The 72,089-nt window shown below is 38.1% G+C and overlaps 1 pseudogene across 1 annotated transcript; it reads right to left on the bottom strand.

The window, feature by feature from the left end:
* Window positions 1-32,752: 32,752 nt before the first annotated feature.
* Window positions 32,753-47,856, bottom strand: NBPF22P (NBPF member 22, pseudogene; annotated as a pseudogene). The gene is made up of 8 exons (NR_003719.2): window positions 47,357-47,856; window positions 45,420-45,471; window positions 44,432-44,601; window positions 43,352-43,403; window positions 42,453-42,625; window positions 39,237-39,473; window positions 36,966-37,180; window positions 32,753-34,033 (listed from the first exon to the last, which is right to left on the bottom strand). The product of NR_003719.2 is annotated as an NBPF member 22, pseudogene (transcript).
* Between the last annotated feature and the right edge of the window lie 24,233 nt (window positions 47,857-72,089).

Below are 72,089 nucleotides of genomic sequence, written 5' to 3'. Positions count from 1 at the left end.
CAACATAGGCATTTTATAGCCTGCTCCTCCATATTCATCTAGCCTCTACTCATTATCCAGCTCCAAAGACACTCTTACATTTTTTAGGTATTTGTTATTAGCAATAGCCCAACTTTTCACTCTCAATTTTCTATCTTGGTTGGTTTTCTGTTGCTATAACAGAATATCTAAGACTGGGCAATTTATAAAGAAAAAAAGCTTAGTTCTTTACAGCTCTGGAGGCTGGGAAATCCAAGGTTAAGGGGCTACATCTGGTGAGGGTCTTTTTTCTTGTGTCATAACATGGCAGAGGGCATCACATGACAGGAAGGCAAGAGCATGTCAACTCAAATCTCTCTTCCTCTTGTTATAGAGCCACTAGTCTCATCATGAAGGCCTCACCTGATGACCTTATCTAATCCTAATTACCTCTCAAAGGCACCACCTCCAAATACTATCAAAACATAAATTTGGGGATTAAATTTTCAACACATGAAATTTGGGGGACACACTCAAACTATAGCAGTACATAAGTAAATAAATGAGATAATAAGTAAAATAATGTGTTAAATACATAAGTAATTAACTCTTTACATCAAAAAATTAATGATTAAGTAGTAAGGTCTGGCATGGTGGCTCTGCAAAGTTATTGGGACCAAATCTCGTTTTATCTTTTTTTCTGCATGGTGTGTGCAGCTTTCAGGCTTTCATGCTGTATGTTACCTCACTGTCTAGAGGGCTGTTGAGCTCCAGCCTGACACATGTTCATGCTCCTTCTGGGCAGTAGGAGGGGAGGGAGCCAGGTAGGGAAAAATCTCAGTAGAAGCTGAGATGAGTCTTATCCCTTTAGTGTACTTCCCAGGATTTCCACACAAACATTTCTTTCACACAAAAATGTTAAGCAGAAATTGGCCACATGGCCATAAGTAACTGCAAGGCAGGCTGAGAAATGAAATGTCATTTTATTCAGCTGGGAACATTACCTAACATCCTGTTATGAAAGAAAAAAGAAATTTGAGTAGATAATTTGCAATCTTTGTCATTTTTTATAATACTATGATTTATGATTTCTTTCTTTCTCTCTCCCTTCCTTCTCCCCATTCTCTTTGCTTCTCTTTCTCCTTCTCTCGTCTTTCTCACTTTCTTACCAAGTGAGGAAATAGAGATGGCCACTTCCAAGGTACTGGATCAAGATTATGTCTATTCTCACTCCAAATTTTTTGTCTTTTTAAACTATATGTCATTTTATCTAAGGTATAGGATAAGGATATTTGAGGTTAAAAACACAAAACTGTGTTTGTAGAGTAAATTTACAAATACTTTTGAACATTTAAATTTAAAAATATTTATGCAATATCTCATATATACAAGACATTGTTATGTCCTGTGAATGACAAAAAGATTAAATAGTGATTAAATTTAGGAAAACTTGTCTTAATTACAGAAGTAATAGGGAGTGGATGATGGTGACATTGAGACACATACTACAGTGAAAGACTCTTCAAGACTTTGAGACAGATTGAATATTAGGAGAGTGATGCATTAGAAAGAAAATGTTAATTTGGAGGTTTCAATGCAGAGTGCCTGAAAGATTCTGGGAATTCATAGGGATGATCAAGAGAAGGACCAGGGTACCCGGTGGAATAATTACTAAGGCACAAGTAAGGGCAAGAAGAAGGAAACACAGCTGTGGTTATATCTGAGTTAAAACAAAACCTACCGAAGTTATGTTTTGCAGGAGCAATGCAAAAAGCAACTTGATTGGGAGTTGTTTCATGGACCGTGGAATTATCACTGCCTTTTTTTTTTTTTTTTAAAGGCATGTATATACTCTTCTTTGGGACCCAAGCAATTAATTCTTCACCAAGAAGTAAACAGGTTGTGACTAAAAAAGAGTGCTAAAGGCACAAATAGCAAGATGCTTACAGTCATTGTGTGAGGATACATTCTCCATTAACTTGGTTGAATGGATTTAGGATTGGGAAGAGTTTTATGTGTGTTATTTTGATGTGTAAAGGCACATTTTTTTCTTCTCAGGAACTGAAGTTTTTTTGGAGTAAAAGCCCAATGCTCCAAGTAAATCTGCAAATTACCCTAAAAATTAAAATGTTATTTTTTCCAGAAATATCAAATCTGACCTTCTCCACTATTATTTTGGTTAAAAGCAGACTTGCTGTTTTCTGAATTTCTCTGAATTTACCACCAATTTGAACCTCATGATTTACCATAGTTTGGTCACTCTTTGTGTAGGTATTACATATGCATCATTTACATCTATACTACATATATGTCTGTGTTATGTTATATAGAACTTTCTAATTTTAAACCACTCTACAGTAATACTTTTCTAATTTCTACTGTATTTAGCTCATAGCCTGCAAATAATGAGTAATAATGCTATTTTATAAATTAATGACATGAGGAATAAATGACTAGCAAATTAAAAGCTTTTAAGGGCTAGGAGCAGTGGCTCACACCTGTAATTCCAGCATTTTGGGAGGTTGAGGCGGGCGGATCACTTGAGGTCAGGAGTTCAAGACCAGCCTGGCCAACATGGTGAAACACGATCTCTACTAAAAATACAAAAATTAGCCAGATGTGGTGGCAGGCACCTGTTATCCCAGCTACTCTGGAGGCTGAGGTAGGAGAATCACTTGAACCCGATAGGCAGAGGTTGCAGTGAGCCGAGATCACCACCTGGGCAACAGATTGTGACTCCATCTCAATAAAAAAAAAAAAGAAGAAGAAGCTTTTAAGAAAAAAAAAAACCTATGCTATGACATTTATTTTATGAAAATGAGAAAAACACATTTTTGGAAAAAAGGTATTTTGGTTTTGCGAGGGAGGCTTTTAATAAAATTTTAGAAGAAGAGAATGTGCTCAGATAAATTTTAAAACTGATGGATAAGTGGGTAGCAAAGAAAAAAGAAAGTTTTTCTTTTTAATTTTCAAAATAAAATTTTAGGAAAAATACTTATAAAATTTTTAAGGTAAGATGTCAAAAGGAAAAATATATATTAGCAGTGTGGAATCTACCTAGTAACACATTTTCTGGAAGATTCTGACATTGGAATAAATCAGGGGAACCATGCTATTTTTCAGAATTTAGAGAGGAACATGAGGGCCCTACTAATCAGAATTTAAGTTTGGGCACCTAATCTTATTATTGTGGTGGAAGATTTGGTTAGACTTAATAAAAAGAGTGAAATGATTTGATGTGTAGAACTCTTTTAGACTTTTTAGACTCTAAAATTTGAAAGAAAAAAATGAATATTTTCTAATCACAATAGATCCCAAGAGGTTATATAAATTAAAATAATAACATATGTCAAAATAAAATTGTAAGTAATCAAAGCCTAAATAGTCTTTTCTCTCTTACCTGGATTAATAAATATAGCAGCTTCTTTAACTCCCTTTTAATTTTTCAAGCCCGAAATTCACTCTTTCTATGGAAGCTGAGAGTTCTTAATTAAACATATAATTATTGCCTTTGCCTCAAGGATAAAAAGCAAAACCAAACCCTTCCTAAATTTTGCCTCTGCTAATCATGTCACCTTTATCTCAGCTTACTCACCTTCTCACACTACTTGTAGCCTCAATAACTGCGGTTTCCATAATGCTGGTTTATGACTTACCCACAGACTCATGGTAACAGCTCCTCTCTCTGCCTCCCTCTGTACCCTCAATCCATTCTACTCTTAAATGGAATATCCTCTCAGAAGACTTCTCTAACTGGATTCCAGATTGGATTTTAAGTTCTTCCAATGCATTCCTATGGTGCCCATTCTACATAATCCTACTGTTAAATTTTCATGCTGCATTGTAACGTTCAATTTACTAGTCTGCATTGGAATAAAGGTCTTAGATCAAGAATAGTTGTCCTGTTCCAAACTGTACCTTCCACAACTAGCTTTGGGCCTGGGAGATAGCAAGTATTACACACACAGATATTGGATAAAATATTTGATAATTGCAAATTTTAAATAATATGTGTACATGTGGTAATATGAGTATATAAGTAAAGCCAAATGTCACATTTTTACAGGAAAATATGCTATTGTCCACTTAATACATTTTCAGCCACTGTTTGTTCATGTAAACACAATCTTAAACATAACATTTTTTTCTTTTGCTATTGACAATTTCAAAATCCAAAATTTAAAGACGACAATATTGTTATTGTAATTAATTATAAGTTTTATTATAGATAGAGGTATTGATATAGATTTGTGTCATTTCATTTTCTTTTTAAAATTTCTCTGATATTATGTATTAATTACCCACATACCTAATTCTTTGTCTAAGCATTCTAAAACATCATTTTTAGAAAACTGTTTACTATTCATTCCTCAACAGGAAGGATCATATGTATTTAGAAGGTATTTACCATATCATATGATTTCAAGTGTGCCTATATAGCACAAAAAACAAAACCGCAGAGATAAAAATTTCCAGAATTGATAAATTAGTTCTTTCTTTGTAGATTAAAATAAATCACACTATTATTTCATTGGATGATGTGTACACAATCTTCATCTTATTACACTGTAAAGTTAGTGAGCAGTCCAGAAGATCACTTTCACTTCTGATACTACCTGCAAGTTTAACGATTCCTGAGACCACCTTTAGTTGCAATAATTCACAAGAAGGACTAATAGAACTCAGTGAAGGCTATTTTATTCATGGTTACAGTTTATCACAGTGGAAACATACAGATTAAAATCAACCAAGGATAGAGATGCATGGAACAGTGTCTATGAAAGTTTTGCTTTTAGTTGTCTTTTTCCAGTGGGGTCAGGGACAATCCTAACATTCCTGATAGTAAAGTGTGACAATATGCATGAAGTACTTGCAGCCAAAGAAGCTTATCCAAGCCTTGGTGCACAGAGGCCTATTGAGGCTCAATTACACAGATATAGTTGACTGACTCTGTGGCTGACCTTTAGCCTCCAGACCCTCTGGAGGTAGAGCAGATACAATATGGGCCAAAGTTCCACTATAAGTCACATTGTTAGACTCTTGCTGTGGCCCAAGGCTTTCAGGTAAAGCAAAACACTCTAACAGGTGGAGCATTCCAAAGGCCTAGAGATGAGTTCCAGGAGACGAGGACAAAAGCCAAACCTTTCTCTAGATCAGGTTTTTTTTTGATGTTGTTTGTTTGTTTGTTTTTCTGTACACACATGTGCACAAACTGCCTTTGGGAAGATGAAATAAAGACAATTCTTGCTGCTTTTGCATAGAAGCAAATATTAATTATTTTTGAGACAGCCTCAAATTTTTATCTTTATTAACCAATGTTATAGTTTGAAAAAAAACACACACAGATAATGAGACAGGCTTTCTTTGCCTTTTTTATGTGTAAGGAGTGAGATTTATAGTAATACCAATCTTGTAATTAGTAAGAAAATTAAATATTCTAAAAATATCCTGAATAAAAGCTTAAGGTAATGAACAATTCAACTTTTGAGATTGAAATTTCTACTTTAAGTTCGTAGTGTATAGAATGAGACAGACTGTAAAATGCATGTACCATATATAGGAAATAAGAAAAATGCTATAAAGTTCAGACTCATAGTGAGTAACTATAGTCCTGTTGGTTACAAATGTGACGGGAAAGAGGATATACTGCCAGCCAAAATTTAGTTTTCGACCCCATAGTTCTCCATCATGAAAACTGAGAAACATACTTTGCCATTTTTGATTTAGCCAGAGTTATTGGAACTAAAGAACATCTCCTTCCCCCACAGTGAAAATAATAATTTGTTTAATGTATTTTTCCTCTGGTTGACCGAGTGGATTTGAGGAATGAATGGTAATGTGAATAATGCATCCTTTAAAAAATACAGTTTCTGACACTAAAAAGGAAAAGAAGAAATAATATTTACAAGTGTTTCAGAAATGCATAAAAGTTTCAAGCACAGATTTATTATATTTTCTTCTTTAATAAATAGAACACATATTTCTCAAAACACATTTAAACTCAACTGCAATTTTTAAGCAGCAGAAATTACTTGGAAACTGTTAATTTGTTGAAGAATTACCATGTGTAAATAATGGAAGAAAAGAGTTTATGTATTGATTTTTAGAGAGAATACTAAACCTTCAGTCTTTGCAAAGCAAAAGAGACAATGGAAAAGAAAGAAAAGTATCTGCCATTATGATTTTTTGATTTATAACACCAAATGTGAGGGGTGCAGCTTATTTTTTTTATTAGATTTATTTTTGACAAAAGATCAGGATGAATGTTTGTTATATTTTCAGTGTTTGGCATAATATATTTAAAATACTAATATTGCCAGTTTTAATTTAATTTATATTTAAGCAGGTACAACATATTTGTGGAAAAAAATTTTTTAAAGTGAGGGAAAAAATTAACATCTAGAGATAACCATAATGATATTGCCAATCTGCGCTTTTATATGTTTATATGCATGTGTAACAAAATATAATTTACTTTTTAAAATATTTTAATTGACAAATAAAATGTATATATTTATCATGTACAACATTATGTATTGAAATCTGTAGACATTATGAAATGGCTCAATTGAGCTAATTAACATATGTTTTACAACACACATTTGTCATTTATTGTAATGAGAACACTTAAAATCTGCTCTTAGCAATTTTCAAGAATACAGTACTTAGTTATTGACTATAGTAACCATGTTGTACAATAGATCTCTTGAACTTACTTCTGCTCTCTAACTGATATCTTGTATCCTTTGATAAACACCTTCCCAACCCTGCCCGCTCCACCTTTACCCTAGACCCTGATAACTGCCATTCTACTCTCCACTTTTCTGAGTTCAACTTTTTTAGATTCCACATACGTAAGATCACGTGGTGTTTATCTTTCTGCTCCTGGCTTATTTCATGTAACATGGTGTCCTACAGGTTCATCCTTGTTGTTGCAAATAAAATAATTTATTTCTGTTTTAAGGCTGAACAGTATTTCATTTTGTACATGTACCACATTTTCTTTATCTACTCATCTGTTGATGAACACAGGTTGATTCCATATCTTGGTTATCATGATGATGCTGCAGTGAACATGTGAGTGCAGATAGCTCTTTGACATATTGATTTCAATTCCCTTGGATACATACCTAGTAGTGGGATTGCTGGTTTATACGGTAATTCTATTTTTCATTTTCTGAGGAACCTCCATACTAATTTTCGTAATGACTACAATAATTTACATTCCCACCAACATAATATAAGAGTTTTCCCTTTTCTCCACATCCTTGACAGCATGTGTCATCTATCAGCTTTTTGATAGACATTCTAACAGGTGTGAGGTGGTATCTCATGTTACTTTAATTTTCATTTCCCTCATGATTAGTGAGGTTGAGCATTTTTTCCTATAATTTTTGACCATTTTGTGTCTTCTTTTGAGAAATGTCTATTAAGGTTTTTTGTCCATTTTTAAATTGGGGTATGTTTTCTTCCTAATGAGTTGTTTGAGTTCTTTAAATATTTTGGATAGTAACTTTTACTAGATGTACGGTTTGCACATATATTCTCCCATTTCTCTTCACTTTGTTGGATGTTTGCTGTGCAGAAGCTTTATAGTTTGATATAATCTTATTTGTCCATTTTTGCTTCTGTTGCCTGTGCTTTGGGGTCATATCCAAAAAATCATTGCCAGACCAATGTCATGGAGCTTTGCATCTATGATTTCTTCTAGTAGTTTTACCTTTTCTGGTCTTATGTTTAGGTTTTTAATCCATTTTGAGTTGATTTTTGTATATGGTGTAAGGATCCAGTTTCATTTTTCTGCATGTAGATATCCTGTTTTTCTAACACAATTTATTGAATAGACTCTCCTTTCTTACTTGTGTTCTTGGCACTGTTATAAAACATTATTTGGCTGTATGTGCTTGAGTTTATTTCTGGGCTTTCTATTTTATTACATCAGTCTAAGTGTCAAAACATTGGTCTAAATGCTAAAACACTTTTATTGCTATAGTTTGGTAATACAGCTTGAAATCAGAAAGTATGATGCCTTCAGCTTTGTTGTTCTTGCTCAAGGTTACTTTTGCTATTTGAAGTCTTTTATGATTCCATATGAATTTTAGCTTTTTTTTTTTTTTTATTTCTCAGAAGAATACCATGTGGGTTTTGATAGGGATTGAACTAAATTTGTTGATTACTTTGGGCAGTATGGACATTTTAACAATCTTATTTCTTGCAGTGCCTGAACATGGGATGTCTTTTGATTTATTTGTGTTTTCTTTAATTTCCTTTATATCAATGTTTTATATTTTTCAGTGTACAAGTCTTTCACCTTTTTGGTTAAGCTTATTCCTAGGTATTTCATTACTTCTGTTACTACTGTGAACAGAGTTATTTTCTTAATTTGATTTTGGGAAAGTTTGTTGTTTGTGTATAGAATCACCACTAATTTTTGTGTGTTGATTTTGTATCTTGTGAGTTTACTAAATTCATTTTTAAATTCTAACAGGTTTTTCTTTTGTTTTATTTTTGGAGTCTTTATGGTTTTCTTTATATATATGATCATGTTATCATCAAACAGAGACATTTTTACATCTTACTTTCTGATTTGAATGCTTTTTATTTCTTTCGCTTTCATAATTGTTTGGGCTAGGATTTCTAATACTATGGTGAAAGGAAGTGGTGAGAGTGGGCATCCTTGCATTGTACCAATCTTCCAGGGAAAGCTTTCAGTTCTCTCCCATTGATTATAATGTTAACTATGGGCTTTTCATACGTAGCCTTTGTGTTGAAATAAGATTCTTTTATACTTATTTTGTTGATATTTTAATTCACAAATGGGTGTTGAAATTTGTCCAATACTTTTCCTGCATCAATTAAGGTGACCATGTGGCTTTTCTTTCATTTCATTAATGTGTTGTATCATGTTGATTGATTTGCATCCTTGCATCTTACTTGATCATGATGTATAATCCTTTGAATGTTATCAATTTTACATGAAATATTTGCAACAATATTTCTCACAAATATTAGCCTATAGTTTCTTTTCTTGTGGTGTCTTGACTGACTTTGATATCAGGGTGAAGTTGGCCTCATAAAATGTGTTTGTATTACCTCTTATTTTACTTTTTAGGAGAGTTAAGGAGACTTGATATTCATTTTTTGAATGTTTGCTGTGAGGCTGTTAGGTCCCAGGCTTTTTGTTGTTTTCAGGATATTTTGAATGAATGCTTATTCAACCTCCTAATTTGTTATTTTTCTATTCAGGCTTTCTATTTCTCCCTGATTCAGTTTTGATAGTTTGTATGATTTTAGAATTTTATCCATTTATTCTATGTTATCAAACTTTTTGGCATATAATTGTTCATAATAGTCCCTTATTACTTTTTATTTCTGAGATTTCCACTGTAATACGTTTTTTATTTTATGTATTTGAGTGTCATCTTCCTTGTTTTAAAATTTAATCTGGGTAAGTATTTGTTTATTTTGTTTATCTTAAAAAAACACACCCAGTTGTATTTTTTTTCTGTGCTTTTTTAAAAAACTTTTTTCTCTATTTGATCTATTTTTGCTCTGATGGTCATTATCTCTTCTATTCACTTTGGACTTAGTTTGTTCTTTTTCTAGTTCCTTAAAGTTAAATCAAGTTTAGTTTGCTTAATTGGAATCTCTCTTTTAAATATAGCCTCTTATTGCTATAAACTTCTCTCTGATTACTGCTTTTGCTGCTTTCCATAGATTTGGGTTGCTGTTTTTATTTTTGTTTCTCTTAAGATACTCTAAATTCTTTTTTGATTTCCACAGTGATTCAGTGGTTCTTCAAGAGATTGTTTTTTAGTTTCCATGGATTTGTGTATTTTCCCATTTTCTTCCTGTTACTGATTTCTAGTTCCATTCCATGTGGTTAGAAAATATACTTGGAATGAATTTGACTGCATTTTAACTGTGACACCTCATATGAGGTCAGGTGTTGGAATTTTCCACTTGTGGCATCATGCTGGCACAGAAAAAGTTTCAGATTTTAAAGCATTTATGATTTTGGATTTTTGGTTTTAGGATGATCAACCTTTATCTGAAATCAGGCAAGCAGGCTATAGAATTTATGTATTTAATCATTACACACACTGGCTCTCATTTGCTTTTCTAACTAAAATATTATTGAAATTTAGATCAGAATTCTCTTCAATCTTAGATTTTTTCAGAAAAGTGTTGTGTTTAATTATGTTAATAGTTGTTATATCAATAGGACTTTAAAAGAAATAAGTTTTAATCAGGTATAATTTATGTGCTACAAAATTTACCCATTTTATATTTTATTAAACTTATACAGTTTAGTAAATTTATACAGTTGCACAATCAACACTGTAATCCAATTTTAGTGCTTTTTTTTTTTAGATACAGGGTCTTACTATGTTGCCCAGGCTAGTCTCAAATTCCTAGCCTCAAGTGATTCTCCCTGTCAGCCTGACAAGTAGCTGGGATTATAGGTATGAGCAACCAGAAGCATTTCTTTTATGCAAACAATGCCCCTCATGCTCATCTTCAGCCTATCCTGCCCACATTCTTGGTCCCAGTGAACTACTGATGTGCTTTCTATCTGTATGGTTTTGCCTATTCAATAAATGTAATAGATTTATAATCATATAATATGCAGTCTTTTGAATTTAATTTCTTTCACTTAGCATTATGTTTTTGAGGTGTGTTCATGTCATTGCATTTAGTAGTATTTTGTTGCAGAAATTAACATCAGTAATATAGCATGAGGAGCTCATCCAACCTCTGCCCATTACTCAGTTCTAAAGCTGCTTCTACATTTTTTAGATATCTTTATAGCAACGCCACACTCCTCAATACCAATTTTCTGTGTGAGGCCATTTTTGTATTACTGGACACTATAAAGAAGTATCTGAGGCTGGGTAATGTATAAGGAAGTGGTTTAATTGGCTCACAGTTCTGTAGGCTGTATAGGAAGCATGGCACCAGCATCTGCTCTGCTTCTATTGAGGACTCAGGGAGCTTTTACTCATGGCATAAAGTGAAGCAAGAACAGGCATATCACATGGAGAGAGAGAGAGAGAAAAGAAGAAGAAGAAGAGGAAGAAGAAGAAGAGGAAGAAGAAGAAGAAGAAGAAGGCGGAGGAGGAGGAGAAGGGTGAGGAGGAGGAGGAAGAAGGAGAGGAAGGAGAGGAAGGAGGAGGAGCCAGACATTTTAAACGAACAGATATTGTGTGAACTCAGTGAGTAATTACTCATTACCATGAAGAGGGCAGTAATCAATTCATGAGGTATCTGACACCATGAATGAAATACCTTCTACCAGGCCCCACCTCCAACATTGAGGATCACATTTCAAGATGAGATTTGGAAGGGACAAATATTCAAATCACATTACCATATATTCTGGATATAAGACTTTTATCAGTAAGTTTGCATCTGTTTCTAGTCTGTGACTGCTCATTTCATTTTCTTAATGCTATCATTTTATAGCAAAAGTTTTTAATTGTGATCATTCAGAGGGATATGGAGGTATGAAGATAAATTCATAGACTAACAATATAAAAATGAAATTCTTCTATATTTAAAGAATAATCTGAATATATTAGCTAAGTAGATAATTTGATGTAGAACAACTGTAATTATAAGATATTGGCCAAAAAATCCATGATTCTGCTAATTGTTGGTATTTATGATACACTGACATGAGCATGGACCTTGAATATTTTTTTCAAAATTCAAGAAGTGTTAGCTAATTGCTTAACACTTCTTCAACTGTTAAGGGAATGTACAAAGCATAGATAGAATTTGAAAAGTTCTGAAAGTTATGAATACTTCATCAATCTTCATTCTCTGGAAACATGTCTATTACACTGAATAACTGAAATGAAAAGAATATCAGAGAATGTCTCAATTTTAAAATATTGAAATGTTAATCGTCTAGTTATGAAGCATCAATGTTAGCACATCATCTTTCTTGAATGAAAAGTACAAGTTTGAAAAGATATATAAGTAGATGAGTGGATGATGGTCATTTAAAGAAACCTGGCCAGGCGCGGTGGCTCACACCTGTAATCCCAGCACTTTGGGAGGCTGAGGCGGGTGGATGACAAGGACAGGAGTTCGAGATCATCCTAACCAACATGGTGAAACCCCATCTCTACTAAAAAAGCAAACAAAAAAAAATTAACTGGGCATGGTGTCATGCGCCTGTAATCCAGCTACTCAGGAGGCTGAGGCAGGAGAATCGCTTGAACCTGGGAGGCAGAGGATGCAGGGAGCCGAGATGGTGCCACTGCACTCCAGCCTGGGCAGCAGAGTGAGACTCTGTCTCAGAAAAAAAAAAAAAAAAAGAAAGAAAGCAAAGAAACCCTCAAAATCTGCAGTACTCCATGCATCTATTGAACCACTTGAAAGAAATAGACATGGGAATAAAATTAGGTATGTAATTGAGCCTTTTTCATATTTTCTAAAATGATTCAATAGATTTTTCCTCTTTAACAATCTTCTCTATTCATGGTCTTGTATATGATTAGTTCTGGCATTGATCAGCTTCAATTGCTTTTCATGCATTACAAAGAGCTATCAGATAATTGAAAAAGCAGGTGAAGCAATGGCCCTTCCAGAAAGGTGAAAAGGGGACTAATTGATGCAATTATTCTTAGCAAGTCAGATTTTATCTGCAAAATGATATTATGAAAATATCATATTATCTAAGTGGGCAAAGAGATGCTAGTTTGAAGTCAGATACATAAAACTTTCACGATATTGATTTTTCTTAAACCAATCCTGTGCAATATAAAGGTCACTAACTATACACTAACATTTAATTATTTGAATAAGAATATATTATTAATACTGAGGACTAACATAATTACATCAACATTGATTCTTTACATGAGATTTCTTAGAGAATTAGGTAACAAGTAAAGTGAAAATTTACCATCCGTTCATAAAATCTCAAAAGACTGATAATATTCAATATTAACTGGACTTATGTATTAAACTACTCTTCTTATTATTTATTCTGCAAACAGCTAATAGCTCTGACCTCATTCACTTACCTTTGTGATGAAGCTCTCACACAAGGTAATCATTTTTTTATTTCTATGAGAAGTTTATGATGTAATTAATTAAACTTTTTCTAATATCTGTTAGATATTGTTACTCAAATAAAAATATACTATTTCATCTATGCTGTATGATACTAATAGCTATTACATGCAACTAGATGATCATGGAATGTTTATCTTTATAACTTATTAATACCATTTATCTGGGCTTTGAGACTATCACATTTGGGAAAGCTGTGAGACTATCACATTTGGCAAAGCTGTAAGTTAATAGTTTATTAATTTATTCAATTCATATGTTTGTTTGGGTTTTTTTGAGACATGGTCTCACTCTGTCATTCAAGCTGGAGTGCAATGGTGCCATCATAGCTCACTGTAGCCTTGACTTCCTTGGACTCAGGTAATTCTCCCACCTCAGCCTCCCTAGTAGCTGGGACTACAGGGGCATATGACTCTGCTCAGGTAATTTTTTTTTTTTTTTTGTATGTTTAGTTGAGATGGGATTTCACCATGTTGTCCAGGCTGGTGTTGAACTCCTGGGCTCAAGCAATCTTCCTGCCTTGCCCTCCCAAAGTACTGGGATTACAGGTATAAGCCACCGTGCTTGGCCCATTAAGTTATTTTTTTGTATTCTAGTTTTTTAATTCTTTATTTTAAAATTAACTACTTAACTTTATTATTTTTTCCTAGAGATTGTTGATGTTTACATGGGAAATCAATTAAATAGATAAAATATATTTTATTTTATTTTTAAGTTCAAGTCTTTGACAGAAATGCTGAAAATCCAGGTCCTGGTTAATACCTTACATAGAGCTATTGCTCATTGATTATTGATGGTCATCTCTTGAAACAATTCTTAAAATAAATACTTTATACAAAATAAAAAGAATAGGAATATAGTATAGACAAGATTGTTTCAATTTTTAATAAGCCTAGCAGAAATATACTATGACATTTTCTTGTTTTCTACTAAATTCCACTTTGGTAGTATCAACAAGTGTAATCTTGATAGTCCCTTCATGGTTTCTTTAGATAAAAAATGATCCCTGAAATACAATGAATTTGTAGTTCTGTGTACTCTTCACTACTCTTTACTACTTAAAATGTTATAGAAAAATGTTCATGATTCATCCTGGTTTACTAGCATTATTTAAATACGTCTTCTTTATATACAAATAAAACTGATACTTCTTATCTGGACTAATTTTGCGAGCAATATTAAATATCTAGGCTGTAATGGTTTTAAGATATTGAATGCTGACTGTGCCGTTTAAAAATGCATTTCCTACTCCTATCTTTGTACATATTTCAAAAAGTAAATTTCAACTTTCAGCAACCATGAAATATGCATATAAAAACAGGTGTTTCTTGCCTTGCCTTGTCCTTGTGAGATATTACAAAGCTAATGCATTTGATTTTTCCTCCAGTGCACAGTACAATGGGAATAATTAAATAAAATGCCTGTTGTCTGTTTCCGTCCCTGAATATAAAATCAGAGGTGGTGTCTTGGCAAATAGTCCAAATAGCAGGATTAACTTTTATAACACAGATAATTTTCCCAGTATGTTCCATTGATATTGTACATAAAATATGAGATACTAAAATTTTAATTATTCCTTCATCATATCTAGTGATAAAACATACACTGGACATATATTTTACATTTAAAAAAACTTTAATTTTCTCTGAGTAATGTTTTTTACTAATTTAGATTAGCTTACGTTTAGTTTAGATTAGTACATTTCAGTTTCTCATATATAACCTAATTCTTCAGATTCAGTATGTTATATTGCTATATATTATTTTGTGGGTGAGAGAGGGATTGAAGCTGAGGGTCTCAAGAAGTAAACCTGAATGTTCTCTTCCCTTGGCTTTGGGGCATTATTCTATTGGATGCTCATTGCTGTAGCTTTGACATTTCTAGAAATCATAATGCCAGTGGAGGCCAATATGTGTTCATGAAAATTATGGTTCTAAAATAAAACATATTTGAAAAATTAAAAAAACAAAATAACACACTCTGAGACTTAATATGTTAATGTTGTAAATCTTGAGGATTTTCTTTGCAATAAGTTGTGAAGAAATTTATTCAAGACTTTTTTTTTTAAACTTCTTCTGGGCAGGTTTTCAGTAAAACCACTTGGGAAATCTCAGTTTTTTAGAATTGCCATTACATGATGTTATCTTGAAATTTGTTGTCAGGAACAGCAGTGAGAACCAAGAAGTAAAAGGAACCAAGAAAGTTGCATTCTCAGTTATTGCTTTTTATATCAATAGCATAACTTTTGTGTCCATTAAGAAAGCCTTGAGATTTTTTAAATGTATCTATATTAGTCTGTTTTCACGCTGCTGATGAAGAAATACCTGAGAGTGACAAGAAAAAGAGGTTTATTGGACTTAACAGTTCCACATGGCTGGAGAGGCCTCAGAATCATGGCAGGAGGTGAAAGGCACTTCTTACATGGCAGCTGCAAGGGAAAATGAGGAAGAAGCAAAAGCAGAAACCCCTGATAAGCCCATCAGGTTTCATAAGACTTATTCACTATCATAAGAATACCCCGGAAAGACTGGTCCCCATGATTCAATTACCTCCCCTGGGGTCCCTCCCACAACATGTGGGAATTCTGAGAGATACAATTCAAGTTGAGACTTGGGTGGGGACACTGCCAAATCATATCATTCTGCCCCTGGCCACACCAAATTTCATATCCTCACATTTCAAAACCAATCATACCTTCCCAACAGTCCCCCAAAGTCTTAAGTAATTTCAGCATTAACCCAAAGTCCACATTCCAAAGTCTCATCTGAGACAAAATAAGTCCCTTCTGCCTATGAGCCTGTAAAATCAAAAGCAAACTAGTTACTTCCTAGATACGATGGGGGTACAGGTATTGGGTAAATACAGCCATCCCAAATGGAAGAAATTGACCAAAATGAAAGGGTTACAGGGCCCATTCAAGTCCAAAATCCAGCAGAGCAGTCATATTTTAAAGTTCCAGAATGATCTCCTTTGACTCCAGGTCTCACATCCAGGTCAGTCTGATGCAAGAGGTGGATTTCCATGGTCTTGGGCAGCTCTGCCTCTGTGACTTTGCAGGGAATAGCCTCCCTCCAAGCTGATTTCATGGGCTTGAGGAGTCTGCAGCTTTTCCAGGGATATGGTATAAGCTGGTAGACCCCATTCTGGGGTCTGGAGGAGGATGGCCCTCTTCTCACAGATCCACTAGGCAGTGCCCCAGTAGGGACTCTGTGTGGGAGCTCTGACACCACATTTCCCTTCCACACTGCCTTAGCAGAGGTTCTCCATGAGAGCCCCACCCCTGCAGCAGACTTTTTTCTGGTCACCCAGGCATTTCCGTACATCTCCTGAAATCTAGGCGGAGGTTCCCAAACCTCAATTCTTGGCTTCTGTGCACCTGCAGACTCAACACCAGCTGGAGGCTACTAAGGCTTAGTGCTTCCACCCTCTGAAGCCATAGCCCAAGCTGTATGTTGGCCCCTTTCAGCCATGGCTGCTGCAGTTAGGACACAGGGCACCAAGTCCCTAGGCTGCACACAGCATGAGGACCCTGGGCCTGGCTCACAAAAACACTTTTTCCTCCGGGGCCTCCAGGCCTGTGATGGGAGATGCTGCAGTGAAGGTCTCTGACATGGCCTGGAGAGATTTTCTCCATGGTCTTGGGGATTAACATTAGGCTCATTGCTACTTATACGAATTTCTGCAGCCAGTTTGAATTTCTTCCCAGAAAATGGGTTTTTCTTTTCTATTGCATAGTCAGACTGCAAATTTTCCAAATGTTTATGCTCTGCTTCCTTTATAACACTGAATACCTTTAACTGCACCCAAGTCATCTATTGAATGCTTTGCTGCTTAGAACTTTCTTCTGTCAGATACCCTAAATCATCCCTCTGAAGTTTAATGTTCCACAAATCTCTAAGACGGGGGCAAAATGCCACCAGTCTCTGCTAAAATATGACAAGAGTCACCTTTGCTCCAGTTCCCAACAAGTTCCTCATCTCCATCTGAGACCACCTCAGTCTAGACCTTATTGTCCATATCACTATCAGCATTTTGGGCAAAGCCATTCAACAAACCTCTAGGAAGTTCCAAACTTTCCCACATTTTCCTGTCTTCTTCTCAGCCCTTCAAACTGTTCCAATCTCTGCCTGTTACCCAGTTCCAAAGTTGCTTCCACATTTTTGGATATCTTTTCAGCAATGCCCACTCTACTGGTACCAATTTACTGTATTAGCCCATTTTCATGCTGCTGATAAAGATATACCTGAGACTGGGAAGAAAAAGAGGTTTAATTGGACTTATAGTTCCACATGGCTAGGGAGGACTCAGAATCATGGTGGGAAGGAAAATGCACTTCTTACATGGCAGTGGCAAGAGAAAATGAGGAAAAAGAAAAGCGGAAACCCATGATAAACCCATCATATCTCATGATACTTATTCACTGTCATGAGAAAAGCATAGGAAAGACAGCCTCCATGATTCAGTTACCTGCCCCTGGGACCCTCCCACAACACTTGGGAATTCTGGGAGATACAATTCAAGTTGAGATTTGGGTGGGGACACAGCCAAACAATATCAGCAGCTGAAGATGTTAGCTACTGATACTAATTATTATGATTTTATTATCTTTACCAAATATGTCAGGACAATGTTCAGAATTTAACACTGAGCTACTTCACTGTGGATCTGTTTTCTAAGACCTGCTTTTTTGAAGCAGTCCCATCCAGGGTTCAAGGTACTAAGAAGTAAGAAATGTACTTGTGTTTGCTTTGATTTTGCTATCTTAACACCCTTTAATGGCTCTACTTCTTAGAGATTGATCACTTTCACGGATCTGATCTTGTAAAATCTTTAAGCCTATCTGCAGCAGATAGCAATAAAAGACTGCCATTTCAAGTGGACAGACACTCTTCATTCCATTCCAACTGACCTTCCCCTCTGACTGTCGTTTTATGTTGGAGATTTTTTTATGTGCTGGCAATTCTTTAGGCCACATAAGCTGTGTCTTCGAGAAAAGTTGGGTTAAAAATATCACTGCAAACTTAGTCAAATGAAATATTTTCTTAGGCAAGCGATTATATTGAATTGATTTGTGGACTAAAAAGAACATCAATCTAGTCTTCAATTTGTGTATGTCATACTTTTAAGCTCTGTCTTTAGTCATTTATTTCACTGGCGACTTTCCCAATACCATTTCCATCTACTAGTACATCAATATGGTCCTAACATAGAGTGGACGAATAATATTTTGAAATCAACTCTAGGAAAAGAATGTTTTACTAAAGTAATTCATGAAAAATAAGTGGTGAATTTAAACCCCAGGGCTATATTATATAGAATTATTTTTAAATTGAAAAGTTATGTTCACATGTTCCACTCAACAAATAAAATAATTATACCTTTTGTGAGTCATGAGGTCTGTAATTTATGAGAGACTCATTAAGTTTTATAGATGTGAAGAATCTAGAGGCAAATTTGCAAACTGCTTATTTAAAAATATTGTAAAAAACAAAACAAAAAGGAAAAACAATAACTTCCCTAACCGTGCTTAGAAAACTTTCTGGTCACTATGTAGCACAGAAACCCAAATACCTTATTAAGCACATGGATATAAGAGGACTTATATTATTTAAAAATAAAAAAGAAACTGCTTCAAACTAGAAATTGTCTAGAGTAGGGAAAGTATTTCCTCAACTTTAAAGGTTATAATTCATAATTTTAAACAATTTTTCCACTCAAAATATAAGTTCTATTATAATTTATACTTTTGAATTTGACTAAATATCTCTATCTAGAAAGATGTTCCTGTTCCATATGTAGTAGTAACCACAGAAAGAACCTAGCCAATCACTAAGAGGACCTTCAAAAAAGCCTGGTGATCCCTCACTGGCATAGCAGATACTGTTTTCATTCAGTAGAGTGAAGGCTATTAGGATCCTCAGCTTTCCTCTGGTTACACACTAAATTATGGCCAAAATGATATTGGAATTAACATCTGCCTATTTTTTTTTTTTTTTTTACTTTTTTTGAGACAAGGTCTCACTTTACTGTCCAGGCTGGAGTGCAGTGGCCCAGTCTCAGCTCACTGCAGTTTCTGCCTCCTGGGCTCAAGCAGTTCTTGTGCCTCAGCCTCCTGAGTAGCTGGAACTACAGGCACACACCAACACACTCGGCTAATTTTTGTGTTTTCTGTAGACATGTGGTCTCGCTATGTTGGCCAGGCTGGTCTCAAACTCCTGGACTCAAGTGATCCACCTGCCTCAGCCTCCCAAAGTGATGAGATTACAGGCATGAGCGACCACACCCATCCAGTCTGTCTGATTTTAATGCCAATTGTAGAATACACATTTAAAAATAACATAATGGGGATTTTTCTGAGAGGAAAAGTAAAAGTAACACTTGTTTGAAAAGGTATGGTTAAGTGAGGCAAAAGAGGATAAATATTACTGTAAACCAGTCTATGCAGACATTATAACATGTCTAGCCTCTGCCAATTCTAGTGCAGTGGCAGCATGTAGAGGAGAGAGGGAGGCAGCACCCTCTATTACCTCCAGGTGCCATTTGCTCTTTATAGGCCATTGTCTTTTCTCACTTCATTAGATCATCAGATTTAAAGGTTGCTGCTGATGAATTCTTTATGTAAGAAGCCAATGTTACAAAACAACAAGAAGCAACAGTGATAGTACAGGCTACTAATGGCAAATAATTTTGATTCTTGTTTACACCATAATTTGGCTTCAGTTCCAGATTTCTTAGTTGTTGTTTAAAAGGAACATTATGCAGTAATGTCAAGTACCCCTGGGAAAATCTATTTCCCAATAGTCTAGTGAGTGGCATTTAGTATCTGGTGCATTTTCCAAGGTCCAAGGGCAGTCTTTCCATATTACAGGTTCAGATCCTTGACTTCTCAGTACATATCAACAAAATCTATTTCTTAGAGGTAAACTCGTAATGACCTAGGTTATGAAATTGCTTTGTAAAATTAATAATGACATATGTATCTTTCATAGACTTTCATAGAAGATAGGGAATAGCCCTATCTTCTTGTTAGCTCATTTTCTTTCCATGAGGAAATAAAATAATCATCAAATTACTTATTAATTTCCAGTGAGAAATTACTACTAAATAGCAGGCATACTCTGGGTCTACATAAATTATGACAAATATATTATTCTCCTTTAGAAAATCTATATAAGGAGCTATGTAATAATCAGGGGATTTTGAGCATAATATTAGAAAACTGAGAGAAAAATCAGATATTTAAAAAGACAAAATGCTAAAATAGCCTGATTCATCCATCTTACTGTATGAATGGTCTTACCAATGGGACACCAAATCCTCCATGTTTATAATCTATGTTTCTTCACATGAAAACTGATCTTAAAAATCAGGTCAGGATATTGGAGGTTTCTTAGAAGAGCCACCTCCCACTAGAAAGCTCAGAGAATGGGTACTGTCAACACTTCCTTCTGTGACTGGTTTGCCATGATTCACCAAAATCCTGTCCCAGCTACCTTATGATTAAAGCCCCTAGGTATTTCTTTCCATTTGATTAGGTTACTGTCAAGTTCTACCTTTTCCTTTTTCAGGTCTGATATTCAATTTGTCCCTTTATGACATAAAATTCTCAACATTTTAAAAAAAGCAGATTACTTTGGTTCTGTGGATTTAGAAATATCGACTTAAAAGCACCTCCCCCACCCCACATTTGCTTCATTTCACAACTTTTAGAAGGATTTGGACACTCTGAAGACCACATGTTTCTGTAGCCTTCATGTCATTTATTACAGTATTGAATATACAGTAGATACTAAAACATAATTGTTCATTCACTTCATAAATATATATTAAATTATTTTTTATGTTCAAAGCACTGTACCAGCTGCAGAAACATAGAGGAATAACACACATAGACCAGGATATCATAAAATTTCTGTCTAATAAGATTATTAGAATTTGCTATGTATATTTTTTAGCATATTTTCATGTGCTTTTCTTTTCATTCATTCATTACTGAAAACAAAAACAACAAAAAAAGTCAAACACTCTGTCCAAGTTATTAGGGAAAATGTTAGAAATGTTTCTATTGAAATTGTATTCTAGGTACGGAATCAATCTATATGCTGTATATTTTGCTTTAAATTCACAGAACTACATGTAATGCTTATATTTTGTATTCTGCTTATAAAGATAACAGTAATTTCTAACATCTATTGGCACTTTTTGATAATTAGAGTTCATTCTGGAAAACCTGAATGAATTTTTCTTAATATTTTCCAAATATTTTATCTTCAAATATTAGGTATTTGAATTATAGATTTTTTTGGGGGGGGGGCGGAGTCTCACTCTGTCGCCCAGGCTGGAGTGCAGTGACGCGATCTCTGCTCACTGCAACCTCCGCGTCCCGGATTCAAGCGATTCTATTGCCTCAGCCTCCCGAGTAGCTGGGACTACAGGCGTGTGCCACCACGTCTGGCTAATTTTTTGTATTTTTAGTAGAGACAGGGTTTCACCGTGTTAGGCAGAATGGTCTGGATCTCCTAACCTCGTGATCCACCCGCCTTTGCCTCCCAAAGTGCTGAGATTACAGGCGTGAGCCACTGCACCTGGCCAGATCAAATATGTTTATATATACTTTATTAGGGATATAGATGCAACTATATAGTAAAAATTATGTTAATCTTGGGCCCCAATATTTGAGTCATATCATTTGAATTGTATTTCATTTGTGCATTCTTACATTCTATTGGGAATTTGATTGAATTTATATTCAAGCATTGCTTGGAAAACTCTAAGCTATATAGAATAAATCAAGCTAAGTGTACATTTGAAGTAGAATTCTTTATAGAAAATCCTATTTAAGGAAAGTTAAAATGCTTTGAAGATGATAAACTGAAGACAGCATCCAGTTACTAAAACTGCAGTGTTCCCCAAGATACACGGCAACATAAATGCTGTATTTCTCCCTATCAGTGTTTCTTTTTGTTAATTTTGGAGGAAAAAAACCCACAAGTTTTCCTTGGTGAAATAAGTAAATTCTTCAAGCTTACTAGTGCTATATCATTATAAAAATTGACTCTCTCTTGTCATGTCTCTCTCTCTCTCTCTCTGTACCTATGTATGGTTCATATTTGGCTTATGTAGATAAATTCTTCATAGATTAGGATTATGTAACTTTCACTGCTCTTCATTAAAGCAAGGAGAAAAACAGATTTTGATTTATTTTTGTATGACTTCTACTCACTGCCTGTGTATTTGACAATGTAATTGAAGGCAGAGCTCAACAATTAACTTTTTAAAAACAAAATGACAAAATTGTTTACAGATAATCTGATAGTTCTTTAAGTCTCTAATAGGTAATCATCTTGCATTTCAATTCAGAATTTTGTCTTTTAGAAAATATCATCTTATATTAACTGAAACTGAGTAAATGGTGGCAGTAGGTAAGGAAGATGAAACTAATAATAATCATGGATTGTTTGTACAAAAAATACAAAACAAATGTTTTATTGCATTATACCATTAAATTTTTGTATAATATGTGAAAGTATATTACATTACATATTTTTGTTTTAAATCTTGTCAGTTAAAGAGACCACATTTATCTGACTGCTGACATTCTGAACTGGCACTTCTCTCTATCGGATATTTTAAATTCTGGGTCCTAGCCAATAAATTACAAATCACTGGAGATGTGGGCTTATCAACCTGTATTCATTGTCACCTTTATTTCCTATTCCACCTTTATTGCTAATCTCTATGGCACTAACCATTCATGAGTCAAAGCCCCTGCAGCTGATAGGTGATCTGTTAGGGCAAAGCTACTAACAACTCTAATGGACAATTGTCATTAAAAGAAGAGAGAGAATATTTCCTATTTGGAACTTTCACAGCCAAAGAGAAGTGGCAAAACAATAGTAAAGGAGTTTGTAGAGTAAATTCAAGTAGAGAGGAGGGAGTAAAGCAACAGTATAATGGTAGAAATGTATTACATTGAACTTCTAATCTCAGTTTCCAGATAGGGAGACTGAGAAATATTAAATCATTTATTATAATATAGCTAGGGTTTGAATGTTCGTGTCTCCCTCAAATTCATATGTTGAAATTCTAACCCCCAAGGTGATAGTATTAGGAGTGAGGGCTTTGAGGGTGATAGACTATGAGGGTGAATCCCTCATGATTGGGATTAATGCCCTAGCCCCTTCTACCGTGTGAGAACATGGCAAAAAGGCACCATTTATAAACCAGAATAATAAAAATCAAAAGTTTACATAGAATTATTTAAAGAGAAGGCCAGTTACATGAATTATCTTATGTAAACTACTTCCCCCCACTCATCTTACATATATAAAGTTTTACAAGAAGAGATCCAAACACTGAAGAGTTCGGTACCATATTATAATAATGGTGATCAAAGTTCTAAGAAGAAAAGGGCAGTAAGTAAGATGGAAATAAAAGGACTAATCACAAGTGGTTCCGTAATAAGGTCTTTTGTGCTTTTAAAGTGCAAAGCAGGTGTGAATAGACATTTCTTCCCACATACTTTGTTCATTCAACTATTAAATATTTATTGAGTGTCTGCTATGTGCCGTACACAGATCTTCATATAGGGGATGCAGCAGTAAGGAAAACCAACAAAATTCTCAGTCTTCCCACAGCATATCATCTAGTCAGGGGATACAGGAAATAATTTTATCACACTTAAAGGGTTTTATAGCTAGAAGAAATTTGGGTCATATCAAAAACAATTAACCTAAGAATCTCTAAAAATTGCTCCCCTAACATTCATTTTAACAGCTAACACACTCTGCAGAGAAAAATTTTAAATGCACATTTCTTATTTTAAAGTGTCTATTACTCATTTTTAAAGTAGAACTTTTTGCTATTTTCTTTCGTGCTTTTCTGCTAAATATACCCAAAAACTGAATGTCCTTTACATTAAAGTCTGATTGTATCTTCAAGCTCATGACTACTTGTATCTTTGCAGTAATGTATAATTGTAATAAGTTTCAAATAGTTTGAGAGCAATTGGATTTGCAGAGAGTTCATCTCTGTAGTGCATTTTCAAAATATGATTTTGAAAATTATATTTTGCTTCTGAAAGAAAGGCAACCACTAATGGAAAAACTTAATGTCTTAAGTAAGTCCTTAATTTGGAATACAGAAACCAGTATAATTTTAAAAAGAAAAATATTCTTTGTAGAAACTGTAAATTCTCCCATTATAACAGTGAACAGAGCTCCAGGTAATAATGCATAGGCATGTCAGGTTGCATCTGTATACTTGACTACATTAGTATTAGTGATATCAGATGGATATAAAAGAAAACCCTTGGAAAGAGAAGTGCCTTAGCCATGATTTCAGAGAGAAACCATTAGTAGACCTATTTATGATTCTATTACAGTTTTCAGATAGGATGTGAACATGGAATTTCATTGAAAATAGTTTAATTTTTTATATAAAAGGTTATGTATATAATGTGTATCAGTGACTATTTTCAAAATCATTTTCATCAAGACACCTTTTTTCTAAAATGGGCATTGTATACACACATGCACACACATGTACATGCACACGCACACATTATTTTTTATAGTGTAGGGTTTGATTATAAAAGTGTTGTCAAATCTGTTTTATTTATCTGCATATAGCAGTGATTGGCTTTTTTGAATTGAAATTTTTGCACATTGATGCATTGAAATAAGGAAAATTATTTATCTCTGAGCACTAAACTTACTTTTGCATATTTCTGTAATATTGCAATCCCCAGATCCAGATCGTGGGAAGTTAGGGAAAATGTGTGATTTTGTGTTTTGAATTACTGTCAGAATTACATACACAATTACAACAAACTTTATTTAAAGGACATTTCATTGTACTGCAAAAATCTCAATATTTATATTTCTTGTTTTTCTCTTTATATATTTTGCATTTTAATATATTGAGCCACTGGAAATTTGTAACAGATTAATTTGTTATAGGAGTTTAAATGTGTTGTCATTGTCTCCATTGTCTTTGTCCAGAGCCTATTATTATGGAAACAATAAAATTTATTGTGTCAAAAAAAAAAAAAAGAAAGAAAAACGGCCACAATGTAATGTTGCTAACAGCTCAGTAGAGGGTGCTGTAATTTAAAGCTGAAGAATGGCTCTCGGATAGATTATGAAAGCTGAAAGGTGAATGCAGGCAGGAGGAGGTAAGAGGAAAGAAAAATAAGTGGATCTTTACTTTTTGAAAGTACATCACTACAGTTATAGATCCTTGAAATACACCAACAAATGATACAGAACTAAAATATGATTTAAAACCTGAGTGTAACACTTTTTTTGTTTTAAAAAATATTCTCTGTCCATATTCACTCACTGTGCACTACAATATAACGAGAAAACAACAACAAAAGAAATGTAACACATTTATCTTTTAAAATTATATTATATATTGCAAAATCGATTACATCAGCATCCTTCCACCAATAATAAAATTAAAGGTTCATATTGAATCAGGACTTTTATGATTCCTGTGAATGATTTATCCATGACTCAGTCATCTATTTAAGCCTGAAGTGTATAATGTGACTTTAAGCTGCAAAAATGGACTGAGATGGTTAAAGTTAGTTTTCTTTTCTTTTCTTGCTTTATTTTATTGAGACGGGGTTGCCCAGGTTGAAGTGCAATGGCATAATCATGGCTCACTGCAGCCTCAAACTCCTGGGCTCAAGTGATCCTCCTGCCTCAGCCTCCCGAGTAGCTAGGACTACAGACGTACACCACGATGCTCAACTAATTTTTAATTTTTTTTTTGTAAACACTGGGTCTCACTATTTTGCCCCGTCTGATCTCAAACTCCTGGGTTCAAGGAATCCTCCCTCCTTGGGTTTCCAAACTGCCTGGATTACAGGCATGAGCCACCATGCCTGGCCTTATTTCTTAATTGTGGTAAAATGCACATAACATAACATTTACCGTCTTAACCGTTTTTAAGTGTACAGTTCAGTGGCATAAAGTACATTCAAACTAGTGCAACCAAACTCCAGAACTCTTCATCTTACAAAATGGAAACTTTGTACCCATTAAGAGTAACTTCTTATTCCTCCCTCCTGGAAGCCCCTGGCAACCACCATTCTACTCTATTTATGAATTTCACTACTCTAAGTACCTCATATAAGTAAATCATACATTGGTCATTTTGTGACAGGCATATTTTATTTAGCATAATGTCCTCAAGTTTCATTCATTTGTAACATGTCAGAATTCCTTTCTTTTTAAAAGCGGAATCATATTCTATTGCATGTATACACCACATTTCTTATCCCCTCTTCATGACAGACACAAAGTTTGATGCAAGTGTCATGGGTTTTGAGGACACAGCAAATATAATTAAGAAATGTCAGCTAACAGTTCTCACAATAAAGTGAAAGAGAAGTTGCTGCCTTGGGCAAGTTACTTGCTCAGAGTTTGTTGAAACAAAGAATATGTGAATTTTTCTCCTGTACCAGATGCGAGCTGTGCAAGACAGCCAGGGTGGGGTTGTCTTAGATTTTTTTCTGAAAGGGATTTCTGGAAGAAATACAGATTTCAGCAGGGGAAAAATTGTTGAGGCACCATCAGATGTCTAGCACCTAAAAAAGGAGACATAAGTGACCAGCCAGTGGGAGAGTACATGATCCCCACTAAGCAACTACATGAGAGATCCATAGTAACAGGTGGGGTAGGGAGTCTCCACATAACTCACAAAACAGACCCATAAGAGAAAGAGAGGGCTTTAAAAGCTCTCAGGGCAGAGAATATAGGGCTACTCACAACTGTATTAGTGTCAAGTAAGAACCTGCTAACTGCCCGCTTCCTCTCCTCGCTATCCTATTGTGACTCTGATGTGGTTAGCGAGCTAGAGAAGGAAGAATCCTAGATGGAGAAAAAAGAAACAGGCAAACACATCCACTTTCTCTACTGCAGGCTTTTGGTCTGAGCTGGCCTGAGTGCAGGGAGAAGAAGTTTTAACTTGAAATTGAGGTTAAAGTTTTGATGACCACTCTGGGTCTAACATATGAATTCCTTTTTGGAAGAAGCTTTCATTGACTGGAAGTGGTAAGTTGTAGGAGTTGCCCTTTCATCTAGAGCAAGGGAAGAATTTATCCCACAGAAGAAATTCAAAGTGACCCGGGGAATCACAGTTAAAATTGTCTATAATTGCATCTGCCAGTCATGCTTGTTTCCAGACTTAAAATATTCAGCTACAACTGTCTCCTAAACATAAAGATATTTAAGAGAAATGAACGGAGATAGCTGTTAAAGAAACATCCTAAATTCTAGATGCTTAACATGTATTATTCTTATTTAAGTCTTATAACATTTCCTCAAAGTTGGACTTAATACCTTTTTTTATGTATGTGAAAAGTGATTATCAGTGAGATTGAGTGACTTTCCCAAATGACAGAATCATGACTCATATCCATGTTTGTCTGGTTCCAACCACCTTGTCCTTTCTAAATATCATCTTAGTTCACATTTCCTTCTCTTAGACATCTTCATCTTCTAGCAAATTAACTGAAAATCTCTAAGTTCCAGTTTCCTTATGTACAAGACCAAATTCATAATGCCTGCTCTGCCATCCTCCAAAGAATATTGAAAGAATCATGAGATACACACACTACACTCTAAAGCACTCCATTAACTCAAGAATACTATTATTGGCGGAAGAGAGCAATACCTTTTGTCCTCACTCTTCTGCAGACAGAAGAATTATACTGGAAGTAATAACATGTGTTTGAGGACAAAAATCATCATCATAAATTGTTTAGAATATACTATCACACTAAATGCCATTATGTCTTCTCTTAAGAAAAAATGTTTAAAAATAAGCATAAGCTGGCCAGATTTGGTGGCATATGCCTGGTAGTCCCAGCTCCTCAGGAGGCTGAGGTGACAGGATCATTTGAGCCCAGGAGTTTGAGGCTGCAGTGAGTCACGATCACATCTCTGCATTCCAGGCTGGGTGACAGAGTGAGACACCGACTCTAAAACAATCTTTTTTAATTTAAAAAAAGGTATATTGGTCTAAAAACAATAACAGTGCTACCAAAAATAGAAGTAGAGAAATGAAGACCATTGTTCTTCATTTGTATCGCTGAATCTAAAAAACGATTTGGATTATCAGTATTATTTTCTTCAAGACAGAATCTTGCTCTGTCGCCCAGGCTGGAGTGCGATGGAGCAATCTTGGCACATTGCCACCTCTGCCTCCTGGACTCAAGTGATTCTCATGCCTCAGCCTCCCAAGTAGTGGGAATTACAGGTATGCGTCACCGCGCCCAGTTAATTTTTGTATTTTTAGTAGAGACTGGGTTTCACTATGTTGGCCAGGCTGGTCTCGAACTCCTGTCCTGAAGTGATCCACCTGCCTTGGCTTCCCAAAATGCTGGGATTACAGGTGTGAGCCACCAGCCCATTCAATTATTTGGTTTATTAAGTCATTACCACCCTAATTATGACGTGGCTGCAGTAATCCAGAATGCACATGAATGAATTGGAGTACTGGCTACTATGTGCACCCATCAGAATTTTATTTAGCCAAATTTATTTGTTAAGCCTCACAACTTTCTGCTACCCACCAAACATCTTTCACAAACTTCCAGGTAGCCTTTTGCGACCCGACAGGATGCATCAATGAACAGCATTATAAACAACATTTTGCTTGCATGGAAATATTACCATGCTCCACCTTGAAGAACAAAGGTTATTTATGAAAGTAGTGGTGACTAAGAAAATCAACTATTATAAAATTACTAAATTTTAAAAATAGATTAAAATACACCTGTTTTATTCTGATTACATGCTGTCTAAGCAATTAATCTTAAAAACAAAGAAACTACATTAGCTAACTGGGTTATATTAGAATGATTTTTTTCAGCGAACTTAAATTTATCTCCTTCATACCAATTTCTTTTGCTATTTTTAAATGATCTTTGTAATTTCATTTCTGATTATGAAACTGGCACGTATTTACCATATAGAAAATGTAGGAGATCACAGAAGAAAAAATACTCATGATTTCACTGTCCAGAGACTTAAGTGTATAAGTTGAGTATCCCTAATCTGAAAATCTGAAATACAATTTATTGTTAAGTACTGACCTCATGTCCTGTAACCCTGATGAATTTATTAATTCTAGTAGTATTTTAGTACGTTCCTTGAGGTTTTCTACATATAAGAACATAACATCTGCAAATAAAGGTAGTTTAACTTCTTCTGTTCCAATCTGGATACCTTTTATTTCATTCTCTTACCTAATTGTCCTGGCTACTATCTCCAGTACAACATTGAATACAAGTGGTGAGAGTGGACATCTTTGTATTATTCCTAATCTAAAGGTGAAAGCATTCAGTCTGTCACCACTAAACATGATGTTAGCTGAAGTTTTCTCACAGATGTCCTCTATCAGGTTGAGGAAGTTCCCTTCTATTCCTTGTTTGTTGAAAGAATACTGAATTTTGCCATATGCCTTTCCCATGTCTATTGAGATTATCACATTAGTTTTGGTTTATTTTCTACTGATGCTACCTTAGTTGGTTTTCAGATGTTAAACTAACCTTCTATCCCTGGGATAAATCCCACTTGGTCATGATGTATAATTTTTGCAGATGTTACCGGATTCAGTTTGCTAATATTTTGTTGAGGATTTTGTGTCCGTATTTAAAGATGATACTCATTTGTAGTTTTCTTGTGATGTCTTTGGTTTCAGTGTTGGTGTAATACTGGCCTCACAGAATAAGCTGGGAAGTGTTCTCTCCTGTATTTTTGGAAGAGTTTGTGAAAAGTTGTTATCAACTCTTCTTTAGATATTTGGTAGGATTTAGCAGTGAATCCGTCTGGGCCCAGGCTTTTGTTGGCATATAATTTTTTTGATTGCTAATTCAATCTCTTTAGTTTTAGAAGTCTATTCAGATGTCAGTTTTGATTGCTTGTGTTTTTTTTCAGTATTAAAAACTATTGCAAACTTCTAGTTTGTAATGGTTCTGATAAGAAATTGAATGTCATCCTTACATTTACTCCTCTGTATGCAATGTGTTTTTTCTCCTTTTATTCCTCTTAGGATTTTCTGTTCATCACTGGTTTTGATCAATTTGAGTATGGTGTTCCTTGGTGTAGTTTTCTTCATGTTTCTTGTCCTTAGGATACACTATTTTTCTGGGATATTTGGGGTTTATGGTTTTCATTGCCCATCAATGATAGACTGGATAAAGAAAATGTGGTACATATACACCATGGAATACTATGCAGCCATAAAAAGGAACGAGATCATGTCTTTTGCAGGGACACAGTTAAAGTTAGAAGCCATTATCCTCAGCAAACTAATGCAGGAACAGAAAACCGAACACTACATGTTCTCACTTATAAGTGGTAGCTGAATGATGATATCACATGGACACATGGGAGGAACAACACACACTGGGGCCTGTCAGAAGTGAGGGATGGGGGAGGGGGGAGGGAGAGCATTGGGAATAGTAGCTAATAGATGTTGGGCTTAACACCTAAGTAATGAGATGATCTGTGCAGCAAACCACATGGCACATGTTCATCTATGTAACACACCTGCACATCCTCCACATGTACCCCTGAACTTAAAAGTTGAAGGAAAAAACTAAACAACGATTTTAAAAATCCACTTAAACCTCCATACATGCACAACAATTAAATCAAAATTAATTACAGAACTAAATGTAAACTGCAAAACTAGAGAACTTACAGTAGAAAACATAAGAGAAAATCTTCATGATGTGGAGTTAGGCTAAGTATTCTTAGCTATCACATCAACAAAACTATTAAAACATTAGTAAATTCAACTTTATACAAATTAAAAATTCTTGGTCAGCACAGGACACTATTCATAGAATAAAAAGACATCCTACAGATTGAGAGAAGAATGTGAAAATCGTAATATGGCAAAGAACTTGTGTGATGGTTGTGTGTCACTGTGACCGAGCCCCAGGGTGCCAGGACATTCGTTCCTATGTTATTCTGTGTTTGTACTGGAGGTGGGTTCTGGATGACATTAACACAGGAATAGGCAGTCTACATGAAGCAGATTGCCCTCCCTAAGATGAGTGGGCCCCAACCAATCAACCAAAGGCTAGAGGAGAAGTAAAAGGCCTAATAAGAAGGAAATACTTTCCTGGGTATCCCCCTTTCCATCTTGGGAATTTCAGCCTCCAGAATCTCATGTCTAAACTGTGTGTATACACACACACACACACACACACACACACACACACATATGCCATATACATATACATACATATATATTAATATATACGTATAGACACACACACACACTTCATAGGTAGGTAGGAAGGATTGGATTTTGTAAAGCTCAGCCATTCGATGATAATTGTTGAAGCTGGCCAGTGATTATGGGGATTTTCTAGTATAGGATTCTGTCTCCTTTTTTATACTGCTGAGGTTCTGCATTTGAAGAAGTAGGATCGAATCATAGCTGAATTTCTCCACATACACTTCAAAGCCCTAGGGATTAACACAGAGTCAAAAATACCACCCATACTCCTGCCCCCAACCAGGGCTAGGGAACACTGGGGACCCCAAGTGATTTTATTTAGCCAGGTCTGGGAGCCACATAACAGCACAGGGAGCAGGAAACACCATGCAAATAGAGGCCAGCACAGCAGCGAGGGCCTGTTAATGACAAAACACAGGTAAAACCTTTCTCAGAAAGAGAGTGTGGAGAAACACAGATCAGGCCTGAGACCTGGTGGGTCAGAACCCTGCTACTGGGGAATTGAAAGGCAGGGGCTTCACAGTGCAGAGGACCAGAGGGGCCAATCTTCAAAGGGCAGAATCGCTGGGAGACGGGGAGGGCCTGGACAAAGGGAGCATCCTCTGGAGACTTGTGGTGAAGAGAATGAATGAAGTAACTGGCAGAAATTAAAGGTCCTGGTTGAACAAAATAGAATCCCAGACTGCGAGCACACAGGCCTGTCCCCCAAAGCCAGACAATATTTCCTAAAATCCCAAGCAAAAGTCATTTTTGGCAAGTACCTTATATCCAGTGATGCAATCCATGTATCAAGACATTGGGAAAAGTTTATGATTAAGTATGTAAAACTCAGCGAGATCTGATTCCCTCATGAGGACTCTGTTAAGGATAAATTCCACTCAACAAGTGATGCTTAGGACACACTTTTGAACAGCTCATGTGCATCAACATATTTAAATGTAGATCTCAACCAAAAACCAAGGTGTCACATAGGCTGTCACTTTATGTTTGGGTTAAAATAAAAAATAAGAAATGGTAGGTAATGAGGTTAGAGAAGAGGAAAATGATGTCTTTGATTGTCATAGTGGTAAAAATTTGACATTCAAAGAAATAATTTAAAATGTATAAACCAAACAGTAGAAATGTGTCAAGTTAAAAGGGGATTAGTGACGTTAAAACCTTTTCAGTGCAATGTTAAATGGGAGCTATACAACTCTTCCTAAATAACAAACAAAAAGCACACACACTTACACAAACACAAAAAGAAAACAAATAACATCAACAAAGAAATACAGGAAATACAATCTACCACATACGGTAAACATAGACTAGAACATGGAAGAGTTTTGAATATAAACAAGGAAATAAGAATGTTTTTATTAATCTAAATTCTTATCCACCAAAATCAATCATAATAATGAAAGCTTAAAACATTATATGTAAAAAATCCAATAGTCCAGAGTGAGAGGCAAGAAATGTTTTAATTAAACAGATTTAAAACTTAAAATTTTAACTGATGGACTAAAATTAATTTTGGATGAAAGTGATAATTGGGGCAGAGAATATTCTTTTTCACAACAGAATGCCAGCAAAAAGAAATTAAAATTAATTTTGGATGAAAGTTAAAATTTGGGCAGGGAATAATCTTTTTTACGAAGAATGCCAGCAAAAGCAAGTATAAGGTAATATTTTGAGATAGAAAATTTTCATTGTGCAAACATAAATATAATAACTGACACAGGCGGGGTGATTAATTGGTGATAAAATGTTCTGAAGAAGATCATTAGAATACAGGATATTTATACTATTTCACACCACTTTCCAAATTACTTACAAATAAGATGTCTTTACAAGGGACAGAGCTCCTAGACCCCTCCTTAACCAAGTGACCATCCTAGTATCACCGCATTGGGGATGGACACACTGGGCCTTCTCTGCCTGCAGATGGACTGAGGTAGGAAGCTACAGCATGGACGCTGCAGAGTTCCTGGCAAAATGTTTAGGCTGGATTTAATCATGACGACATTTTCAGATAACTTCAGAATGTAGACCATTGAGCCAGACAGCTGACCTGTCCTCTACAAACAAGTCCATGTCACCACCATCAATGACAACAACAAAAAGATGAGGAGATGTTTTGGGTTCAAAATGACTAAAAAAGCATAAGCTGCATAGGCTTTTTACTCTTTTTGAACTCAAAATGTCTCTTCTCCTTTTTGTTGTGTTCTTGGTGGTGACATGGACTGTTTGAAGGAGACAGGTCAGTTGTCCTGTTCAATGTTCTACATTCTGCAGTTATCTGAGGGTTACCTCCTATGAAACTCAGGCTAAGCGTTTTCAGCAAGAACATGGCATTGCTCATACTCTGCCCTGGCAGAGTCCCGGCTGACATGCTGTGTCCTGCCAGCAGCTGCGGACTCCTGTTCTCTACATGATGGGAATTGAGAAACAGGGCTAACGCCTGTCAATGCTATTTGTCCATCTGGGCATTGGTCTCCCTAGGTATTGATCACAATTGGAGGGGGATGGAATGTGGCTTCTCAAATCAAAGGAGCATAGTGGCTTGAAGTCATCAAGAGTATTCTGTGTCTGAAATTCAATCCTCAGTGAAGGACCCCTGCAGTATTGTGTTGGGACTTGAACTTGCTTTGCGTTTTAGTTGTTTTTATCAAGTGGAAAAGCTGCTTTTTGTGACATTCTTTCATCCTATCATCCTTTGCATCCTTCCAGCAGTATTTGGTATCTGTAGAGGAGAGAGAGAAAAAAATCAAATGAGCATTTTTGTCAGGTCCACCTGATGGCTGAGTCTGGAGGGATTGCTAAGCAGTGATATCTCACTGGGATCTCCTGCTGGGAGGTTGAGCTGAAGGGTGAGTCCTGGGCTGTCGGAAGGGGGAAGCACCATCCACAAGTGAGAAGAAAACACTCCTGAACTTCCAGTCAGCCTGGGGTGCAGGATATAAGGACCCCACCTATGCCCAACCAGCAGTGGGCAACATCATCCCCTTTCCTCCTGATCCCCTCTGTCTGGAGCAGAGTGATGGCTTTTCCTCCCAGTGAGCATGTACTCAGCATCAATCATGCATGCCAAGAAACAGAGGGGAGCAGAAGGACAGGAGCCTCTGCAGAGAAACCCACCCCCTTACAACTCCATGTCCTAGTCTTCTAGGGAGGAGTGGGAGGGCCATGGGAAGAACCCTGGATATGAGAAGCAGCAGAAACCTCAGACAACATCCACGTCCAGGTCCACATTTTACAACAGAGGAGTAGTGACGCCACAGGGGTAAGATTGAACTAAGGCCACATGACTTGCTATTGACAACCCAGGAATTAGAATCCACTCACTAAGGCCTTTCAATAAAGATTGGAGAAAGCAAGAGGAAAGGCTCCAATCTGGAGGTCTCAACAGTCATGAGTGGTGGTTGGGTCACCTTGGCTAGGACAGAAATAAGGTTTTACAGATAAATGTGATGTTGCTGCTGTTTCTTTGGTTGGTTAAAAACATAAAAAATATATATAATTATAAGTTTTTGTCCAAAGGTCATCAGGAAAGAAAGGGAGTTTAAAAAAAGAGACTCAAAATGGAGTTAGCAAAGTGAGGGAGAACAGGGACTGTAACCATGGCCCAACTTATTTTCCCTAATGCCCTGAAGTTGATTCCACATCCGGTTCCACCTTAAGGCATTTCTAGAAATATTCTCAATATCTAGACCAAGAAAACTCTGAAGTACAAAGTGGAAAGGATTAGTTTGTGTTTTACTACAGTCTCCCGTCCCACTTATTGTTTTCCCCAAGTACATTATGAGAAAGGTTTCTTTTTAATATTTTATGCCAGTGTGAAGAGAGGCATGAAGAAGTATTCATATACAATCTCTTGCAGCATTTCAGTCTTAATTTGTTATTGTATGCTCTTCAGGACAGGGGGACCAATGAGTTCTCTTTAGGGATTTTGCAGAAGGACAATAACTGACCAAAAGTAAAATTTTCACATTGCAGTGGTGAGACCATTGGTAGGCTATAAAATGGGTGTGGGGAAATGTAAACTGGAAGTTTTATTTTAAAATGCAAAAAGAAAATACTAAATTCCACTATATGTAATATGGCAGGTATTATTTCCATACATTAGGTGTTAATATCATGACTATTTCTTACTTATCTTGTATTCAAAATTCAGCAAGTGTGCTTCAAGCAGAGGCTAAAAGTCTAATCTATTAATTTTCTTGTTTTTCTTCTTGACTTTTTTCTATGCTATACGAAGAGTACTATTGAGAGGGGACTACAGATCCCATCAAAGTCTGATAGAGGCTCAGCCTTTTCTATGGAGTAGCCACACATATGTGGCACTTCCGTGTTGGTAACCTGAGGTCATAGTAGACCAGGGGTCCTTCTCATCTTTAGCCACATATTAGAATCACACGGGAGCATTTTGAAACTACAGATGCTCAGACCACACCCCAGGCCATGTAAGTGAGAATCTCTAAGTGTAAGTTGAAGGCATTCATCTTAATTGAAATCTCACCAGGTGCTTATTACATGGCAGCAGGATTTAGAGATACTAAATGGACCAGCCCAATTTCCCATCATTTTCTTTCCTTTCCCCATTTATCTCATGACTGGCTTTGTTCCCAGTGGTTCCATGGATTTTAGCCTTCTCTCTGACAATTTCAGTTAAATCTCTGTCTTATCAATTGGGCTGCACCAAAGCAAAGACTGTCCTGTAGACAGATTCTTGTCATCTAGTGTATGCATAAAGCTGGTCCTGGAGTCACTTTTCTCAAAGTTAATTCATAAAATGTTCTCTCATATACAATGGCCTCAAGATTCATCTGACTTGCATTTTAGACCCTTAACTGGACTTGAAAAGTGGAAATGAGAATAAAAAGGAGAGAGGTTAGAATGATGTACCTCATGATGTATGCAGTTTTCAAGTCCTGCCCTCTGCATGTACTTTTGGAGTGATGTCCCTTTAGAATGTCATAAATGTTCCCCAGTTAACATCAGCTCAAGTGAGTCCATGAGGTGAGAACACTGAGACCCTGGCAACTCCATCCACGTTGGCACTAGGCTGCACATCTGGGGCTAAAGACAAACCTGACTCCAGGCCAGTAGGGAACTCCCACCTGTGACCCTGGTTCTAGTTTAGTTTCCTAGGGGGGCTCTTAGTGCTTAGTTTTAACACTTCTCATTCAGAGGAACAAGTGATGATTAAGAGTTGAATTAGTTGTGTTGCTCAAAAGAAGACTCAAGAGGAAAATCTTTGTGTAAATGATGTATTAAAGCAATGATTTCTGCAAAAAGAGGCAATGGAGTTGGGGATGCAGCAAGGAAAGGTAAATTTCCCAAAGGAGTGTGTGATTCCGGGCAAACAACCCTGTGTTCAGCAGCTTAAACTATGCACTTGGATGGGGACAAGGAGGCCTGGCTCTCCTGTGGCCATGAGAGGGACTCTCAAGACAGTAGAAAAGGGAATAGAGCAGAGTTCAGAGAGTAAAGAGGAGATGGGTACAGAAAGGGCCAGTCAGGGTGGGAGCCCATGGGACACAGAGCTAAGACCAGACAGAGGTTAGAGCAGCTGTTGGAGAGAACAAATGGGAGAGAAAAAGCAGTGAGAGAATGAGCTGTCACCATAGACAGAGAAATAAGTGAGTGCAGCTATCAGCCATAGATGTGATTACCTCTGCACTCTAAGCATGCGGGCCAGCGAATCTGAATGCCAGTCTCCACTTGCTGAACGGGAGTCTTCTTTTGATGATCTTCAGTATCAGGACAAGGGAGGCATGAATCCGGCCAGTGACTTGACGCCCTTGTGTGTTGCTTGCTGAGCCTTCAAGTGCATCATCTTCCAGCTGGGGAGGGTTCTTCATCCCCAGAGAGGGCTCTAAAACCAGCTCTGAAAAGAAAACCACAGCCAATGGGATCCGCTGCCATCCATGATCTTACCGTAACTTTCTCTTCCACCCAGAGGACATCAAATCAGGAAAGTGGCCTTGGACAAGAAAGTCCAAAGGGCGAGGGGAAGCCGATAGAGTCACTTTAATACTTTCTTTTTTGTTGATCTTTCCTACATTACTCAGTAACGACAAGATTGCCAGGAGCCAAAGGCACTGCCAATTCACAAAAATTTTCAAGAAACATAGGATTCAGAAACACAAATAGCTTCCAGGTAGATAAGGCAAAGGTAAGGAAATAACACTGTATGTAGGCTATGCTTTGGGGAGAGAAGAGATTACAAAATCAAAGTTAAATCAGAACTGGGTTCAAACAGGAGATGGGAATGGAAGGGCCTGGCAGGGTGGCAGCCCATGTGGCACAGAGGTGAGACCAGACATAGGTGACAGCAACTGATGAGAGAAAAGAACCAGGAAGACTAAACCTAGAGAATTTACAAAAGTTGCATCATTATATGATCTACTGCATATATATATATACACCCTATATAGCATACACACCAGATATACATAGTCACACATAATAGGACAAATTATACATATATATATACATATACAGATATATATATGTGCATATATCTGTACACATTAATTTAAAGAAAAAAAATATAGGGATTTGGGAGGGATTGAATGTAACAGTAGAGTCACTATTCTGGTCCATCGAAATTGGAAAAATAATTGGAGACATGAGAAGAATGAGAAAGAATAAGTATGGGAGAAACAAATGACCTGGTAGACAGCAGGGAGAAATCACCAGGTGAAGGAAAGTGTTAATGAAACGAAAGGCGTTCACTCTGTCCTCTTACCTGGAGCCTGGTTCAGGCTCTGGACTCCAGGGAAAGTGAGCAAGAGGGAGTGTGTCTGAGCCAGTGGGGTGAGTCTTGGCTGGGGGTGTGAGAATCCACAGAGAAGCAAAAGAGAGTTCAGTGCTAAGAAATCAGTCTAAATAAGTTATCATGGCACATGTCAGGGACTGCGCATCCCCCGACACTCCCTGAGCACCTTCCATATGTCCTCTCCACTGGCCCAGATGGTGCTCATTATCTCACGCAACCCTCCCTCCCCCTGAGGACAGGGGTTCCCTCATTCCTCAGCTGAGGGCATCGCCTGACAGATGAGCACCAGGCAGCCCCAGGGGCTCCAGGAGGAGATACTGAGTGGGATGGAGAGTGAGAATGAACACGACCCAGGATTTTAAGATAATCTGAGCAGAAATGGATGCCTGTGAGACGGAAACTGAGGACATGGCCACGGACATGAGTGGAGAATGTGAACTAAATGGAATTTCATAAAAGAGACTGATGTGAACACTTTCCATGTGAAAGTTGCCCTTTTATTTCAAAAAAAGCAGTAAAAACAGCAGAAGAAGCTGGACATGTCAGGAGACTGAGTGTGGGCCCAGGATTTACACTGTTACTCAATGTGCCTCATAGGTTGTTATTGAAAGTGCCTGACAGGGGAAAATTGGCTTCATGAGGGATGGGGAAGGAGAGGAAGAAAACTGGCAGAAGAGTCTGTGTGAGAAAGGAAAGGAAGAGGGGCCCTAGAAAGCAGAGATCTTCATAACTGCTCTACCTCAGAGGAGACATCGTCCGTGAAGTCACTTGCTAAGTGTAAATTTAGCAGAAAGATAAAAGGATTAGATAACACCTACTCATAGGTTTATTGGGCAATTCTTATGGAATCAGACCCTTTGGAAATTATGATTGCAGGTAGATATTATTCTTCAGGTATCTTAGATGAGGGAACAGAGATATAAATAGCAAAAAGACAAAAACCTTGGCCAAAGTCAACAAGCAGAAAGTGGCAAACCCAGGTCCTGAGAGCAGATTTGGTCCTAAGCTCCAAGGCCTTTGCTCACCTCACTGGGTTGGAGCACCATGGATTTCAACTTGACCCTGAGGAAGCATGGGACGCCCCATTCTCTCCTCCATCCACAGCACCGTCGTGACCACCAACACCTGGATTAGAGCTTCATGACGCCGTTTCCTTCCCTACCTTGGAAGGGCCATTGGTTCCCAGAATCAGCATTGGCTGAGAAGCTGCAGGTCATGGAGGAAAGGCCCCGCTGGGGCAAGCCGTTCCCACAGTGGAACCCTTGATCCAGCTGTAGTCGCAGACAATTGGGCACCAGGGTGCTTGGTTCCAGCTGTGCCTGTGAAATTTGAACCTCTGACCGGTGGTGGCTCAAGTCTCCACTCCAAGTCCCTTGGGGACAGGCCGCCTCGGTGGGGGCTGAAAGGAGAAGGGGCTTCAGTAGGAACAATCTCAGTTTTCCCTTTGTTAAGTAATCCCGGAACACCCATCCCTGATGTCCCTGCTCTCAGTAAAGCCACCCAGTGACCCACACCACACAGACAGACATCATGTAAATGCAGGCAACATCACCTCTCCTGCCTGTGCCTGGGGACGCTGACACGGTAGGGGCCCAGGCTGGGGTGTCCCTGAGGTGAAAAACCTCTGCTTCAGCCCAGAGGGCTTTGGATTGTCTAACAAGACCATCCCGATTATTCTGTTATTATTCATCTCTTTCCTGTGCCCAGAGGGAAAGTTCTAGAGAGGCCTCAGAGCACAGGAGAGGAGTGGTTATTTTTCTCCACACACAGGGGTGTAAGAACGGGTCAAGAGTTAGAGCTGCGAGGCTTTGAGAAAGAACCACGAAAAAGGGGGCTGGGATGCTACAGACCAAACACTAAGTGAGGCAAACTTTTCTGGGTTCGGGGACATTTTGAATTTCCCATTGACTATAATGGTTTGACCCCCTACCCACACATATCCATCCTCTTGCCATATAGTGGGTGTCAGCAGACATAGGCAATGTAGGAGAGGGACCAGTCCCTTCCTGCAAATTCAGGGGCCACAAGTGCTACAGATCAGCACGTGCGGTTCCTTAGGAAGGCAACACAGGACATGATCCTCACATTACGCACTCCTCCAGTGGGGTTCGGGTGGCACCCCTTAAACAAATTATTTCCATTTCCACAGGGAGAGGAATACACATTCTGAGTGGACTAAGAAAAGACTTCCAATGACCTCACGCCAGTCCAGGTCGGGCTCAGGGTGGGGACGGGGCCTGCAGACCGGATCCACGTTGCTGTGGGGCTCCTCTCTCTCCTCCCCTCTCCACATCTTCATTCTCTCCAAGGTTTTCTAAGTTTTCTTAAAAATGCCTCATTGTTCTCAGCTCCAACATGGAGATGCCACTGCCCACTTGGGAGTGTCCCTTGATCCCTGAATGGTTTATAGCAGGACAGAGCTTGCTTGCAAAGGGGCAGGGCCTACAGCAGGTGCAAGGTCAGTGTGTATTTTAATTGTTTCATGAATCACTGTGATGCTAGAAAGGCATTTGCTTTTTTGAAACTCAGGGAGAAATGCAAAATGGGAAAGGGGCTGGTCCCAGTATGAAAGGCACTTACTGACCAAAATAGAATAGAGGCCAACATTTTTGTTGCTAGTTTCTTTCTTTATGTGTGTGTGACACAGGGTCTCACTTTGTTGCTCAGGCTGGAGTGCAGTGGTGCAATCGTGGCTCACTGCAGCCTTAACTAACCAGGCTCAGGTGATCCTTCCACCTCAGCCTCCCAAAAAGCTGGGACTACAGGTGTGTACCCCCATACTCTGCTAATTTTTTTTTTACAGATACGGTTTCACCATGTTACCCACACTGGTCTCAAACTCCTGAGCTCATGCAATCCACCTCCTTAGCCTCCCAAAGTGCTGGAATTACAGGCATGAGTCAACACACCTGGCATTTTTGCTAATCTCATTACAACATAATCCAATATACTGGGGGACCTCACAGAGTTACTTGCTCTTACTAGAAGATAATATAATGGGTAAAACCCCCAACAATCCACATGAAATTCCCAGAATTGAAGTAAAAAAAAAAGAGAATGAGCAAGAAGAAATGAAAATTGGATTTTCTTTTTACACATCCTGTGAAGCTTCTATCTCAAGGGGCGATTGTTCAGAAGAAGGGTTTTCTGGACATCATGGGGACAGGAACCACTCTGCTTTGCTCATTGGTTAGGCCAGAGCCTCATGAGGGACACTAGTTGTCGATGGTTTTCATGAGAATAGAGCACTGAGACCAAAACTTGATTGACACTACAAACCCACACATGGAGAAAACCACTGGAGCTCTGCAGAGGATGCAAGCCTGGCCACACATAAAGGAAGGGTCGCTGGACTGCGTCAGTGGAGGGAAGACACCCCAGAGGAAGTAGAGCCACAGTCCCAAACCTTTTTGGCACCAGGGACTGGTTTCATGGAAGACCATTTTTCAGACACCAGGTTGGTGGGGATGGTTTTGGGATGATTCAAGCACATTACATTTACTGTGCACTTCATTTCTATAAATATTATATTGGAATATATAATGAAATAATTATACAACTCACCATAATGTAGAATCAGTGGGAGCCCTAAGATTGTTTTCCTGCAACTAGATGGTCTCACCTGGGGGTGACAGTTACTGGGAGACAGTGACAGATCATCAGGCATTAGATTCTCGTAAGGAAAACACAATCTAGATTGCTGGCATGGACAATTCACAATAGAGTTCGAGCTCCTGTGAGAATCTAATGCCACTGCTGATCTGACAGGAGGTGGAATCCAGGCTGAAATGCTCTCCCACCGCTCACCTCCTGCTCTGCGGCCCAGTTCCTAACAGGTCATGGACCCATAATGGCCCATGGCCCCAGGGCTGGGGATCCCTGAAGAAGAAAATCTAGCTTGGGACACAGGAATCATGAAACAGGCCTCCAAATAATTGCTCAAAACTCCCAACATATGTGGATGGCCAGAGAAAAAATAAAGACATGGAATTAGCAAGATAATTTCAGAAAAGAGAGATGCCCTATCTTAAAGAAGGAGGTCTGTTACATAAATTTCTCCAGCTGAGCTACTGTGGCCAAGAATTTGCCATAAGCCCTCACCACTCCCTTCTCTGGCCTGTTTTGATAGCCAAAGCCTGCTCCTGTGAGAAGGAGCCAGGTGACAGAGGAGGCACTTGGAACAGGAGAAGAGGAAGTTCTACCCAGTGGATGTCTGTGCTTAAAACTGGATCCAAGAGCCAGATTCAAAACAAGCTCAGTGTATAGAGCCTGCTGCAGAGATGGTCTGTCTCAGCTGCACAAGTTGCAGGAAACAAAACATACAGAGGCTGCCTGGGAGGACAGTGGAGCTTTGTGACCTCCAGGGTGAAGTACTCACAGGCTACATCCAGAGCAGAGCAGGCAAGCTGATCCTCCAATGAGGACAAGGTGCTGCTATAAGGCTGGTGGCAGTCAGACACATCATGGTGAACTGAGGGAGTCAAGTAAACTTCATTCACGGAGTCCTCTGGGACTTCCTGCTCCTTCACCTCTGGCAGCTCCTGGCTGAGCCTGGGGTAAAGAAGACAGAAGATAAACACCAGAGAGAACCAACACCCAGCTGGTTCTATAGGGAGGCCCTTAGGAAGGCCCAGAGGAAGCAAAGTACATTCCCCTGAGAGAGATACAACCATCCTTCCCTGTCTCGAGTAGGAGACAGAGCATGACAGGCTCTCAGTGCACTGGGCAGGCAATGAGCTGGGGAGGAAGCAGAGGGAGTGATCCCTGTGGGGAACTGCCAGGACACAGTGCATTTGGCACTTTTGCATACATTTTGTTGAAATTAGCATCAGTGGCCAAATGAATACAGGCTCTTGAGTCTTCACAGAGTTCCTGTATCCTCAACAGCTCTTGTTCTCAACATTGTAGCATGGCATGATTTATTTTCATTCACTTCCCTGCTATCGAATACTTGCAAACATGGTAATGCCAAAGAGGCAGACATCAGATGTGCAACTCAACTTCACTTTAAGCAAAAAGGACAGAAAAGGGGACTGCAGAAAATGTCTGTGAGTGATCAGTTCAACAGAGTCAACTGAATGCAGATTAGACGAAAGGAATTAATAAGGAGGAACTAGAAATACAGGTGTACAATGAAAAGAGTCAACCTTATGAATATGGCATTTCATGGTTGGCTGAACAGATGGAACAGGTATATTCAGCACACTCTGATTTTCCCTGCATCTGAGACTCCAGATATCAACACTGAATTAACTGTCCATGATTCCTCAGAGTTACCTGGGGCATGGTGGGCTTTGGTCTTCTACCTCCTCTTGATCCTTTTTAATTTCTATAAATAAATTCACAAAGGGACAGACAGATTAAGCAGGTTCTCCTACACACATAAACAATCCACTGTGCAACCCTAACATAGAAATGTCAGTTTCCTCAGTGGGAGAACAGGACACTGTGAGAGAAATATTCCAGGAGGCCTGAGGTCCTGTCATGACAGAGATGCCTTGGTTTTCTTCCCTGAGCCTAGGAATGCAATCTCCCTGTTCTGGTAGATCATTATCCCAACATCATCTGTCCTGATTTTGTGCAAACAGTTATGCAAATTTTTCACACCAGTTGAAGGCAAATACCCCAGCTGCTTTCTAGAAGGAAAACTGCAATATTCAGCTTTCAATCATCAAATACTCACGTTGCTCGTGGTTACAAGGATTTTAGACACTGAAACTAGAATGTAGGAGGGAATCTACAGACCCTTGAATGAAAATGAATCTTTGGTGATACAAAGAGGCATTGGCTATTCGTGACATCTAGGAGTGACAAGGCCCAATCTTGTTTCTAGAAACATAACAAAAGGTAATGGACTACTCAGCTAAAACAGGGTAACATCAAAGACATAGAGAATGAGGCTGGGTTCTTTGAAACCTGGGTAATATCTTCAATGAAAAGTAGACAAAAATGCCACAGGCATTGGGCAGGCATAGAATCTCATAGGACATGGTTGGGGAAAGGAACTTGTAAGGAACACAATAGCTGGCAAGACAAATCTTATTCAGATTAAGAGGCCTGACAGACACCTGTTGGGCACGTGCTGCATAGGTTGGTGTGAATTTGTCAATGTCGTGACAGTGGGCGCACGGTGACACAGGCATGGTCTGAGATGAGGAAGAGAGCAAAGCTCACTGACCCACCCCTGTCTGTGCTTCCAACTTGATTTTTGATGCTGATGCAAATCATCCTGTGTCTGTGAGTCATGACCACACCAATGACACATCTCAGTCCAGCCAGGGATGTGAAGTGCAAGGATTATGGAGTCTACCTGGGACACCAATTGGAGATTTATCATGTTCACAATGGAGTACTCACTGTCTACAAGAGCCAAGCTGACTTGCTTGTCTTCAAAAGAGTACAAAGTGCTCCAATAAGGGTGGTAGGAGGGAGTCAGGTCAGGAAGGATGGAAGGAGTCAAGCAACATCCATCCAGTGACTCCTGGGGGATTTCATACTTGTCTACTCTCAGTGGTCCCCTGCTGAGCCTGTAGGGTAAGAAGGACTAAAGATTAATCCAAGGAGTTTCAGAGCCCTAGCTGGATTTCACGTGAGGCATGAGGGAGTGATCGCAGAAAACAAATGGGTCAACCCATTAAAGAGTTAAATATTCTCCTCTTCTTGGTGGGCACAGTGTGGTTGCCATGGGTAGGTTGCAATACAGAGAGAGGGAAAGAGAGAGATGAGAGAGAGAGAAGCATCAGGTGTTCAGCAAAGTAGCCAGATTATGATTTTCTGAGGAAGGAGACTGAGTCTCTCTGTATGGTAGAGTCGTGACTTACTGAATATCATGTCCCATAGCAGTGGTTTCATTCCTTTCTTTTAAATGATGTTAAATTTTATGTGTAGTGGCCAAGTAAACATAGGTTTTGAGGCATAATCATATCCCCAAAATCGCATGTCATCAAATCCTCTTAATATTGTGCATGGTATAACAATAATTTTTTCTACCTAATTTCCTTGCCTTGAAATGCTCACCACTGTGCTAATGCAAAACCAGCAGAAAGCAGATATGCATCTCAGGCTGGTTGACACCATAAGAAGAAGATACTTACTTTAAGGAAATCTGTGTGACTGATTAGTTGTTCACAAGGTCAAGTGGTTTTATGTACTGAACTTGAGAAGTTAATAAGAAATGGCAAACATTAAAAGTTTCACAATGAAAATGTAAAACATGGTTAAAAAGGATCATTTCCGGTTGGCTGAAGGGATGAATCAGGTATATTCAGGACTTTCTGGTTTTCTGTGGAGATGAGTTTCACAGATATCACCCCTGAATAGACAGCCCCTGATTTTTCTCAGTTACCTGGGAGCAACTGTTTCTTGTCCTTTCACCTCTTCAAGATCATTTTGCTTTTCTGTAAATAAATTAAGAGAAGACCAGCCAGATGAACTTGATCACATTCACATATGCACAACCTTGTGTCCAAATCTACATAGGGGCATAGATATACGCAGTGCGATAACAGGCTATTGTGAGAGAAACTTTCCAGGAGGTCTCAGGGTGAGCCTTGTGAGAAGTCACTAGGTTTGCTTTCCTGAGTCATGGAGCAAATCTCCCTGATCTGACAGGTCATCATCACAGTCCCTTCTGTCTTGAGTCACAGCAAACTGTTAACCATATCCTGTTTACTAACAGATCCTGGGGATCTACTTTAATGCTTCCTAGCAGGTTACTGCAGTATTCAGCATGTTTCCTTCTGATAAGCTGTTGTCAGTGTTTTTGTAGAATTTGCATTTAGAGGGACAGATTAAATCAAAAGAATCTCTAATGCTACATGGAAACATTGGCAGAGTCTATGATGTCTTTGTACTCTTTGTACTCTTCACACTCTGAGAAAAGACAGACACGCCTGCCTCAGTGGAAGGTGGGACATGCTGCTGGGGTCACTGCCTATAGGGCAGGCGGCACCATCCATCCCAAGGACGAAAGCAGCTCCAGTACCAGGCTCCAGGCAGGCATTTCCACATCTTTATTTATCAACCTCCCAACTTTCTGGCATCTGATACTCCCCAACTCAGGGATAGGGAGAAAGAAACGCAAGGGCACATCAAGTAACTTGACAAGATGATTCACCTGGAAGAAGGTGGAGTCAGAATTCACAGCACCTGAGGTCTGACTCTGAATCCTGGGCCACTTTCCCAAGCCTTGCAGCCTCTCCTGTAAAACACTGGACTGGTGCATGAAGTAGTGATTTTCTATACAGTCAGGAAGGCCCTAGGACTATGGGACCCAAAGTTTCCCTTGTACTGGGAATTTCAAGTGCAAATATGTCAAACATTTAAAAAATCATATCTGGATATGATTGCATAAAATATGAGGCACAAGACCGTGAGGCTGTAATAGAAATATGCCCAAATACTAATAAAGTTTGAATTAAGTTAGAAATAGTAGAATGAAGAGCTAATAGATAGTGTTTACTCTGTTCCAAGAACTGTTCTAGGAAATTTACAAGAAATAGGTCATGTAATTCATTGCAGTAATTTACAGAGGTAGGTATTATTATAGTACTCAATGAGCAGATGAGGAAACTGAGGCACAGAGAAGATAGGCAACTTGGATGGAGCCCAGGAGACTGGCCCAGGGTCCTTGCTCTGCACACTACACTGCTACCTCCACAATGTCTTATGTGCCATCTTTCTTCCTCTTCAGGAATAAGAGCCTGTGCCCCAGGAAGCAGCACTTCCCTCTCACCGGGACACTCCCTGCTTTGAAGGGTGTCACAGATATCACAGTTTCTGTTAGGAGCAGTCTCCTCTTTAAGCTCCTTAGAGTGGGTACTCTGTACAGTTGCCATTTTTCCCCCAGGGTCCCCTGGATGGAGCTTTGCCTATTGGGCCTCAAAGAAGCTTGAACTGAATGGAAGTTCATTAGTCCCAGACATTTAGACCAACAGACTAGATGTTACTTGTCTGTAGAATCTTACATGGTACAGAGAGGATTCTCATAAACATGATTTAGCCTCTTACTAAGGAAAACAGGTGGTTCTGTGCCTGTGTCAGAAGACAATAAGTAGGATTTTAACTCTAGTCCCACCTCACACCAGACTGCCAATGTGGAAAAGTTGCTAAATACTTTGTGCCTCTGTTTTCCATGTTTAACAAAATGAGGTTAAAACATCCACTTCTATTTTCCTAGAAGTATGGGAAGGATGAAATTAATTTCGATGAAAAGACCGTTCAGTTTCTCAGAACACAGGTGATCATTCATCACATTCATCATTGTGAATCTATAGAACTTACTGTATTTCTTCAGCTGGTTGGCCAGGGAGTAGGCAGTAGCTTGAGATATAAGGAATTTCTCTTTGAGGTCTCGGAACTGCTGATTGCTCTCTGCCAGCTGGGAGCGCAATTCCTGGTTGATTTCTAGGATGTTCATCTCTGCCCTCTCGCTGGACAAAGGGTCGGCAGATACCACCATGCTGACGTTTGTGGCAGAAGAGGTAGAGCCAGGGACTGGGGAGAAGAAACCCAAACACATGATGGGTCAAAAACTAGTGAAATCAATTAGGTTTAATCAGGACTGAGAGATGACAATTACTGGAATTGTTAACTTATGGTTGAGAAAAACTTGATGAACACGTCACAACACTTTAGAGTCCTTAACTGCAAAAACAGGGACCGGTATGCCTGAGCTCAGAGCTGAAGGCACTGACTGTAGCTCCGACTCTGACAAGAGTGAGCGAGGTAGCAGCCAGCATGCCAGGTAACGGTCTGCAGTTGCAATAACAGAATTAGAAGGTGGGGGTGTCATGGAATCTTAGGATCCTTGCATTCCAATTGCCCAGGCTGTGCTGAAACACTAGGCCCCCTGGTCTCACCTGAGGGTCACTGATGGGGACCATTTCTTCAGCAGTCACTCTCAGTATTTGTGCACCCTTGTGACAATGCTACAGGCCCACCTCTTTCTCAATACATATAAGCATATTCCTCATTGTTCATCTCTTGTGTGTATAAAATCATCAAGGTAGGGATAGTTTTCCAGAAGGTTATATTTTCTTAGTGGTAGTCATGAAGTCACCTCACCTTCTTTTTAAGGTAAAATGATCTTAATGCTTTTCCACAAGTGAAAGATAGAAAACTTTTAGTCTGCTATGATATCCCTCTGGGTCTTCTGCAGTTTTTTCTGTATCGACTGAAAATGAAGGAATAATTCACTTTTAAAAAATATTTTCTACCCTGTCTCAGTATTCTTGCTGCATCCCATTGTTATGTTGATTTCTTTTCTCTTACTGGGGCAGCATCTTGGCTTTTCATTACACTTAAGACCAGTTTCACATCCCTACGTCCAAAGCTCTTCCTCTATGTGTGGGTTGGTTTGCTTTTTTAATGTCACTGAACACTCATTTCATACTTGTCACTTACGAATATCATTCTGGTCCCAAAATAGCTCTTTTCAAGGTATCAAGTGATCAAAATCATTTGTATATATCCCCTGAAAACATGTGTGACCATGTATCTTGGGAAATCTTGTAAACCTGATGGTATTTTGTTGTTTTTAGTTTTCCCGTATATTGAAAAGAACAGGGCATTGAACGCTTCTCAGGGAATATTGTTGGAGATATATATATATTGAGTTGCTCTAACACTGTTGATGTGTGGTTGCATTCCACTAACAAAACCTGGCAAGATCAAGCTCATGGTCAGGGGTGGTTGGTGATCCTCAGTGTTCCTGTGCAGTAGAAGGTGAGTTTGAGATGAGAGGGATGAGTAGGGGAGCGTGCTCCCTCAAACCACCTCCTCACTTTCGCAGCTTCCATCTTCAACTAGGTTTTGTGAGGCTAGGACTTGGGAGATTGTCCTGTAGCCCAGGTCTCCTAAGTGTGGCTGCTGGACTTGCCTGAGTTGAGGGTGTGATGAGTGTGACCACGGGCTACGCAGCATTCATGTGGAAGTGAAGGAGGAGGACTGGATCAATCCCAGTGGAAAGTGCACCTCTCAGCATCCCGCACCATCCTCCACCAACACTGTATAATGACAGTGCTTTGAGAAGTAGTAAAGGCTATAAATTTATCTATTCTCTGGTGTCTCAGAGACCTGATATTCTGTGTCAGAATGAAAATCTGTCTAGTTTCTTCATTTTAAAAATGATAAAACTGTAGGTTCACAAAGTTACTGGTTTACTTGAGGTCACACAGGGATGCATTTTGAGCACTGCCAATAAAAGGAATCACAATAATTATTCAGTAATTATTTATAGAATCCATGTAATTCAGTAAATAGTCACATAATTATTTATTGACCAATTCATACTAGGCATTTTGTTCAAAACTGTACACATACTTGGATATCATATTTTCATCATAATCCTTAAGGCAATGTTATTATCCATAAGAAACAGGTAAGAAACCTGAAGAAGAGGGATAGCAAATCATGTATTTGGCTATATTTCTATTTTTTGGTTTCTGTGATGCTGGAAGAATGACCAGAATGAGTCATGGGAAGAGCATTCATTCCTGTGTCATTTTCCAGGACAGAGGTGTGCCCTCCTTCAGCACTGGGACCGAAATTCAGAAGTGTCTGCAACCTTGCTTTAACAGTGTGGGAAATAACCTCTATTACCTGGAATTTCACTGAAACTTTGGAATATACAAGAGAAATATGAGACTTGGGTCTTCCCTTGGCTGTATTTAATTCACTATTCTATTGAGTACCAATGATTCTCATTAAGACTTTTGCCTTGTTATAACTTTTCATTCTGACACAGAATGTCAGGTCTCTGAGACAACAGAGAATAGATAAATTTATAGCCTTTGCTACATCTCAAAGCACTGTCATTACACAGTGTAGGTGGAGGATGGTGCAGGCTGCTGAGAGGCACGCTTTCCACTGGGATTGATCCAGTCCTCTTCCTTCACTTCCACATGAATGCTGGGTAGTCCTTGGTCACACTCATCATACCCTGAACTCAGATACAATATATATTTTATGTATAGATACAATATATATTTTATGGAGAAGATTTTACTCTTAGCTCTATTTAGAATGAATAAATGTAAGCACCGGTTTAGGTTTTATGCCCTGGACTTGATATTTTTTCTGATTTCTGTTTTGAGACTAAATTCTCATGTAGATAGAAAAATGCTGCTTATTACTTACAAGAGCAAATTAGTTATTGATTTGAGTTTCTGAAGTCGAAGCACAAACTTTTGTTTTTAATCTTTGTCTGACCCCATCAGTGCCACTCATTGTCTCTCAGAATGACCTGGCCGTGATCCTGCACTTACCCTCGTCCTGCTGAACCATTTCCATGCACTGTCCAATTCCATCAGTGATCTGGGCTCTTCCCAAAGCTCCTTGAAATGGGTCCAGGTCTCAGGATGTCAGACACCTTCCAGACACAAAAGTAACCCATACTGTAGAGAGCGCAGCTGGGTTCCCACCTCCCTGAAGTTGGCAGGGATGTCCTAGGGCAGGAAGGAAGGCTTTCCCTTTTTAGCGGGTCTTTTCTTCATGTCTCAGTGCCTCTGATCTAGTGAACACACTGTCCTGAATGTGAAAGAACTTGCTAAATTTCTGGTTTATTTTTAGGTGGCTAGAACAGATTTATAAGACTTCCTTACCCATGTCTGCTGAAGTTTGAATTCTTAGTAGTAGGATTTTGTTTTTTTTCCTTGTAAGGTAAGCAGCTTGCAGAAGACTGGCCTTGTTGCTGTACAAAAAGATGTAAACTTAATTTCTACTCAAAGCAAGCTTGAATTTGAAACTAGGGCTTCCACTGTTCCAAAGTTGGACTGTCACTGCCTCAGGCATGTGTCCCGAAGGGCTCGTGTCTCTGCCGTAGTCAGGATAAAGTTAAGATGGAGCCCAGCAAGCCAGGTCTCCTTCACTTCTAGGTTCCCCCAAGAGATTTCTCTGCTTTGGAGACTGCATTGAATATATTCTTGTTCTGCTTTTGTGTTTGGGCTTTGGAATGATGTGATGCAGCTCAATGGTTCCTACCCCCAAGTTGATCAGAGTAAGAAACACCTGGAAGGTCAGTGCAAATACAGGTTCAGTGTCCTCCTTGCAGGGATTCTGATTCAGCGTGCTCAGGTGGGGCCTGGAATGTGTTTGTTAACATGACTCAGATGTGCAGTCAGTTTGGGGACCCTCTGATACCACGGACCTTACAGTTTATGGGATGATTCTGTTTTGCTGATGAAGAAACCAAGGCACAGAGAGTCTGTAACCCACCCAAGTTCCCTTTGCTGTAAGTACTGGAGCCAGATCTCAGGTAGAGTCCCCCTCCCACAAGCCCCATTCCAAGTTTTCCAATTCAGTTGTGTGGTTCTTTCCAAGTAGGTGTTTCTCTCCCCTGTACCTCATTTCTGCCCCCCGCCTCAAAAAAAGTTTTTGAATTTAATATGTTTCATCTAATACATTTCCTCTAGACATGCTGTCAGCAACCTATTCTGGCCACTTACTATGTGACATGGCTCTTTGTGAGACAGGGTCTCATTCTGTTACTCAGGCTGAAGTGCAGTAGTGATTACTGCTCACTGCTACCTGAAACTTCCAGGCTCAAGCGATCCTCCTGTCCGAACTTCAGAAGTAGCTGGAACTCTATGCACACATCACTATCTTGGCTAAGTTTTTTAATGTTTTGTAGAGATGAGGTGGTGCTATGTTTCTCAGGCTGCTCTCAAACTTCTGGCCTCAAACCATCCTCCCACCTAGGCCTCCAAAATTGCTGGGATTACAGGAGTGAGCCACTGAACCTGGCCTTAAAAAGCCTTTTTTTTTCTTTCTTAATAAAAATACAGGACATGGAGGTGTGGAAAGATACCTCTCTTTATTACTGTTGCTATTATTACTTCTAAAGTATAATTCATATATCACAAAAGTCACCATTTTTATGCATACCATTCAGCGTCTTTTACTATATTCCAAAGGTTTTGCAACCATCACCACTACCTAATTTCAGAATACTTTGGCAATGCTGGAAAGCATTCCTGTACTTACTGGCAGTCACTCTCCAATTACCCCGTTTTTGCAGTCCCTGACAAACACTAATCTACCTTCTCTCTATATAGATATATTTGATCTGGGCATTTCCTGTATATGGAATAATGCAACATTGCCTTTTGCATCTGCATCTCTTACTTAGCACAATGTTCTCAAGGTTCATCCTTGTTGTAGCATGCAGCAGTACTTCAATCCTTTTTGTGGCCAAATGATATTCCATTTTATAGTTATACCACATTTTGTTTACCTGTTCATCAACTGATGGTGGTTTGGGATGTTTCCACTTTTTCACTATTATGAATAATGCTGCTATGAACATTTTTGTACATGTTTTTGAGTGAATATTTGATTTTAATTTTCTTGGTTATATACCTAGGAGTGCAATTGCTGCATCATATATGACTTTATGTTTAAGTTTTTGAAGAACTGACAGACTGTTTTCCAATCTCAGTGGCTACAGCATTTTACATTCCCACTAGTAATATATGAGAATTCCATTTTCTCCATAACTTTCCAAACATATGTTGTGTTTTTTTTAAAGTCACCCTTGTGGGTCTGAAGTGGTATTTCATTTTGATTTAAGTTTACATTTTCCTAATGAGGAAAAACATTGAACCTCTCTGTATGTGCTTGTTGGCCACTTGTATGTATCATTTACAGAAATGTCTATTCAAACTTTTTTCCCATTTTTAAATTGTCTTTTTTGCTCACTTATATGAATTCTTTATATACTGTAGATACTAGACCCTTGTTAGGTATATGATTTGCAAATAGTTCTCCCATTACATGGATTATCTTTTCACTTCCTTGACAGAGTCCTTGGAAGCATGAAAGATTTTTTATTTTAATGAAGTCCATTTATCTTTCTATTTTGGTGTTGCTTGTGCTACTTAAGAAGTGTCTAATCCACAATCACAAAGATTTATACCTATGTTTTCTTCAAGACATCGCTTTTGGAATGAGAACTTTCCTGGGTTTTAGTGGAGGACAGACATTGTTTATTTATGCCTCTTGTCTATTACTGATATTTGCCTGATTGGTACTGATATGCCCACCACCCCTCCAGGGAGCATCCCGTGGCCTGGAACAGAGCTCTGGGGACTGGCATCCTTCCACTGACTTTGATGCTGATGACAGCCCTGATAGGGTGATTCAGCTGGCCTTAACCCGACCCACGTGCACGTATTCCTCAGCACATCTAGAGCTGAAGTCGAGAGCCTCTGTGGGAATGCTTGGCAGCCCATGCTGTTCTAAGGCTGGAGCAGACTTTCTTAGTCTATTCCAGGTAGACAGGCCTGCAGGGGGTCCAACCCCTACAAGCCCCTCTGTCTGGAATAGACTGCTTTCATCTCCGATGTTAGAAAGCAGACCTGTTTCAAGGTTTGGGGAAGGTTGTTCGATATGAACTGGGTCCTCTCTAATTATTTTTACTGTATGTGTGACTTCTTCCTAGAAAGAATGGAAGAATGTTTATGTTAGAACATTTTATCTATTCTTTGTCAATTGTTGTTTGTCTGCAATTTTAAAGTAGATAAAGGATAGCTCAATGTAAATATATTCTTAATAATTAACTGTGGTTGATGTCCACTGCCATGAGATCATATTTACTTCTATATACGATCTATTATTTAGGAATTGTCCTGCTCCTGATGAGAAAACAGACTCAGAAAGATTACAAAATTACCCTAGGCCACAAGTCTAGTGGGGAGAAGAATAAGAATTAGAAACTAATTTCTTTTGGCCTTCAAAGCTAACCTTATACCATTAGATTGAACTGAATGACAATACTTTCGCTATAATAAGTCTCAGAGTTTGTGGTTCTGCATTGTGTTTCCAAGGAAACAGCGTGTCGCTTTAATATTATTTCAAACTTTTAAATGTCAAACTCTTTTTTTAAATAAAACTTTTTTGTGTTTGTTCTATTCCATTGTTTTTTTCTTTTTTTCTCAAGTGATCCCTATTATTTATCTGCAGAATATTTGTTACCTATCTTCTGTCAATTTCTATTTTTTGAGTGTTTGTCATCTGTCACTTTGTTTTATGCTACCAGCTATTCACTAAGATATAATTTGCATGGAGTAAATTACAAAAAACCTAAGGGTACAGACTTATGACTTTTAATATAATTATACCTTATATAATAACACCCACATCAAGAGAGGGAACATTTTCCTCTATGCCAAAAAGTTCTGACGTGCTCCTTGCCAGTCAATACTCATCCTCCAAATGAAGAATATATTCTAAATTTTGTCACTATCTTAGTCCTTTTGTCCCTTTGCGTTGCTATAAAGGAATACAAGAGGCTGGGTCATTTATAAAGAAAAGAGATATATTTTGCTCATAGTTCTGTAGGCTGCAGAAGAAGAATGGCACCAACAACTGCTCTTAATGAGGGCCTGAGGCTGCTTCCCCACCCTGCAGAAGATGAAAGGGAACCAGTGTGTGCAAAGATCATATGGTGAAAGAGAAAGCAAAAGAGAGAGGAAAAGCTCAAGACTCTTTTTAATAACCAGCTCTTGCAGGAACTAATAGAATGAGAATTCACTCACTACCTTCTCCCTGGGAGGGGATTAATCTATTCATGGAGATCCACTCCCATAACCCAAACACCTCCCATTAAGCCCCACCTCCAACATTGGGGATCAAATTTAAACATGAGATTGGGAGGGGACAAATATCTAAACTATAGCAGCCACAGCTGATTAATTTTGCTTATTTTTGTGCTTCATAACAATGAAATCATTCAGTATCTTCTCTTGTTTTGACTTCTCTTAATCAGTTGGATATATCAGTATGCTACCAATTTGTTTGTGTTTTTCTTTCATTTCATTTTGTTTTGGCCTAGTAATATCCTATTTATTGCATAATTATCACACAATTTGATATCCATTTTTGTGATGGTAGACAGGTTTACTTGTTGGCTCTTATGCATAAGTAACTGAATATTCTTATGCACTTCTTTCTGTGAATATACATACTCATTTCTCCTTGGTATCGATCGCTAGGGATGGAATTTCTTGGTGAAAGGCTGAAAACGGACACAGAGTTTTGCAAAATGATTATATTATTTTACATTTCTATGAAAAACATAGGCTATTTCCAGTCGTTCTACATTCCCACACACTTAATATTTTCAGTCTTTTAAATTTTAGCCATTCTACCAGATGTGTAGGGATATTTTGGTTTTCCCATGCTTATTGGTTATTTAGATATCTTCTTATGTAAAGCACCTTTTCAAATTTTTCCACTCATTGATATACTGGGTTGTTTATCATTTTCTTTGTGACCTATTGGAGTTATTTATATATTTTGAATGAGTCCATTGTTTCATATATGTACATGTGAAGCGCTGAAGTTGAGACCCTCTCTGAGAATGCCTGGCAGTCCATGCTGTTCTAAGGCCAGAGTGGACTTCCTCACCCCATGCCAAACAGAGGGGACCATAGAGGTTGGACCCACTCAAGACTAATATATATATATATATTTATATTTATATTAATATATATATATTTATATTTATATTAATATATATATATTTATATTTATATTAATATATATATATTTATATTTATATTAATATATATAAGTATATTTATTTGCAACATGCATATATGTTGCAAATAATTATTCTTGGTCTCCAGATAGGTTTTGCCTTGTTAAACACTAACCTATAATAAGCAGAAGCTTTTTAAAAATGAAGTACAATTTAACTGATTTCTTATTGTGGTCAGTGCTACAGTCTAAGAAATATTTTCTGGTCTAAGAAATATTTTCCTATGTCAAGTTCATGAAAATAGTTTGTATTTTTTCCTTTAGAAGGTTTCTAATTCTAACTTTCACATCTTAAGTTAATTTCAATGTATGGTAGAAAGTGGCTGTTACTATTAACTTTTTAAAACAACAAATATTATTTCACTCAGAAACTTTCTATTGAAAAGTCTCTCATTTCCCCAATGAAGGGCATTGGTGTTTTTGTTTCTAAAAAATTTAAATAACTGTACATAGGGGGTGTATTTTTTGAATCTGTATTCTTTTACTTTATTTATGTATACTTACACCCGTACCATAGCTTTTAAATTATTGTAGCTCTAAAATGAGTTTTGAAATCTAGCAGAGTAAGTCTTCCAACTTTTTCAAGACCAACTTGCCTATTCTAGATTATTTGATTTTCAAATACATTTTTAAATTAGCATGTACATTTCTTTAAAACTCCTACTAGAATTATTAATCAGAATTATGTTGATGTGATATCCTCACAAAATTGAGTCTTCCAATCCATGAACATGATATACATTTCTCTATTTACTCTTCTTTAATTTCTCTCACCAATAGCTTTCAGGGGCTTTGTATCTGCTTCATTATATGTATTCTTAAGCATGCAATGATTTTCGATATTAATCTCTATTATGTTTTATTGAATTTCATTTTCTATCTGGTAATTGCTAGTATGGAGATATTAAGATTATTAAGTCAATGTTATAAAGGTATAAATTAAGTACAATAGACTGCAGCACTTTAAAATATATAATTAAATGCATATTTACAAATGTATACACAAATGGAACAACTGCTATAATCGAGACATGGGAATTTCCATAAGCCCAAAGTTTCTTGTAAGGCTTTGCAGTTCATCACTCTTTCAACCCTCCACCCCAGGGAGCAAGTGTCAAGTTAGGTCAGTTTGCGTTTTTAACCATTTTCTGTAAATGAAATTAGACCTGTGTTCTTTTATGTCTGCCTTCTTTCATGCATCATATTAATCCATCTGTATGAGTATTTTCATCAACAGTTAATACGCTGTAATTGCTGAGTAGTATTCCTTTGTGTGGCTACACCATGCTTGTTTCCTAGGCTGACTAAGAATCCCTAAGCCTAGTTGTGAAGGTGACCGCATCTACCTTTAAACAAGGGGCTGGCAACTTAGCTCACACCCGGCCAATCAGGTAGTAAAGAGAGCTCACTAAAATGCTAATTAGGCAAAAACAGGAGGTAAAGAAATAAGCAATCATCTATTGCCTGAGAGCACAGTGGGAGGGACAATGATCGGGATATAAACCCAGGCATTCGAGCCAGCAACAGCTACCCTCTTTGGATCCCTTCCCTTTGTAGGGAGCTCTGTTTTCACTCTATTAAATCTTGCAACTGCACACTCTTCTAGTCCGTGTTTGTTACAGCTCAAGCTGAGCTTTCACTCACTGTCCACCACTGATGTTTGCCACCATCGCAGACCCATGGCTGACTTCCATCCCTCCGGATCTGGCACGGAGTCTGCTTTGCTCCTGATCCAGCGAGGCACCCATTGCCGCTCCCTAACGGGCTGAAGGCTTGCCATTGTTCCTGCATGGCTAAGTGCCTGGGTTCATCCTAATCGAGCTGAACACTAGTCACTGGGTTCCACGGTTCTCTTCCATGACCCACAGCTTCTAATAGAGCTATAACACTCACTGCATGGCCCAAGATTCCATTCCTTGGAATCCATGAAGCCAAGAACCCCAGGTCAGAGAACACAAGGTTTGCCACCATCTTGGAAGCGGCTCACCACCATCTTGGGAGCTCTGGGAGCAAGGACCCTCCCCCCCACTCCCTGCCCCTCCCCGCCCCCCATAACAGAAAGACTGCCCATCTGATTTGTATGTGTTTAAACTTAGAAGAAACTGTTATCCAGATTTTCAAAGAAGTCGGACCATTTTTCATTCCCACAAGTGTAAGACTTCCAAGTGCTTTATATCCTTACCAACATGTGGTATTTTCAGCCTTTTTAACTTTATTGTTCTCATGGATATGTAATGGTATCTCATCATTGTATTGACTGATCTCCCGGATGACTAAAGAGTTGAGCATCTTTGCATGTGCTAATTGACCATTCACGTATCTTCTTTTCTGAAGTATCTATTCAAGTCTTTTGCCAAATCGTTTCATTGTGCTGTTTATATTATCAGACTGCATTATATACATACTATTAAAAAAATCCTTTTTTGGATATAAATATAGTATCTCCTATATTGTGGCTTCTTTTTAAGTTCTCTTAATGTTCCCTATTTTGGAGGTAAAGATAGATAATCATCAAAAACGTGATTATATATATACATATAACTATATTCATGTCTAAGAATCATGAGTTAAACATATATGTAAGGATCTATTTCTGAATTCTCTCTTCTCTTCCATTGATATATGTTCTATTTTTTTCAACAATACACATGATATTTATTTCCATAGCTGTATAGCTTCTCCTGCTGGTGTAAAACATTCCTTCAGCTTCTCAGACTGCAGCAACCCTTTCCAGTGTTGACCTGCATCCTCTGTGTGTGAAAGGAAAAGGAGGTGACAGGACATGGGGGAGCGGGAGCAGAAAGGGGAAGGAGGAGTGGTGACAAAAAGGCTGAAGGACAGAATGAGGAGGAAGGGAGGAGTGGGAGGCAGGATGAGTAGGACCAGGAGAGGAACAGGACCAGAGCCTGAATACCAAGGAATCCGTATTCTCAGCCCCAGAAGGCAACCCTGTCTCTCTGGAACTCCACTAACCTCATCCTGGACACACACACAGACACACACACACACACACACACACACACACACACACACACACAGAGTTCTCTGATCCTCCAGCCACCTTTCTTTCTCTAAGAAGAGCCTCTCACCCTTCCTCCCATTCCTCATCCTGGGGATTCTTTCCTTTTCCACTGGGTCTTCCAGGACTGGTTCACATCCTTCACCTGCAGCCAAACCCTTGCCTTGTGGTTCTGGAGAGTCCAGAGCAGTGAAAGCTCTCAGGAAAAGGAAGTGCAGGGCACCTGAGGTCACAGGGTCACCCCGCAGAATCTGAGTGCAGTTGTCCAAGGTCAGATGTCAAACTTTTCCCAAAGAAAATCAAAGAAGATCCTTGATCCAGGTCATTCTTTCTTGTGGACAATTAAGCTATGAAACCATAAACTTATGGCCAAGTTTCTTTCTAAAGACCAAGATCAGCCTAAACAAGGGTAGAGCAGGTGTGGATGCAGATTACAGAAACAGAACACTGAGCAAAACCTGGGCAGCTCCCACAAAGGCCCATGTAGAAGCTGCCTAGGCCACTGTCTAAGAAACCTTCTGAGGCAGTTCCAAGATGGCCAAATAGGAACAGCTCCTGGCTACAGCTCCCAGTGCAAGCGATGCAGAAGATGGGTGATTTCTGCATTTCCAACTGAGGTACCGGGTTCATTTCACTGGGGCTTGTCGGACAGTGGGTGCAGGACAGTGGGTGCAGCGCATCGAGTGTGAGCCAAAGCAGAGCGAGACATGGCCTCACCTGCGAAGTGCAAGGGGTCAGGGAATTCCCTTTCATAGCCCAGCAAAGCTGTGACAGATGGCACCTGAAAAATCAGGTCACTCCCACACTAATACTGCGCTTTTCCAATGGTCTTAGCAAACGGCCCACCAGGAGATTATATCCTGTGCCTGGCTTGGAGGGTCCCACGCCCACAGAGCCTCACTCATTGCTAGCACAGCAGTCTGAGATTGAACTGCAAGGTGGCAGCGAGGCTGGAGGAGGGGCGCCCACCATTGCTGAGGCTTGAGTAGGTAAACAAAGGGGCCGGGAAGCTGGAACTGGGTGGAGCCCACCGCAGCTCAAGAAGGCCTGCCTGCCTCTGTAGACTCCACCTCTGGGGGCAGGGCATAGCTGAACAAAAGGCAGCAGAAACCTCTGCGGACTTAAATGTCCCTGTCTGACAGCTTTGAAGAGAGTAGTGGTTCTCCCAGCACAGAGTTTGAGATCTGAGAATGGACAGACTGCCTCCTCAAGTGGGTCCCTGACCTCCGAGTAGCCTAACTGGGAGGCACCCCCTAGTAGGGGCAGACTGACACCTCACACAGCCGGGTACCCCTCTGAGATGAAACTTCCAGAGGAACGATCAGACATCAACATTTGCTGATACCCAGGCAAACAGGGTCTGGAGTGAACCTCCAGCCAACTCCAACAGACCTGCAGTTGAGGGTCCTGACTGTTAGAAGGAAAACTAACAAACAGAAAGGACATCTGCACCAAAACCCCATCTGTACGTCACCATCATCAAAGACCAAAGGTAGATAAAACCACCAAGATGGGGAAAAAACAGGACAGAAAAACTGAAAATTCTAAAAATCAGAGCACCTCTCCTCCTCCAAAGGAAAGCAGCTCCTCACCAGCAATGGAACAAAGCTGGACGGAGAATGACTTTGACGAGTTGAGAGAAGAAGGCTTCAGATGATCAAACTTCTCCGAGCTAAAAGAGGAAGTTTGAACCCATCTCAAAGAAGTTAAAAATCTTGAAAAAAGATTAGATGAGTGGCTAACTAGAATAACCAATGCAGAGAAGTCCTTAAAGCACCTGATGGAGCTGAAAACCATGGCATGAGAACTACATGATGAATGCACAAGCTTCAGTAGCCAATTCGATCAACTAGAAGAAAGGCTATCAGTGACTGAAGATGAAATGAATGAAATGAGGTGAGAAGATAAGTTTAGAGAAAAAAGAATAAAAAGAAATGAACAAAGCCTCCAAGAAATATGGGACTATGTGAAAAGACCAAATCTACATCTGATTGGTGTACCTGAAAATGACAGGGAGAATGGAACCAAGTTGGAAAACACTCTACAGGATATTATCCAGGAGAACTTCCCCAACCTAGCAAGGGAGGCCAACATTCAAATTCAGGAAATACAGAGAATGCCACAAAGATACTCCTTGAGAAGAACAACTCCAAGACACATAATTGTCAGATTCACCAAAGTTGAAATGAAGGAAAAAATGTTAAGGGCAGCCAGAGAGAAAGCTTGGGTTACCCACAAAGGGAAGCCTATCAGACTAACAGCTGATCTCTCGGCAGAAACTCTACAAGCCAGAAGAGAGTGGGGGCCAATATTCAACATTCTTAAAGAAAAGAATTTTCAACCCAGAATTTCATATCCGGCCAAACTAAGCTTCATAAGTGAAGGAGAAATAAAATCCTTTACAGACAAGCAAATGCTGAGAGATTTTGTCACCACCAGGCCTGCCCTATAAGAGCTCCTGAAGGAAGCACTAAACATGGAAAGGAACAACTGGTACCAGCCACTGCAAAAGCATGCCAAATTGTAAAGACCATCGATGCTAGGAAGAAACTGCATCAACAAACGAGCAAAATAACCAGTTAACATCATAATGACAGGATCAAATTCATACATAACAATATTAACCTTAAATGTAAATGGGCTAAATGCTCCAATTAAAAGACACAGACTGACAAATTGGATAAAGAGTCAAGACCCATCAGTGTGCTGTATTCAGGAAACCCATCTCATATGCAGAGACACACATAGGCTCAAAATTAATGGAGGAGGAGGGATGGAGGAAGATCTACCAAGCAAATGGAAAACAAAAAAAGGCAGGGTTGCAATCCTAGTCTCTGGTAAAACAGACTTTCAACCAACAAAGATCAAAAGAGACAAAGAAGGCCATTACATAATGGTAAAGGGATCAATTCAACAAGAAGAGCTAACTATCCTAAATATATATGCACCCAATGCAGGAGCACCCAGATTCATAAAGCAAGTCCTTAGAGACCTACAAAGAGACTTAGACTCCCGCACAATAATAATGGGAGACTTTAACACCCCATTGTCAACATTAGACAGATCAACGAGACAGAAAGTTAACAAGGATATCCAGGAATTGAATTCAGCTCTGCACCAAACGGACCTAATAGACATCTACAGAACTCTCCACCACAAATCAACAGAATATACATTCTTCTCAGCACCACAGTGCAGCTATTCCAAAATTGACCACATAGTTGGAAGTAAAGCACTCCTCAGCAAATGTAAAGGAACAGAAATTATAACAAACTGTCTCTCAGACCACAGTGCAATCAAACTAGAACTCAGAATTAAGAAACTCACTTAAAACCAGTCAACTACATGGAAACTGAACAACCTGCTCCTGAATGACTACTGGGTACATAACGAAATGAAGGTAGAAATAAAGATGTTCTTTGAAACCAGCGAGAACAAAGACACAACATACCAGAATGTCTGGGACACATTTAAAGCAGTGTGTAGACGGAAATTTGTAGCACTAAATGCCCACAAGAGAAAGCAGGAAAGATCTAAAATTGACACCCTAACATCACAATGAAAAGAACTAGAGACAAGAGCAAACACATTCAAAAGCTAGCAGAAGGCAAGAAATAACTAAGATCAGAGTAGAACTGAAGGAGATAGACACGAAAAACCCTTCAAAAAATCAATGAATCCAGAAGTTTGTTTTTTGAAAAGATCAACAAAATCGATAGACTGCTAGCAAGACTAATAAAGAGGAAAAGAGAGAAGAATCAAATGGACGCAATAAAAAATGATAAAGGGGATATCACCACCAATCCCAAAGAAATACAAACTACCATCAGAGAATACTATAAACACCTATATGCAAATGAACTAGAAAATCTAGAAGAAATGGATAAATTCCTGAACACATACACCCTCCCAAGACTAAGCCAGGAAGAAGTTGAATCTCTGAATAGATCAATGACAGGCTCTGAAATTGAGGCAATAATTAATAGCTTACCAACCAAAAGAAGTCCAGGACCAGATGGATTCCAGAGGTACAAGGAGGAGATGGTACCATTCCTTCTGAAACTATTCCAATCAATAGAAAAAGAGGGAATCCTCCCTAACTCATTTTATGGGGCCAGCATCATCCTGATACCAAAGCCTGGCAGAGACACGACAAAAAAAGAGAATTTTAGACCAATATCCCTGATGAACACCGATGCAAAAATCCTCAATAAAATACTGGCAAACCGAATCCAGCAGCACATCAAAAAGCTTATCCACCATGATCAAGGGGGGTTCATCCCTGGGATGCAAGGCTGGTTCAACATACGCAAATCAATAAACATAATCCAGCATATAAACCGAACCAAAGACAAAAACCACATGATTATGTCAATAGATGCAGAAAAGGCCTTCGACAAAATTCAACAACGCTTCATGCTAAAAACTCTCAATAAATTACGTATTGATGGGACGTATCTCAACATAATAAGAGCTATTTATGACAAACCCAAAGCCAATATCATACTGAATGGGCAAAAACTGGAAGCATTCCTTTTGAAAACTGGCACAAGAGAGGGATGCCCTCTCTCACCACTCCTATTCAACATAGTGTTGAAAGTTCTGGCCAGGGCAATCAGGAAGGAGAAAGAAATAAAGGGTATTCAATTAGGAAAAGAGGAAGTCAAATTGTCCCTGTTTGCAGATGACATGACTGTATATCTAGAAAACCCCATTGTCTCAGCCCGAAATCTCCTCAAGCTGATAAGCAACTTCAGCAAAGTCTCAGGATACAAAGTCAATGTGCAAAAATCACAAGCATTCTTATACACCAATAACAGACAAACAGAGAGCCAAATCATGAGTGAACTCCCATTCACAATTGCTTCAAAGAGAGTAAAATACCTAGGAATCCAACTTACAAGGGATGTGAAGGACCTCTTCAAGGAGAACTACAAACTACTGCTCAACGAAATAAAAGAGGACACAAACAAATGGAAGAACATTCCATGCTCATGGGTAGGAAGAATCAATATTGTGAAAATGGCCATACTGCCCAAGGTAATTTATAGATTCAATGCCATCCCCATCAAGCTACCAGTGACTTTCTTCACAGAATTGGAAAAAAACTACTTCAAAGTTCATATGGAACCAAAAAAGAGCCCGCATCACCAAGTCAATCCTAAGCCAAAAGAACAAAGCTGGAGGCATCACGCTACCTGACTTCAAACTATACTACCAGGCTACAGTAACCAAACCAGCATGGTACTGGTACCAAAACAGAGATATAGACCAATGGAACAGAACAGAGCCCTCAGAAATAATACCACACGTCTACAACTATCTATCTGATCTTTGACAAACCTGACAAAAATAAGAAATGGGGAAAGGATTCCCTATTTAAAAAATGGTGCTGGGAAAACTGGCTAGCCATATGTAGAAAGCTGAAACTGGATCCCTTCCTTACACCTTATACAAAAATTAATTCAAGATGGATTAAAGACTTAAATGTTAGACCTAAAACCATTAAAACCCTAGAAGAAAACCTAGGCATTACCATTCAGGACATAGGCATGGGCAAGGACTTCATGTCTAAAACACCAAAAGCAATGGCAACAAAAGCCAAAATTGACAAATGGGATCTAATTAAACTAAAGAGCTTCTGCACAGCAAAAGAAACTACCATCAGAGTGAACAGGCAACCTACAGAATGGGAGAAAATTTTTGCAATCTACTCATCTGACAAAGCGCTAATATCCAGAATCTACAATGAACTCAAACAAATTTACAAGAAAAAAACAAACAACCCTATCAGAAAGTGGGAGAAGTATATGAATAGACACTTCTCAAAAGAAGACATTTATGCAGCCAACAGACACACTACCTCAGTATTTCTAAACTTCATATGTTGCACATGTATACATTAAATGTTATGGTGCTGGGAAACTGGATAGCCATATGTAGAAAGCTGAAACTGGATCCCTTCTTTACACCTTATACAAAAATTAATTCAAGATGGATTAAAGACTTAAATGTTAGACCTAAAACCATAAAAACTCTAGAAGAAAACCTGGGCAATATCATTCAGGACATAGGCATGGGCAAGGACTTCATGTCTAAAACACCAAAAGCAATGGCAACAAAAGCCAAAATTGACAAATGGGATCTAATTAAACTAAAGAGCTTCTGCACAGTCAAAGAAACTGCCATCAGAGTGAACAGGCAACCTACAGAATGGGAGAAAATTTTTGCCATCTACTCATCTGACAAAGGGCTAATACCCAGAATCTATAAAGAACTCAAACAAATTTACAAGAAAAAAACAACCCCATCAACAAGTGGGCGAAGGATATGAACAGACACTTCTCAAAAGAAGACATTTATGCAGCCAACAGACACATGAAAAAATGCTCACCATCACTGGCCATCAGAGAAATGCAAATCAAAACCACAATGAGATACCATCTCACACCAGTTAGAATGGCGATCATTTAAAAGTCAGGAAACAACAGGTGCTGGAGAGGATGTGGAGAAATAGGAACACTTTTACACTGTTGATGGGACTGTAAACTAGTTCAACCATTGTGGAAGTCAGTGTGGCGATTCCTCAGGGATCTAGAACTAGAAATACCATTTGACCCAGCCATCCATTACTGGGTATATACCCAAAGGATTATAAATCATGCTGCTATAAAGACACATGCACATGTATGTTTATTGCAGCACTATTCACAATAACAAATACCAACCCAAATGTCCAACAATGATAGACTGGATTAAGAAAATGTGGCACATATACACCATGGAATACTATGCATCCATAAAAAATGATGAGTTCATGTCCTTTGTAGGGACATGGATGAAGCTGGAAACCATCATTCTCAGCAAACTATCGCAAGGACAAAAAACCAAACACTGCATGTTCTCACTTATAGGTGGGAATTGAGCAATGAGAACACTTGGACACAGGAAGGGGAACATCACACACCAGGGCCTGTTGTGGGGTGGGGGAAGGGGGGAGGGATAGCATTAGGAGATATACCTAATGTTAAATGATGAGTTAATGGGTGCAGCACACCAACATGGCACATGTATACATATGTAACAAAGCTGCATGTTGTGCACATGTACCCTAAAACTTAAAGTATAATAAAAAAGTATAATACCAATCAATTATACTTTTTAATATCAAAAAAATGTTACTAGCTTATTAATAGGATATGACATTTAAAAAAAACTTTAAGAATCACTATATTTAAGTCTACTTGTTAGAATTACAAGAAATAATTATTTTTACAAGGTTTTGTATACAGATTGAGTATCCCTCATCTGAAAAGCTGGGCATGAGAGTGTTTTGAATTTTAGATTTTTTAGTATTTTGAAATATTTACATATACATAATGAGATATCTTGGTGATGGGATCCAAGTGTAAACACAAGGTTTGTTTATGTTTCATATACTCATTTTGTATTTTTACAATTTAAAAACCTTACCTTCAGGGTAGGTAATGTTATGCAATATTTTTAAATAATTTTATAAATGAAACAAAGTTGGTATACATTGAACAATCAGAAAGCAAATGTTTCACTACCTCAGTGACCCATGTGGACAGTCTGTGATTGTTTGGAATCACTATAATATCTGACTATGAAGCTATATACTATGGATTAGCAATAATTTTCTTATACTTATTCACACATAAGTACTTAACAAGAAAAAATATGACATACCATTAGTGCAGTGAAAAAGTTATGGGTTCAGGGTAACTAAGCAGCACAGTAGCATCACCAGAATACCTGTACCAGCTATTCCGATAGTAGTAACAACAAATGACAGCCGGCTTTCAGTCTCCACCTACAATGCTGTGTTTTGATTAAAATGTTGCCATAAATCGTATTTTTTTTTTCAGGCAAGAAAAAACATCAGAAGCATTTGAGGAACCATAAAGTGGATCCTCTGGAATGAGGAGGCATTTTGCTGGGTATCTTTTTACAATGTTTCCTCCAGTGTAATTTGCCTCATTAACAATGATTTTTGTCTTTGAAGTCTCCCTTTGATTTTATAAACTGACATGATTCCTTTTTCTGTTATAATTGCACACTGCTCTAGTCCCTCAATAAGCTCATCACACATTTGTACCATGTCTTATAGGCACTTGTCTGCAGTTAATAATGTCACATTTATCATCATTATTATCATGATCACCTTGATTCAGAACAATTTCAGCTATTTTTACTATCAATCAATAAATGAACAACAACAGTTTCATTATTGATGTTAAAATATTATATGATATTCCCTTCTTATAGCTTACTGAGACTCTGAAGGTATGTATTTGGCATAGGTAAGGAGGTCAGACTTTTTTGCTTACTTAACATGTGGAATCCTTCAATGTCACCATCTTGCTCATCATGATCACTGATAAGATTATGTTACACATGCACACCTGTGTCTTCAGTTTCAAGTATTTGAAACAGTATAGATAGCATATTTTATGCTAAACACCTTTTGTAAAGCTTCCACACCTACTCCTCTGTTCACCACTGTTACCTTGCTGATTCAAGAGTATTTTTACATTTAGTCTTCATTGATCTAAAGATACTCTGGCCACATGAGTGAATTGCTGAAGTCATATTTTGGGAAAAATATATAATATGAACATTATTGTTATGAGAATTTCAGCTGGAGGATGAGCAGAACAGTTGTCAGGCAATAACAAAATCTTGCAGTCATCATTCAATCAGCTTTCCTGCAGTGAGCATGAGCTACTAGTAAAAAATGTTTATGGTACCAATCAGAAATGATGTCTCTGGTTATCCACAACTTTTTGCTAGCATAATTAATATAGGACTGGTAAGAAATTCATTCCAGTACTTTGGGAGGCCAAGGAGGGCAGATCATGAGGTCAGGAGATTGAGACCATCCTGGCCAACATGGTGAAACCCCGTCTCTACTAAAAATACAAAAATTAGCTGGGTGTGGTGGCACGTGCCTGTAATCCCAGCTACTCAGGAGGCTGAGACAGGATAATAGCTTGAATGTGGGAGTTGAAGGTTGCAGTGAGCCGAGATCGCGCCACTGCACTCCAGTGTGGCAACAGAGCAAGACTCCTTCTCAAAAAAATAAAATGAAATAAAATGAAAAAAGAAAGAAAGAAATTCACTCCTTGAAAACAGGGAGTACTCAAGCTGTTGTCTATCACAGCAAGTGCCTTCTTATGTGTGCCTGTTGCATTAGCAAATACCAGCACAAATATTTTGTCCTTGATATCCTCAATTCCTGTAGGTGCTGTCTCATCAAATGTAGTCAGGGTCTTTCTGGGGTAATAATGCCCAAACAGTGATATTTCAGCAACATTATAGACTTGTTCTGGTGTCAAATTTTCATCAGTGATAACCTTAGCATACTTGTCAATAAATATATCCATTGATTCATGATCAGCAGATGCTTTATCATTATAAATCATTAAAAATTTAACCCCTATCGTTTCTTAAATTTCTGCAATGAGCCTGTTGATATTCATAGTTCCCTTCACTTTTCAGTTCATCGTGATGGATCTTTGCTTTCTTCATGATCAGAATACTGTTAAGTGACATTTGTTTACTGTGATCCTGATGGATCCACTCTTTCAATACATAATCAAGATCTTTATTTTTATCTTTATGCAAGTTTTCTGTTTTTCATTACTTCTATTCATCACTTTTAGCATAGAATATCAACAGTTTATCCTTCTGTTTTGAGGGGTCATATATGGTGGTCATTCCAGCACCATGCTCTTCTGTAACATATTTAATGCATATCACTATCTACACTATGTTTGTCTACAGCAAAAATAGTCATGCTGTTGGAACAACAGTTTCTCCAACAGGTTGACTTTCTGTGCTGTAGGTAAACGTAAATGCTTTCTGCTTTTCTTGTCATTGTTACCTGTAGAGGTATCTGTAGGCCTTTTAAACATTTTCAACAATATCTTTAAAACTCAAAGAAGAGAACAAGCAAAAAACACAGTGAGTAATGCATGTAGGTCTTGGGCCCATGTAGGGCATCATTGGAAACCAATCATTGGTGTGTCAGGGCTGCACATATGCCATTTTATTAACCTTTGTGAGCGTACTTATGTGGGAGAATCTAGGCATGTATGGAAATGAAATATTGCAGCTGAAGAGGGGCAGGAAGGTCTTTTTCCCTTGGGGACACTGAATAATCTCTGTGTTATGTGCCTGTGTTTTGATTGTGACCCATCACATGAAGTCAAGTCTGGAATTTTGCAATTGTGGTGTCATAGATATAGTAATACTCAACTTGTATTAACCAGCAAAATAAAGTCACTAAACAAGAAATGAAACCTACAATATTTTAGACACAGCTTGAAATTGAAAAAGGGGAATTTGATTAATAAAATTCTAAAACACTTCTAGAAATGTATTTTAAATGAAATTATTTTTATAAATTTGTCTATAAATAATCAAGGTTTCGAATTGGTGATTGTAATAATCAAATATATTTTTTAAACCAGAAATACTTCTTCATATTCTTTCCTATGCGCAGAAGCCATGTTTAAGTACATCTACAAAGAACACTTCACAATGACAGCGTTCATCTTTTTATCTTTTATCAGGTATTCTGTGAGAATCACTTGTCTTAGTATTTGGTTTTCTATTTTTGTTTTTAGTGATATCTGTTTAACTATTCAGCCCTTTAGATGTTGTTTACTAAACACATTTTTTTATCATTCACATGCTTTAACATGTATGTTATCAATCACATTTTTAACATGCTAAAGCAGTCTGTTATTATTTTGTTAAAAATGCTCTTTAATACTTCAGCTGGTGTGAACTGTAACTGAATTTATCTTTCATTTGCATTAATTCTGTTTCTTTATTTGCACCTTTATGGCTAATGCCTTATTAGCTAGTTCACATTTCTATCCTTAGTGTTTAAAAAAATGACTGCCCACACAGAGTGGGTAGTCAATAAACATTTGCTAAATAAATGAATATTAGTGTATTCCAAATTTACTCTATATGAAATATTCTGCAAATTTTTGGAAAGATGAACTGTACATACATATTTATAAATGAATGTCTGACTTGATCAATATTTGTAACTCTGGTATGTTTCCTCAGTTATTTTTAAAGATTTCTTCTCTCCTTGGCAATGAATACAGATTCTGAAAATAAACTCTCTCTTTGCAGTAAGGGGAAATGTAATAAGTAAATGCAATGTTTGTGAGTTTTATTTTTGTCGGACAAGGAGCTGTTCTCTGGGTCAAATAGTTCTTGTCTCGTGTAGCAATCTAAAGTTCCCTGCAGTGTTTGCTCTAATTTGTTGTGCCCCTAATTTCCGTACAGAGGAATACCTCCTGTAGTTACCTATTATACTTTGTTAAGCACTCTTAGTTGTTGTGAGATTTACAAATATAAAAGTGAATGAATACCTAATATATTGGATGATAAAATTGCATATTACAGCTATCATATTGGACTAAAAGCAATACGACAATTTCTGAGATTAAATTAAGAATTTTGCTTTTATTTTAACAATTTAGCCATGTAAGTAGAAGACTTGACACAAAAAAGTTCCAATGAGATAGCTCTGGGCTCTCCTCATGATACTTCTTGCCAAACTAGCAATATAAAATATAATATTCAGAATTAAGGGATATAATACCTTAATTATACAACTACTTCTGGAGTATTGCATACATTTTAGCATAAAATATTTTCAAGATAATTTTGAAAAGCAAAATCACAGAGTATCAGAATACTGAGTGTTCTCAGACGAAATGGGTGGAGTTACCAGAGGTTTATCCTATAAATTACTTTATTCAATATGAGTCGAGATTGGCATTATCAGATATTTGAATACTTCTTATACACAAAAAGCAGGCATTCTTTATTAGTTTAGTGGGCAATAATATGATTAAAAAGATAAAATAGAAGTTTCCAGATTTTCATTCAACACAGTGAATAATTTTTAACAAGAATAACTTCTCTAACAATGGCTCTTGGTATCTGTCAGTGATTGTCCTCATTGATAGACAGTAAATTTTAAAGGTCTCTGTAACTATATGTATATCATAATCATCATTATCATCATCATTGTCCTCATCACTTATAAGTTAATTTCAAAAACATTTACAGAAATTAATTTATTGAATTCAACCTTTTTTCATTACCATTCTCTAATTAATCTCAACAAATCCTGGTTTTGAATGTGTCACATAGCTGAAGAAAGGGATGGCATGTTTCCTCTGATCCAAATAATTCAGATATACATGTGTCTTAAGTGTACTTCTGCTTGCATGTTAGGTTATCATCTAAGATTTACACTTCCCCATTCTGCCTCTGTATTTTGTTCTTTCCCCTCCATACCTGTATTAGTTCCCAACTATTTCACTTGGTTCTCTGTTCCCTCTCACACTCATGACAAATGAGCCCATCTAAACGTGACTTTACCTTATTCTAACTACTTATTCAGCTTTTCCATTTTACTGAATCCTTTATATGTCCACATTTAGCCTTTTTCCTATCACTCACTCTCCGCTTAATGTGTTATCACTCTTCTTTGCCCACATTAGTCAAATAATTCAATTTGTTTACAAAACACATTCTGCGACATGACACAACTTTCACATCTTGCTGAAATGAATATGATTTATTTGTTCAGAGGTTAGCAAGAATTAATGCATTGCTCAATCCTTCTTAAAATATTTCATTTATTATTTCACAAGTATTTATTGAGAAGACTCTATCATTCATTCCAAGTTCTATATATTGAACATATAGCAGCGTATAAGACATAGAAATTCATTCTAATGGCAGAGATGGAGCAGAAAATACTGTAAATGTGAATAGGATAAATTCAAATGATAATAAGTGCCATTAGGAAAACAAATTAGGGAGATCGTATGTGAAGGTGACTTAGGCAGGCTACTTTACATTGGGTATAAGAGACATCTCTTTTGGACAGAGGAAACATGAGCTAAGGTGAATGCCATGAAGGGGTCAGAAATGAGAAGATTCAAGGGCAAGACTTTCCAGGCAGAGAAAAAATTTTAGGTATTTTTGCATCACTGTGGTTACAACAATAGCATAAAATTTGTCATCTTAAGCATTTTAAGTGTGCAGTTCCATAGTATTAAGTATATTTACATTGTTATGCAACAGATTTCTAGAGCTTATTTATCTTGCAACACTGAAACTATATACACATTGTATAATTCCCCTTTCCCTGAGCCCCTGGCAACTACCACTCTACTTTTTGTATCTATGAATTTGACTACTTTAGATACTTCATATAAATAAAATCAGAATTTGTCCTTTTGTGACTGACTTATTTCACTTAGCATAATATCCTCAAGTTTCATCCATGTTGTAACATGTGACAGAATTTCTTTCCTTTTTAAGGCTGCGTAGTATTCTATTGTATATAAATAACACATTTTGTTTATTCAGTTATCCATTGATGGCATTTGC

Source organism: Homo sapiens, chromosome 5 (genome assembly GCF_000001405.40).
Source record: "Homo sapiens chromosome 5, GRCh38.p14 Primary Assembly".
Classification (NCBI taxonomy): Eukaryota; Metazoa; Chordata; class Mammalia; order Primates; family Hominidae; genus Homo; species Homo sapiens.
The sequence above is the reverse complement of the archived record's forward strand: the minus strand, read 5'-3'. Positions and strand labels throughout refer to the sequence as shown.